At 49.1% G+C, this 68,715-nt stretch overlaps 17 protein-coding genes across 17 annotated transcripts; 8 read left to right on the plus strand and 9 right to left on the minus strand.

Annotated features, from left to right (window-relative positions):
- Window positions 1-1,031: 1,031 nt before the first annotated feature.
- FIESC28_09356 (uncharacterized protein) lies at window positions 1,032-3,516 on the plus strand (the record flags this gene model as incomplete). Its single annotated transcript, XM_031163493.1, has 6 exons — window positions 1,032-1,079; window positions 1,181-1,268; window positions 1,344-1,414; window positions 1,466-1,698; window positions 1,751-2,663; window positions 2,713-3,516. 6 exons carry the CDS (start codon window positions 1,032-1,034, stop codon window positions 3,514-3,516), a joined length of 2,157 nt encoding a protein of 718 aa, XP_031012415.1.
- A 160-nt stretch (window positions 3,517-3,676) lies between these two features.
- On the minus strand, window positions 3,677-4,450 carry FIESC28_09357 (uncharacterized protein; the record flags this gene model as incomplete). The annotated part of the gene is made up of 1 exon (XM_031163494.1): window positions 3,677-4,450. One exon carries the CDS (start codon window positions 4,448-4,450, stop codon window positions 3,677-3,679), a length of 774 nt encoding a protein of 257 aa, XP_031012416.1.
- A 381-nt stretch (window positions 4,451-4,831) lies between these two features.
- On the plus strand, window positions 4,832-5,966 carry FIESC28_09358 (uncharacterized protein; the record flags this gene model as incomplete). Its single annotated transcript, XM_031163495.1, has 2 exons — window positions 4,832-4,975; window positions 5,040-5,966. 2 exons carry the CDS (start codon window positions 4,832-4,834, stop codon window positions 5,964-5,966), a joined length of 1,071 nt encoding a protein of 356 aa, XP_031012417.1.
- A 455-nt stretch (window positions 5,967-6,421) lies between these two features.
- FIESC28_09359 (uncharacterized protein) lies at window positions 6,422-8,101 on the minus strand (the record flags this gene model as incomplete). The annotated part of the gene is made up of 6 exons (XM_031163496.1): window positions 6,422-6,871; window positions 6,936-7,585; window positions 7,672-7,722; window positions 7,842-7,851; window positions 7,927-7,929; window positions 7,991-8,101. 6 exons carry the CDS (start codon window positions 8,099-8,101, stop codon window positions 6,422-6,424), a joined length of 1,275 nt encoding a protein of 424 aa, XP_031012418.1.
- Window positions 8,102-10,007: 1,906 nt separating this feature from the next.
- On the minus strand, window positions 10,008-12,018 carry FIESC28_09360 (uncharacterized protein; the record flags this gene model as incomplete). Its single annotated transcript, XM_031163497.1, has 5 exons — window positions 10,008-10,232; window positions 10,293-10,383; window positions 10,471-11,507; window positions 11,562-11,653; window positions 11,748-12,018. 5 exons carry the CDS (start codon window positions 12,016-12,018, stop codon window positions 10,008-10,010), a joined length of 1,716 nt encoding a protein of 571 aa, XP_031012419.1.
- Window positions 12,019-13,616: 1,598 nt separating this feature from the next.
- On the minus strand, window positions 13,617-15,174 carry FIESC28_09361 (uncharacterized protein; the record flags this gene model as incomplete). Its single annotated transcript, XM_031163498.1, has 3 exons — window positions 13,617-13,715; window positions 13,769-14,471; window positions 14,528-15,174. 3 exons carry the CDS (start codon window positions 15,172-15,174, stop codon window positions 13,617-13,619), a joined length of 1,449 nt encoding a protein of 482 aa, XP_031012420.1.
- A 676-nt stretch (window positions 15,175-15,850) lies between these two features.
- FIESC28_09362 (uncharacterized protein) lies at window positions 15,851-17,353 on the plus strand (the record flags this gene model as incomplete). The annotated part of the gene is made up of 1 exon (XM_031163499.1): window positions 15,851-17,353. The coding sequence occupies one exon, from the start codon at window positions 15,851-15,853 to the stop codon at window positions 17,351-17,353; it is 1,503 nt and encodes a 500-aa protein (XP_031012421.1).
- A 440-nt stretch (window positions 17,354-17,793) lies between these two features.
- On the minus strand, window positions 17,794-21,378 carry FIESC28_09363 (uncharacterized protein; the record flags this gene model as incomplete). Its single annotated transcript, XM_031163500.1, has 1 exon — window positions 17,794-21,378. The coding sequence occupies one exon, from the start codon at window positions 21,376-21,378 to the stop codon at window positions 17,794-17,796; it is 3,585 nt and encodes a 1,194-aa protein (XP_031012422.1).
- A 3,376-nt stretch (window positions 21,379-24,754) lies between these two features.
- On the plus strand, window positions 24,755-26,377 carry FIESC28_09364 (uncharacterized protein; the record flags this gene model as incomplete). Its single annotated transcript, XM_031163501.1, has 2 exons — window positions 24,755-25,141; window positions 25,190-26,377. The coding sequence occupies 2 exons, from the start codon at window positions 24,755-24,757 to the stop codon at window positions 26,375-26,377; spliced, it is 1,575 nt and encodes a 524-aa protein (XP_031012423.1).
- A 1,235-nt stretch (window positions 26,378-27,612) lies between these two features.
- On the plus strand, window positions 27,613-28,974 carry FIESC28_09365 (uncharacterized protein; the record flags this gene model as incomplete). Its single annotated transcript, XM_031163502.1, has 3 exons — window positions 27,613-28,261; window positions 28,315-28,714; window positions 28,773-28,974. The coding sequence occupies 3 exons, from the start codon at window positions 27,613-27,615 to the stop codon at window positions 28,972-28,974; spliced, it is 1,251 nt and encodes a 416-aa protein (XP_031012424.1).
- Window positions 28,975-34,065: 5,091 nt separating this feature from the next.
- FIESC28_09366 (uncharacterized protein) lies at window positions 34,066-34,533 on the minus strand (the record flags this gene model as incomplete). The annotated part of the gene is made up of 2 exons (XM_031163503.1): window positions 34,066-34,382; window positions 34,443-34,533. The coding sequence occupies 2 exons, from the start codon at window positions 34,531-34,533 to the stop codon at window positions 34,066-34,068; spliced, it is 408 nt and encodes a 135-aa protein (XP_031012425.1).
- Window positions 34,534-38,194: 3,661 nt separating this feature from the next.
- FIESC28_09367 (uncharacterized protein) lies at window positions 38,195-40,767 on the minus strand (the record flags this gene model as incomplete). Its single annotated transcript, XM_031163504.1, has 4 exons — window positions 38,195-38,374; window positions 38,423-39,855; window positions 39,912-40,521; window positions 40,627-40,767. 4 exons carry the CDS (start codon window positions 40,765-40,767, stop codon window positions 38,195-38,197), a joined length of 2,364 nt encoding a protein of 787 aa, XP_031012426.1.
- A 910-nt stretch (window positions 40,768-41,677) lies between these two features.
- On the plus strand, window positions 41,678-44,071 carry FIESC28_09368 (uncharacterized protein; the record flags this gene model as incomplete). The annotated part of the gene is made up of 2 exons (XM_031163505.1): window positions 41,678-43,867; window positions 43,955-44,071. 2 exons carry the CDS (start codon window positions 41,678-41,680, stop codon window positions 44,069-44,071), a joined length of 2,307 nt encoding a protein of 768 aa, XP_031012427.1.
- Window positions 44,072-52,169: 8,098 nt separating this feature from the next.
- FIESC28_09369 (uncharacterized protein) lies at window positions 52,170-53,833 on the minus strand (the record flags this gene model as incomplete). Its single annotated transcript, XM_031163506.1, has 3 exons — window positions 52,170-53,105; window positions 53,171-53,444; window positions 53,502-53,833. 3 exons carry the CDS (start codon window positions 53,831-53,833, stop codon window positions 52,170-52,172), a joined length of 1,542 nt encoding a protein of 513 aa, XP_031012428.1.
- A 2,608-nt stretch (window positions 53,834-56,441) lies between these two features.
- FIESC28_09370 (uncharacterized protein) lies at window positions 56,442-59,210 on the plus strand (the record flags this gene model as incomplete). Its single annotated transcript, XM_031163507.1, has 2 exons — window positions 56,442-56,587; window positions 56,636-59,210. 2 exons carry the CDS (start codon window positions 56,442-56,444, stop codon window positions 59,208-59,210), a joined length of 2,721 nt encoding a protein of 906 aa, XP_031012429.1.
- Window positions 59,211-62,973: 3,763 nt separating this feature from the next.
- Window positions 62,974-64,023, plus strand: FIESC28_09371 (uncharacterized protein; the record flags this gene model as incomplete). Its single annotated transcript, XM_031163508.1, has 1 exon — window positions 62,974-64,023. One exon carries the CDS (start codon window positions 62,974-62,976, stop codon window positions 64,021-64,023), a length of 1,050 nt encoding a protein of 349 aa, XP_031012430.1.
- Window positions 64,024-64,689: 666 nt separating this feature from the next.
- FIESC28_09372 (uncharacterized protein) lies at window positions 64,690-66,772 on the minus strand (the record flags this gene model as incomplete). Its single annotated transcript, XM_031163509.1, has 3 exons — window positions 64,690-64,875; window positions 64,935-66,698; window positions 66,770-66,772. The coding sequence occupies 3 exons, from the start codon at window positions 66,770-66,772 to the stop codon at window positions 64,690-64,692; spliced, it is 1,953 nt and encodes a 650-aa protein (XP_031012431.1).
- Between the last annotated feature and the right edge of the window lie 1,943 nt (window positions 66,773-68,715).

The raw sequence follows: 68,715 nt of genomic DNA on the forward strand, positions 1-68,715 counted from the left end.
AAAAAAAAAAAAAAAAAAAAAAAAAAAAAAAAAAGAGTACCCAACTCAGACATGTTTTCTTCTACTTCTTATTTGATACCCCAAATGGGTGAGAAAATGGCCTAGTGGACGGTTGAATAATAGCTGGGTTTGTGGTTTGCACTGATTGTGGTCATGATGTTACACCAGATGTCCCTACCTAGGTAGATAGTACTAGATTGCAATATCACCTACGAATTGTTGCAGATGATGTCTCTTCTTGCACTGCGATTGTATGTATGCACATGTACGGTACACTATGCTATGATATGCTATACCATGCATCTATGCACTGGGCACCTCAGACCCTTCTAAGGATGATTGTTTATTCTCAGCGATGACTCGTGATGTGATTTAAATGTACGGATACTGCAAATGGATCCTTTGTTGTAAGCCGCATAACGTCGGAGTTGCTTTATTGTACAAAGAGATTTCCCAATGGGTCATCTCCACCTGCATGAGTAAAGCAACTGCTGATCTACGCTGACATTGGATATTGAAGTCATTTCGTCTCATTGCTCTGGGCTGCCAATTTTTCTGATACCCCGACGGTGAGGTGACACGGCCATGCAGTATACCCAGTATGGATCTTAATTAAGGTATTGTACAGTACCTTAGGTACCTTGCCTGTCTAGTGCTTAGATCTTGCATCAGCCGTTGATGACTGCCCGACTGCAAGTTCCTGAAATTGTAACAATGTCTAGTTGATTGATTGCCCGATTAGGCAAGTCCGGGGGTCGTTGTGGGCTACTATGATGCGAGCTGCAGCCTGCAGAGCGGAGTGTGGGCGCTACAGTACCTAGCGGAACCTGCAGCTGCGGGCGGACATGCATAAGCGGCACCTGCAGTCAATGGCAGGTGGCGGAATTCATTCTTCCGCGATCGGTGGCGGAAAATGCAGTCACCAACAACTTTGGCTTCAAAATCTTCTTAAAGACAACGGGTCCTCGCTCCGAAGACATCCCTCCTCTCCCATAATCCTTTTTGACACCAGAGACGAAAACATTTTCGCTATGGACGCTATTAAACAGACTTTTAAGCGCTGCAAGGAGCAGAATAGGGTCAGTAGTACATCATCCATCATGAGTGCCCCTCCGCGGGGTAAATCTTGTATAATCCCAAGGTCAAAGAAGCTGACAACGCATTCTTTCCCATTATCTAGTCTGCACTGGTAACATATGTCACCGCTGGTTACCCCAAGCCTGAAGATACTCCCAACATTCTCCTGGCTTTGGAGAAGGGCGGCGCTGGTTAGCTTCCTTCCCCTTCCCCTTCCTTTCGCAACTGCGTCTTGTGAGCTGCATTGACCAACATATTACCTTCAGATGTCATCGAAGTCGGCGCGCCTTTCACCGATCCAATTGCTGACGGCCCAACTATTCAGACTGCCAACACAGTACGCACATACACGGCTATTGATTTGTCGGATAGACACTGACTGCTTTAGATTGCTCTCGACAATGGCGTTACGATCGAATCCACCTTGGGCATGGTGAAGGAGGCACGATCTCGTGGTCTCAAGGCTCCTGTTATGCTTATGGGTTACTATAACCCCCTTCTCAGCTATGGCGAGGAACGACTGCTCCAGGATTGCCACACATCTGGTGTCAATGGCTTCATTGTTGTCGATCTACCCCCCGAGGAGGCCATCTCTTTCCGCAAGCTTTGTAACAAGGGACGGTGAGTCGATTGGAACGAGTCAAAATTAGACACAATCTGACTTTGAGTTTAGCCTTTCATACGTTCCTCTTATCGCCCCCGCTACCTCAGATACCCGAATGAAGATTCTTTGCCAGCTTGCCGACTCATTTATCTATGTCGTCTCTCGCATGGGCGTCACCGGCGCTACTGGTACTCTCAACGCAAACCTCCCCGACCTTTTGGAGCGTGTCAAGAAGTACAGCGGGAACAAGCCTGCTGCTGTCGGATTCGGTGTCAGCACCAGAGAACACTTCCTGAGCGTCGCTACCCTTTCTGATGGTGTCGTTGTCGGCAGCCAAATCATCACTACCATTAAGAACGCCGAGCCTGGCCAGGCCCTTTCTGATATCGAGAAGTACTGTGCTTACCTCTCCGGCCGCGACTCTGATGATTCAAACACTCGAGAGGTTGGTCTTGTCGAGGCTGTGGCTGGAGCCAAGGAGCCCAGCGGCGAGAACGTTACTGTCAGCGGTACTGTCACAGACGCGGATATTACTGCCGAGGAGGACACAGCTCTGGTGGCCCAGCTTGCTGCTCTTCATGGCAAGATCCCTGAGCGTTTTGGCGAGTTCGGCGGTCAGTACGTCCCTGAGAGTCTGATGGACTGTTTGTCACAACTAGAGGAGGGTTTCAACGCGATCAAGGATGACCCTACGTTTTGGGAGGAATACCGATCTTACTACGAGTACATGGGACGACCTGGCCACCTGCATCTAGCCGAGCGACTGACCGAGCACGCTGGCGGCGCTAATATCTGGCTGAAGCGTGAGGATCTGAATCACACTGGTAGCCATAAGATCAACAATGCCTTGGGACAACTCCTCCTTGCCCGAAGACTTGGAAAAAAGCGAATCATCGCCGAAACGGGTGCTGGGCAGCACGGTGTCGCTACTGCCACTGTCTGTGCCAAGTTCGGCATGGAGTGCACAGTATACATGGGAGCTGTAAGTTTGAACCAATGTTCCAAGGTACTATGACTGACACACCAAACAGGAGGATGTCCGACGACAGGCCCTTAACGTGTTCCGCATGCGATTGCTTGGTGCCAAGGTCGTTGCTGTCGAGGCTGGCAGCAAAACCCTCCGAGATGCTGTCAACGAGGCTCTCCGTGCCTGGGTCGTCGATCTTGATACCACTCACTACATCATTGGCTCTGCTATTGGACCGCATCCTTTCCCCACCATTGTCCGTACTTTCCAGTCCGTTATTGGCAGGGAGACGAAGGAACAAATGCTTGAGAAGAGAGGCAAGCTCCCTGACGCCGTTGTGGCTTGCGTCGGTGGTGGCAGTAACGCTGTCGGCATGTTCTACCCCTTTGAGAACGAGCCCAGCGTCAAGCTGCTCGGTGTCGAGGCCGGTGGTGACGGTGTAGATACCGCACGACACAGTGCTACCCTCACTGGTGGCTCCAAGGGTGTTCTCCATGGCGTAAGGACTTACGTTCTCCAGGATAAGCATGGCCAGATCACCGAAACTCACTCTGTTTCTGCCGGTCTAGATTATCCCGGTGTCGGACCCGAGTTGAGCTCCTGGAAAGACAATGAGCGAGCTAAGTTTGTTGCCGCCACTGACAGCGAGGCCTTCCTTGGTTTCAAGCTCATGAGTCAGCTTGAGGGTATTATTCCTGCCCTTGAGACTGCTCATGGTATCTACGGTGCCATTGAGCTTGCCAAGACAATGAAGAAGGACGAAGACATTGTCATCTGCGTGAGCGGCCGTGGCGATAAGGATGTGCAGAGCGTCGCCGATGAGCTACCTAAGCTCGGCCCGAAGATTGGATGGGATCTCCGTTTCTAGATTAAAAAAGCGATACCATAAAGTGGATTTAATAGCAACAGTTGGAATTATAGCATGAACAAAAAGTCTTATTTCTGCTCGAATCTGGCACGATGATGATAAAAAAGATTTAAAGGCATTTGAAATGGAGTCTTTTGGTACATATTATACATAAAACGTTTTACACTGATATCCTTTGCGTGTCCTTCGATGTCGTCTCGGAACCGGCCTCCGCGTTTTCCAACTCCTTGAGCAGCAATGCCTCATCTTCATCTGATAGTTCTTCAATGCCCTCCAAATCGGCCAGGTCCTCTTCGCCCAACACAAACTCCTGTGCCATAAGTTCGCCCCGGGTCGCCTGACTGCGTTTGCTCAAGGGACCGGGTGTGGCGACATCGAGCGCATATTGGATGATATCGTCTCTATCCTCGATTTCTTTGGGCTCCATGCCCAGTGCAACACGCTCGGCGTTGAATTTCTTCTGAATATCCTTGGATTGCATAAGAAGCCACCTCAAGTTCCAGCCACCGGGGCCGAGCTCCTTTATCCTGGCGGGCTTGCTTTTGAGTAGGTATTCCTGGAGGCCACCCTCGCGACGGATGGTTTTGAGAACGCGGAGTGTAAGACGGGTCTTGACGTTGGCATTGAGGGCGGGTAGCTTGAAAACCTTGACGTGGACGTTCGGGCGCCAGAAGCGGCGGGCCTTGTTGTTGTATTTCTCCGCAACAGTGTTACCGAATCGAATTCTTGCGGAGCCATAAAGACCCTTGTTGGATTGCTTATAGACTTGACGCTCGCCATAGGGATACGGAGGAATGAGACGGCCAGGTAGAAGGTGTGACTTGATCGTCTTGGTCTGCTGAGGGAGCGTTGTGCTGAAAGCCCGAGCGGGAGTTACTGGCGATGATGAAGCCAGGGCCCTCAAAGCCGGCCGCGCGGGGGCCCAGGATGTCATGATATCAGTCTCGGTCTCTCAGTGAGTATTCGATATGGACTTTTCCGGTTATAGATGAGACATTGGCCTCAATTGACGTCGGAGTAGGCGGGTATGACTGCCCCGTTCGAGATGGGCTGATCGTCGGCTGTACCTCTCTTACTCTATACTTACCTTAACTTTCTGGCGTTGAGAATTTTGGAGTATCCTCGTTCGGAGGCGGCTGATGTTCCGGCGCCGGGAACAGTGATCGATCATTGTCCAATCAAATGATTTGGTGCTGTTGTTCAACCTAGCTCCACTACATACAGCTTCACTAACACAACAAACCACCAAAGAGTACCTTAGTACCTATTCCAATACAAACCGAGCGGAAGCAGGCGAAGCTGATATGCAGTAACAATGTTTCCGCCTGTTGAGGAATCGGTTCTTCAAAACAATTCTGACTTCGCCAATTTATATAAGAAACTTACTAATGTGGTGCTCAACCCAGATGGGTCAACGCAGAATGACCCTCGAGCTAAAGAGCGGGCTTCTGTTAGAGAGGTAAGAGGTCTCATTCTTGATTCACAAATCAACGAGAGAAACAATTTCTCACATTTCAGGTCAGGAGCTTGAACGTCGGCGTCTGATCTCCGCGAAACAACATCTTCTTACTTGCGCTATCTCAACAGCAACTCCGTCAAGCACACCGCCTGCGACAAGAGCATCATCTCGTCTACGGGTCCCTCAAGGTCAACAAGCAGGAGACTCGAGGTCTCAACAGCAACAGCAACAGCAACAGCAGCCTTCACTTCCGGAACCACTCCTCGACCTCTTAATTGTTCTCCCTCCACTTCTCGACGCCAATAACCCGCCTCTTCCTCAAGATACCCTCCAGTTATTATTTGCCCACCCTCCCCTTTCAGAACTTGAGACGCTACTTCCCACGCTGGCGCCCATCATCGCTTCGAACCTACGTACATGGGCACTAGGCCTTGCCCGGATCGCGCATCCTTCTACAAACCCTTCCTTCCTACACCGTCATATATATACACTGCCGAGTACGTTATCCAGCTGGCGCTCTGACCTCGCCGCCGCCGAAACAGAACTCAGCTCTCATCGTTTACGCTCCCTTGCCGCCTTGGCAACCCTTCTTCAAACCGCTACGAATGCGTTGAGTCTTTTGGTGCGCGCTCTCGAGGTCAAGCACGGTGTCATAGCTCGTAGCCTAGAACTTCGTGCTGCAGAAGTCTCCCTCCATGCACGCCGACACGACGCCGATGCCGCTATCGCCGCTGCTTCTGTGCGTCGTGCGGTATATACCCCTGAAGCAATTACTGCTCTTAAGAACTATGGTGCTCATTTGCGCGATGCCAAAATGCGAGGTGAGGAGCGCGTTCGCGGTTTAACAGCTGAGCTTGGAGAGTATGGGGTTGGTGTTGATGGCGAAGAAGGTAAGGAAAAGAAGATGAAGGAGATGTCCAGAGTGTATCGGGAAATGACGAGGCAGATGGACGACGTAAAAAGAGATCTCGACCGACTTAATCAGGGATGAGTAGCGATGTTAATTCTTAGACTCAATAATAGTTAGACTAATCACACTTTACAAAAGAGCATGGCAGAAAATGCGAAAGACTTTGTACATGTATAGCCTTTATAGTCATCGGATAGCCTAAATGGCAGCGCATTTCACCTATCCATATCTGGTGTGAGGCGCTGATAGGGTAGTCAGGTCCAACACGTTGGGTTTCGTGTGTTATATTCAAGCTACTCGTACATGTGTTTTCAAGCTATCTTCGTCTCGTCATTAGTTTGCCACGCTGGACACACGATCTAGACTCAAGACTTGGGTATTTTCAGTCCATCCGTCTTGACAGCTTTCTAATCGTAGCTGTCATGTTGTATTCAAGACGTCGCCTGTTGGGAGCGACGCTGGCCTCATGAACACACATTCTCCTTTTTGCTTCAGCTGGTTCTTTTCTTCTTCTTCTTCTTCTTCTTTTTTTACATTTAACCCTTAACCTTGTAAATGGCCTCAGCGAGACGGCCAACATTCTCAGAAGTGATACCAGCAACGGAGATACGGCCGTCCTTGGTGGCATAGACAGAGAACTCCTCGGCAAGACGGGTCATCTCCTCAGCAGTCAGACCAGTGTATGCGAACATACCAATTTGACTGGTGATGTGGGACCAGTCGTGCTTAGAGCCAAGCTTCTCAAGGTTCTCCTTGAGGAGAGCACGCATGGTGATGATACGGTCAGCCATCTGCTTAACTTCGCCAAGCCACTGCTTGTAGAGGGTAGGGCTGTTGAGGATCTCGGAGGCGATGCGAGCACCGTGGATGGGAGGGTTGGAGTACAGAGGTCGGATGAGAATCTTGAGCTGGGAATCGACGCGCTTCTTCTCGTCGGCGTCGGCACAGACCATGGAGAAAGCACCAACACGCTCACCATAAAGACCCTTTTAAAAAGTTAGCGAGATGCTCATAGTTACTTAACCATATTGCAGTTTGTTCAAGACGTACCATGTTTTTGGCGAAAGATTGGCAAAGAGCAATGTTGTGGCCCTGCTCAACGAAATGGCGAACGGCGAAAGCGTCCTTGTCAGTGTCACCACTGGCAAATCCTTGGTAAGCCATGTCGAAAAAGGCAAAGTGACCCTTGTCCTTGACAACATCGGAGATCTGCTTCCACTGCTCCTGGCTGGGGTCAACACCAGTGGGGTTGTGAGCACATGCGTGGAAAAGGAAGACACTGCCGTTGGGAGCAGACTTGACGTCGGCGATCAGACCCTCGAAATCGAGTCCGATGGTCTTCTTGTCATAGTAGCGATACTGCTCAACCTCGAGGCCGGCGTGGTTGAAAACAGCCTTGTGATTAGCCCACGAAGGCTGAGGAATGTAGATCTTCTTCTCGCCAGGGAAGAACTTGGCAAGGAAGGCAGCGCCGACACGGAGGGCACCGGTGCCAGAGATGGTCTGAGTGATAGTGATGCGGTCCAAGGCGGGGTTGTTGGCACCATAGGCCAGCTTTGCGGCGGCAGGAGGGAACTCAGGAACACCAGTAATGCCGGCATACTCCTTGTTCAGCTTGGACTCGACGACCTTCTGCTCGGCCTCGCGAACGGAGGGGAGGACGTAGGGCTTGCCAGCGTCATCGCGGTAGGCACCAACACCTGTATAGGAACCGAGTCAGATCAATTCGAAAGATAGCGAGATACCTCCGCATTCGGGGTCAGGTGGGGATGACGTTGCGACATACCCAAGTTGATCTTCTTGTCGAACTTGTCGGCCTTGAAAGCTTCAGTAATACCTGAAATATGGAGTCAGTACAATTGTTGGGTTGCCAGAACGTGCTTGGACTCTGGCGCAACAGATTGCGTATCCTGAGTGACGAGGCGCATAACACTAAGTGGGAGTCATCGTACGTACCAAGAATAGCCTGTTGTAAGCAAGAAGAAGGAATTGATTAGCGACAAGACTCGCGCACAGCTTGTTGTACGAGAATTCCACTTACGTCCTGCAAAACGTTAGCATAAGATCACAGAGAAGATACGCGCCAGCAGTGAAGAAGCTCATACAGGAGGACCCTGAGGGACGTTGGCCCAATTGGAGGCAGCGCGAATGGCAGCCAGGTTGTACTGGGCGGGACGGGCAACCCGGCGACTGGCGACTCGGAGAGTGGACAGCATTGTGAAGGCGATGATGTGGTAGATTGGTGATGAAGGAGAGGTTGAGGAGAGTGGAAAGATTGGAAAGAAGATGAGGAGGAGGAGGAGAGGGGAGAAGGAGGATCACTTGAGGCGATTCTATGGCGGAGAGTGACTAGGCGGGCATGCCCAGCCCGGTGTCTATAGGTATTTTGTCGATCGGGCCTCTTCGGAGATAGTTTAGAGCAGCCATTATCCAATCATGTGCCAGTCTTTGCTTCTCGACCCTTAATATATGGGGGGCTCAAGGTAGCTCCCACATAATGAGCTCACTTGCAACAGGGCATTCTAGTGGGGCTACCCCGGACATCGGCGTGTCTGGAATCCATCCAGGCCACAACAATCGATTGATCCTTCCTTCCTGCGACGTACAGTAACTAATTACAATGTACAGTACCTAGGTACCTACCTACCTAGGTAGTGAGGGCTCAGGCTCCTGCGTCAACGTATGGACGTCTCTGAGTGGTGCGCCTGAGGCGGCTGATTTGGGTTAGATCCATACCTAGGTAGGTACGCTACCTAGCCAGCTCAGGCTGTTGATCCTTTTATCCAGCATATTCCATTTAGACTACCTAGGTACCTAACCTAACATAGTACCTACAAGCAACTCGCAAGTACGGATACAGATGCATATTGTTTCCATTTGCCGGGTAGCATGATCTGAGCTCCAGAAGCCCGGGATCTAGCCAACCTTGCATCTTGGCGGCTTGGTTCAGGGTCATTTGCACATGTCAGAGTCCTGGCTCCGGAATACCGATCACTATCGATACGCGCAGTCTTTTTTTCTCGCTGAAAGTACTAGTACATATTATCGATTCAATGAAGCGCCGCAGGCATCCATTTGTCAGGATGCTCTTCAATGTGTGAGGCCTTACCGAGAAGTATGTAGGCCTCGCCAACCGTCGGCAACTACACCCCGATCCTGACCTGATGGAGAAGGCAGTCAATTCTTCTTCCAGCCGCCCGGTCGACTCCGGCTTGTTTGCCGCGCATCCCTTTCTGGGTCTTCCGCTGAGCCTGGACATACAGTAGTTATGGATGTCAGTAGCAGCGGGTCCGCTGTTACAATAGTAAACCCCGACTATCACGCCAGAACATAAAGCTTGAGACAAAAGCTTATGGTGCAAAAAACAAATGGTCGACGAACCGGCATGTCCCACCACAAACTTGCCCAGCTATTCTTGCTCGTGTGCGGTCAAAGCCAAGTTTTCTGTTACCCCTAGCCTCGCAAATCATGTACAAGCATCGACATGAACTTTCCGCTTGTCCAGAGGCTACTGCCGCTGCTGCCCCTCCAACCGCCAGTTAGCTTGTGCCTTGCATCAAGCTCTGTCTTCCTACGGACTCTGTATTGTGCAACGGCTCCGTCCTCGTGACCGGCCCGGTCCCGTTTACTATACCAGTCACTGTTCAAACGTTTCTTCTCATGCGATATCGCTATCAAATATTATGAAACATTGCAACCCATCCTCGAGAGACGATTTGTTCAACGGAGGACCGGCTTTCTCAAACTACAATGACCAATATCATAGGTATCAAAGCGAACTAGAGCATAAACATTCAGAGAAAAGAAGAAGCTATCATTAATTCGATTATCATATACCTTCTACGGCATGTCGTTCCTTTTAGCTTTGTTATCCTGAATTCAAACTATATGGGTTTTACCCCGAACGCCAACGCCTCGATGATGCAAACGCCAATGCCGACCGAGATCCGAGATATCTCCTTAACCTAGATCTCTCTATATCGCATGCGGCACAGCTCAGATGGCCACGAAAACGCTTCAGGGGTAGATTCACCCGACCCTGAGGCATGGGGTCCCTTTCTCTGCGCACTGCCTGAGTCGAAGTTTCATGAAGTTGAACCGCTGCTTAGTCTTCAATATCGATTATGCTTTGTTGTGAACTTTCTCGGACGGTGCATCCCCGAGCTCCTCGTAACGGTTCATGACGTTCTCCTCGACTGTTTCATGGAATACATCCACTTCAGTCGAGGCAAACTTCCTTGCGCTGATGCCTCTCTCGAATAGAACATCAAGCTCTGCGAAGGTGCGACCGCTCGGTTCCGGCAGTCGAAAGAAGGTGTAGATGATGCAGAGGAAGCAAATCCCGCCCTAATCTAGCTGTTAGTAACATAGAATATTCATCTAGGGTTGCCATGACTGGCTACTCACCCAAAAGAATCCTGCATAATTTCCCCAGTCCCAAGCTGTAGGGTTAAGCATGTAGGGCGTCAAAACACTGTTGATGATTCCAACGACGTTGCTTCTCACACGTTAGCTACTTCGGCCAATGACTCGAACGTGTCACAGGATGACTGCAACTTCAGTCCTTGCGAATGGTTGTACTTACTATAGATTGCGGCCGAGCACAACCGTCTTGATTTGCAAGCGACGAGAAGACAATTCTCCGACCAGAGAATAACACACGGTGCCTATAGTCAATTGGTAAAAGAGTGCCCATATGATCATCATACAGCCTGTCGCCAACGAAGATTGACTCCGATGGGCCTCGGGTACTAAGCCAAGAAAACCCATGATGAGTAGCATCGAACAGAGGCCACAGAGGCCATAAAGTACCAACGACCTTCTACCGATTCCCAAGCTCATAAGCCCCCAAGCACCGAAGACACCTGCCATGTTGATACCATACTGGCCAAGGGCAAATGAATATGCCTTGTCAGCTGAGAGCCCAGCCTGTTCGAGGAAATAGGTGGAATAATTGGAGAAAGAATTGCCGCTCAAATTTTGGATGGCCCAGATCATGCATACGATCTCGGTGCGCCGAAGGTCGGTGCCCTTGAAACAGTCCCAGTAGGATGCCCCTGCTGTAATTTTCTCTTCCAGGGCAGTGGTGTGCACCATCATGGCGATGGTTTCGTCGGCATCGAAGTCAGTCTCACGGTCAAGACTGGTTAAGCGTAGCAGAGCTTCTTTGGCATCTTGGTTACGGCCTCTTCGGACTAGCCACCAAGGCGATTCGGGAGCAAAAAAGATGCCGATTAGGAGTGGCAGCGGCCACATCCACTGGAGAGCATATGGAATACGGTACGCCCACTCATCATCACGTTTCAGCATGGAATGAATGACCCCTATACCGATCTCCTGGCCCAGACCCCAGCAGAAATTGACGTATGTGGTCAGGTAGCCTCGCAGGGCAACAGGGCAGACCTCGGATGCATATGTGATGGTCAGGGTTTGGAAAATGCCCCAGGGGATACCGCAGAGAATCTCGGCCACGAGCAGAGTCTGAACATTCTGGGCAGTGAAGAAGATGGTCGTGAAGCCTGCCACACAGACAAGGCAGGCCATGACAGTGTAACGATAACCAAATCGTTCTGAAATCCAACCATTGATGAAAAGACCAATGATCTCACCGCAATGGGCTCCCTGTTTGCGTTGGTCGTGAGCGTATGAACTGGAACCTGCAGCAAAAAGACTTACATTACTCAGGCCAGCCTGCCATGGGGCTGGCACTTGGTACTCTCCATTGTCACCCATGACACCGTACTTTTTGTTGAACTGCGGGAATGCATCTAGACACAGGTGTCAGCAAGACATGCACACGAGTTCCAATACCAAATCAAGGAGATGGACATGGGATCGTCAAAGAAGAGTTTTGGGACATACAGAAGTTATTAACAAGGGAGATATCATATCCCTCCATTACAATACACGTCGAGATGAGGACACTCCAGAAGATAGCTTTGGGGTAGAGCTTGATGCCTTGGCGAAGGGTCATGTTGCGCTCCTTATGAGCTGCGGCGCGGGCGTGTTCGACGATGTTAACGTGCGTCTTGCTGGGGCCCTGGCTGTCCATGCCGCTCGGGACATCAGCGGTTATGTCTGATGGCGGGGCCGTAGCCGGGGCCGGCGACACCTTATCTTGAGTGTCGGCCATGGCTTGAGCTGTTTCAGTTCCAAGGTGCGGCACCCTGCCTATCAAGGCTGGAGAAGACAGCAATGATAGCAATAGCGATGGCACCTCAAGATACAGTAGCCGTAGCCGGAGCCGGTCCAAGTACTTTGCCTGAAACCAGATCCCAAATGTCTATAGGCGGTGTTGGACAGACTTGAAGTTGGACATGCGTAAGGGAAGTGTAACTTCAAACGGGTCAACCAAAAGACAAAGACAAAGACAAAGACAGAGGCAAATGCGATCGACAATGAGATCAACGAAAGACTCTTGACTGATATAGTACACCACCTGCACAACGAGTACGCAGCAGTGACAAATGTTGGGCAAAGCAGAGAGAGGACACAGAAGTGAGAAAGTCTGATCTGATGGGGTATGGGAGGGACCTTCCACTGGTAAAAATGGAGCCAGAGGTTGACGATTTTTATCCTAGGGGCGGATGGTCGGATCAAAGCGGGACGAGCCAGCCATGCCAGACCGAGTATGGCAGAATCATTAAACAATGGAGTACAAAGTCTGGAGCGGGCACGCAATTTCTCTCGGTGAAGAAACAAACAAACACGCAACCCCAATATCTCAGCTCAACTCAACTCAACCGAGTACCTCCTATGTGGGTCATGAAACTACCTAGAAACTCTCGAGAAACAACTTTGGGCATACAATAATGAATGCTTCTTAGTCAAGAGTTGTTAAAGTAGGTACGAACTACTGTAGGTAACCATGTTGATCAAAACAAAGGTCTGATAACTGATGGAACTTCACTGATTGCGGAGCCTCATCAACGCCCAGGAGCTAGAACAATTGGCGACCAGTTAGCGCCATCAAATCTTGCAGACCCCTGGAGCTAGCTAGGTACCTGGGTGTCTGAGTACTGGCATAATTGGAGAACTCTTTCCACGACCGTGGTGAGGCCGATAATTGCTCACCGACCATTTCATACTGTCTCTGAGGTTGGTGGCGAAAGATTACTATAACCTTGTCATAGTTGAGCTACATGGTAAGAACCTCTCGATCGTCTGGTCTGGAGTATATTCTATATTCTATGCTCTATCTATATGTCAATCACATTGTCAAGCGCTACTACAGCAGTCGGAGACGAGTTGGAGTCAACTTAGTCCAAACCCCCAAAGCCAAGACTCAGTCGACTCCACTCTTGACTACGAATCTACTAACTACAGTATCTATTATCCATACTACCTACTAAGGTAGTAAACACTTGAAGCGAGGATATCAGATCAATCTATTCGAACTTAGACTATTTCTTTCTACTGTCACGTAATTTCTGCGCCCAAATTCGAGATTCCAAACTTAGAAAGATATAAAGGCAATGGCAAGTAGTAGAGCGAACAATGAGCTCACACAATGTTTTGCCTGAGATGCAGTATCTTCCTCATCATCCGGTTTCTTTTTACTACCAGGGCGGCCGCTTGGCTCTTCGTCAAAAGGTTGTGGTTTCAATTTCCAAATGCTGCTGCTATTGCCGTTGAGTTTACCACTTGCAAGGTCGACGATGGCTGTCGAACCAAGAGTCTTGCCGCTTTTACTGACGGCAATTGCTCGGGCGGTCTTGGGAAGCGATAGTCCTAGCCCTTCCAGGCCGATTTCAGTTTCAAAGCCGACTCGAGATGAGTTCGAAGGAGTCTAGGAGAAGAAGTGACATTCTTCTCGTCTTCACCCGCATACTGTCATAGAGTCAGCTCTCTTTTGTCACACAGTTAGTTTCATGGTAACATACCACCTCCCAATGATGAACCTGGGTATCGCCATTCCAAGACACATAGATGCTAACATCTGAGCCATCGTCTCCCGGGGCCGACGAAGTGATAGAAGGGCCCCATGGAGGCCGGCCAACCCACTCCATCTTCCATGCTCGATAAACAGGCATGTCAGCACCTATGTCGCTTTCGGGGATGTACGGCACCGCTCCTCGTTGAATATCCATGACAATCGTACCGTCGGGCGCATACTCGGTAATCCCCGGATTAGCCCCCCAACCGACAAGGAAGTTTCCATTGTCTAAGCCCTGGACACTACCTCCCGAACCAGAGTATACTTTCTGGGGATGAAGAAACTCATGTAAGAGGTGGACTGTCATTTTATCGTAGTCGAGTTCCACAACAACGCCTCGAGAACAATTGTCCCCGTTACACAATCCCGTTTCAGTGCCCTGGTTGTCAAAGAAGCTAATCCGGCTCTCATTTCCTTGAACAAACTTTGCGTCATATTGGTTAGCGAAGTTGGTTGCGCTGCCACCACTGAGGTCTTTGAACTGGTTGTGCTTTCCTCCAAGAATCCATTGCGGATCAAGTGTATCAGCCTGCAGAAGAATTATTGCTGATAAACCCCTTGATGAGACGAGATAATGGTTCTCCGAGGTCTGGTTCCTGTGAGCACAAGATCTATGAGGATTGGAAAATGACTTGCCTTGGAAACACTGTCTATATGAAACCAGTCAAACCCATGGCTACTCATGAATGTCGTCTTTGGGTTGTACTTGACCATGGTATCAGTAAGATTGACATGGGTGAATGATCGCCAAACGCTGAAGACTCTGTCGGTCTCGAGGTCTACCTCTTGAAAAATAGAATCGCTCAGCCAGCCGTCCATCTCTCCGCCGAGAGCAGTCAAGTTGTACCTGATGTCCTGATACGCAGTTATAAGAGCATTTCCTTGAGTAGTGAACTCGCAGTCATGGATGTTGGCGTCGGTAGCTCCTAGACCGCGGATTGAAACTGTCCATCTCTTTTGGTAGTTGGCGTTGAAGGCGTGGCAGCGTCCACTCTCGATGAAGGTGAGGTACTTGCCCCCATTTCTCACCTGCGCACGGGCATCAAAGGTTGTATTATACCTGATATCGGCATACACGAGGCTCAGATCTTTGCTTGAGAAGATGGCAGGTCCTGACTTGTCGCCATGTTCTATAGTTAGGAAGAGAAATTCAGAAGCATCAACACGATTGGGCTCAAAAGTGTTAATTTGAAAGACGGGGGCAACAGCATCTGAAGACTTGAAGGTCTGAAAAGGAAATTGGCCAATGAAGCCATTGTTGTACGCCTCCAAGTCGCTGATCGGAGCCACGTCTGCAAAGGACAAAGCAGTCAGCAAAGCGATTACTATCGTTGACACCAAAAACGAGAGCATGTTAGGAGAAAAGGCTGAGTGTAGAGACGAGACATGAGAGACGAGAGGAGCACTATGAGACATAGCAGCCAGGAGAGAATAACAAAGGTCCAAGAAGACTCCAAAAGTGTCGATGCACAGAGGAGAATGTTCGATGTAGGACGAGAGTTTCAAACCCATTTCACAAAGGTTCAACAGCTAACATGAGACCCGTTGTCAAGATGCAGTCGCACCCGAATAGACCTCCCTCCTCTTCTTCTTGTACCTTCCCAATATCGGGGCGAGGAACTGCCATATTTAAGGCAGGAGCAACCCAAGACCTTCCATGATTCCCAGAAAGTGCAACATTGAAGCATCCAATGCCTTCCTACACGCCTGCTTATAAAATTTCTTTTACCAAGGTACCTTAGTAGGCAGGCAGGCCTATAATAGGTACTTACCTAACTACGTACCGCCTTATGTTAATCACAGTAACTTACTTAAAGTGGCGAGGTTGAATTCCGTGAAGCTAGACTATACTGTACTGTACTGTACTTTACCAGAAGGGTTACCAGATGACTAAGCTTAGCTCCATCAGTTTCATTACCGTCATTACAACTTCACTCAGTTTCCATTAATCTGTCAACCTACACTGCAACTTTTCTTTTCGTGCTTGATCGCTAGTTTTCGATTCAACTTAAACTTATGCAGCTGGAAGATGTCTCCACCATTCCGTCGTGCGCCTTTTGTCTGTCGTTGCTGCCTCCAAGCATCGCGCCGGTCTATGACATTGCCACCCATTCACTACTCAACGCAAGCTGGCGCATCTAAAACGAAGGATCAGCAGTTGGAAGACACGACTAAAGATGAGAAGCAAGAGGATGATATACCGGTGTCTGAGAAAGAACTAGGGCCGATGGCTCGGCGTCTAGAAGAAGCCACAGAGGAAGCTCTCTTCACAGGCGGAAGGGCTGGACGCCGAGCTGTAGAGGATGCAGGATTCTCAGATGAATTAAAGGAACGGCTTCTGAACAAGATTGCCGATGCGCAGTTCAAATCGGAAAACGCTAGTGCCTTTGCAGAAGCCGGTCTCTCATCATCTGTGGGTGGAGGCACGCGGCATATTGCCTCTGCGCAGGCGTGGGCAGGGGAGGAACATACGGCAGACACCGTACTCCGAATGTTGGACGATGCCAGAAAGCCTCTTGCTCCAGGTTTAAGGGGCAAATACCAGCCACCACCTGTGGATATGCGATTGCAGAAACAGCCGAGACGGTCCCCTGGAGAGAAGGTAGCCAAAGCTAGGGATAGGGTCAATACTTACGTAGGTATGGGGGTCCAAAAGCCAAATAACGGTATGAGCGAGGACGAAAAAGAAGCATGGCGAAAAGAACTGCAAGAACGCTTTGAGCCAGGGGCGAGAGCACTGCCAAACTCAATCACAGGTCTTGCCGCCCTGGCAAACGAACGTATCGAGAACGCCATTGCGAGAGGACAGTTCAAGAACATACCCCGAGGGAAGGATATCGAGCGTGACTCGCGTGCTGATAACCCCTTCATCGACACGACAGAATATATCATGAATAAGATGATTCAACGACAAGACATCGTCCCACCGTGGATAGAGAAGCAGCAGGAGCTTGCAAAAGAGTTGGGAACGTTCAGAGGCCGACTGCGCAATGATTGGCGGCGATTTGCGGCGAGAATGATTGCTTCCAGAGGAGGCTCGCTGCAGGATCAGGTGCGTAGGGCGGAAGAGTATGCAGCTGCGGAAGAAGTGCACAACCCAGTTTCACAGAAGAACGCCTTTGGGCAAGTACACGACATTAAGACTGCTTCACCCATGATTGGAACACCTTTCCGCGACTCGGCCTGGGAACAAGCTGAATTGAGTTATCACAAACTATCGATCGAGCGTCTTAACGCTCTGACGCGAAGTTACAACCTCATGGCGCCGGACTTGGCAAAGAAGCCGTATTTTTCCCTCGAGCGCGAACTTAAGGCATGTTTTGCTGAAGTTGCGCCCACGATCGCTCAGGAGATCCAGGATCGTGCGACCGGCGGAAAGGCGAGGAGCTTGGGTGGGGGAGGTCAAGCAGGTAGGCAAACTAGCTTATTGGAGACATTGGCTGGCGGAGATAACGTCAAGGTTCATGTCGAGGCTCAAGAGAAGGCATACGGACTAAAGGAATGGTGGAGAGACGTGTGGAAGAAGACCTAAGTTCACCCACTTCAATCTAAAGTGTACGACTGATACGTGTAGCATGGAAAGCTGAACTTGTAAGTCGTTCTGAAGTTGGGTTGGGAAATTCATGATGAGATATCAGTCTTTTGTGTACGCTCTGTCCTATCTCTGATGTTCGATCCACGGCGCTCGATATCGTTCAAAAGTATACATGAAGTTCGAAAAGAATATGAGTACTTAATCCCCGTAGACAATTCCGCCGGCATCATTAGTGCCTAGCTTTTTGTTTCGCCTCCTAACGCCCTTTGCACGACCTGGGCCCAAATCTTGGGGCCGACGGCTAACACATATTCTATAGAAATATATATATATCCTACCCTGACCCAAACTCCTCATTCCATTATGTGTTTGTGCAATCCTTTCTGTTTCGTTACGCTATGTATGTCAGAAGGAGCGCAAGAAACGGGTACTATCTCCTAAATTCGTCCTTCTTCAAGAACCTCTCGTTCTATTTCAACCTGTCCAGATTCCCCCGTGCGTCGTCGCTCCATGACCCAACGCGTTGCGCCACTATCCTCTTCTTTAGTGTAAGATATACTGTCGGCCGAGCCTCTGTGACGGTGTCCCATGCCGGGGCGCTTGGGAGCCCCGCTGGATTCAGCCATACTGACCCTGTTGGACGCTTCCAAGGGACTCACTAAAGCTGATGCCGGCATACTCTCATCTGGATCCGATACTGGTGAAATCGGGTTGTCATAAGAATTCGAGGCGGGCCTGCTGACGTTGAGAGGGGGTATCTGAGCATCCTCTTTGACACCGGTTTCGAGTTTAGTTAGCGTCGGAACAGGAGGGGGGGACAGCGTAAAGCCAGGAATGCCACCTGTCAATGTCGGGCTTCCTGATGCGCTCACGCTGTCCGAGTCGTGGCTGATAGTAGACAAAATCGAGTTTTTTCGAGTGTGGAAAGTGGTTGGGCTCATGAAGCTTTGGCCCCAGGGGGAGGTGGACAGATCACCTCTCTCTGATCGAGGGGATCCGTTTTGGCTGGACACAAGACTAGCTTGAGAACCACCCCATGCCCTGGACCTAAGGCGCAGTAGGGCAGATAAAGTCATCTCGTCGCCGCGATCACCGAGGAGAGCAAGTTGAGCCAGGCCAGGACTTTGAAGGGGTGTCGTTCCTCCAAAGCCAGGCATGCCAAGGCTCATGAAAGAGTTTCTGTTTGAGTACTCGGATCGCTCCGTGATAGGCGTCAGGTTCGGCTCCCTCGATATCATGCGTCCACTGGTGCTGCGATCCAGTCCGCCCTTAGGACCGAAGAACCCACCATTGGCATACTCGAACTCCGGTCCTTGTTGCTGGCCAGCTAGGGCTGAGTAGAAGCCAAATTCCTGGCCATACCAACCATCGCAGTCATTAGCCAAAGCGCTTGCATTGGCCTCAGCGATGATAGCATCATCGTCAAGTTCCAGATCGGCCATGTTCTCGTAGGAATCATTGTAATCATCATAACTTTCATAGTCGTCCTGTCTAAAAGAGCCGTCGTGACCTGGTGTGCCTGGGGAATGATCTGGCTCGGGTAGATTGATGTCTACGGGCGGAGGAGATGAGCCCCGTTGAAACTTTCCTGATGCTGCCGCCTTGTATGTTGCGGCAGCAAGGGCGGCCTGGTAGGCCGCAAAAGAGTCACCGGCTGGGGACGATGACAATGGGACTACGGCTGTGGGAGCAGGGGACGATCGAAGGCCAGGGCTGTCTCGAGTAACTTCAGGCTGAACTTCTTCTTTATCATCGGCATTCAGCGATGTATGAGCCGTTGTCTTGGATGCCTCTGAGTCCGGAGAGAATGGTGCTGTCGTGTCAGACGTCCGGTTCGGTTCATCTCGGTTCTCTGATCGCTTCAGCGATTGTGCATGTGCAAAGGCACCCGCTATCGGTCGACCAAACTGATCGGTATCATTATTGTCAAAAATCGACTCGTCAAAGGGGGTATCGTCCCATTCTGGAGGGGCAGCGAGATCCTCGGCGAATTCGTTCCTCTCGAATTCCAACATCCCATCGTCGTAATAGAGCTCGTCATCGTTGAGTGAGCGCCCCGTGCTTAAAGGGGGCAGGTCCTGGTTTTTCTGGAATGCAGCTTCATTCTCTAAGCTGGGCACCCTTGGAACATCTAGTCCTTGAATCCCTAGCCCACCTGCCTGCATCTCTTGGTTAATGCGCTGGTCATGGGGGTGCCTTGGAGACAAAGGAGATAGCTCTCCGAGCATCTCAGGCGTGTACTGGCTCATGGCAAATCCAATACGATTACCTTCGGCATCCCTTGGGGTTGGCAAAAAGCCAGCACTGCGAGGACTGGCTATCGACGATGTAGGGCCTGATCGTTGGAACACAAAGCCCGAAAAGTTTTCCTGGTCGTTATCTGGATCAAGCTCTTCGTCCAGATCTTCATCCAAGTCTCCGCTAAGTGTGTTGTTCAGATTGTTGTCAAAGGTACTCAGTGTCCTATTCAAAGTGCTGTTCATATGACCGCCCATGTGGTCATCCATGCGGTCATCCAACCCATTGCTGAAACCTTCATCCATATCGTCAAAGCCGTCGCCAACCATGGGTATATCCTCTTCCAAACCATCATCCTCCATCATCGCATCGTAATCAAAACCATCGTCGTCAAAATCGTCAAAGCGTGAGTCTCTAGGAACAGGCACGTCTGTAGTCTTCTTCTCGAGCTCTCGTTGACGGTGCCTGTCTTCAAGAAGTTTCTCCTGCTTCGCAGCACCAATCATATCAAAACTGAACCTTGAAGATGTACTCTTCATGTGTCGAGGTACAGCAGATGGTATGTCCTTACCAGACAGTCCGGACAGTGATGGGCCCCGGGATCTGCCAGCCTGATGAGAAATTGAGGGTCCGTCATGAATGTAAGCTTCCTCGTCAATCAAACGCGACGCGCGCGGCGATTTTGGTTGAACAGAGATTGGTGCGCCCTCCTTGGGAGGGACTGGGGGAGCATCTGATAATGTAAGGGTGTCTAGGTCAGACACTGGAGCCTGGGGTGCTGTAGATGCTGTACTTGGTGTCATTTTAAGGGCTCTCGAGTCCTGTGAGTAGATGGACTCGGAAGCATTGCTAGGCTCACGGGTTGTCAGGTTCGAGGCTGACAGTGGAGTTTCTTGAGTTGGAATGGCCGATGGGCTTTGGAACCTGTCTTGCGCAGGGAGAGGAGCAGACATGGGGAAAGGCGAAGTCAGGGACGGTTGCGCAGTGTCCCTGTTTGGTGTGTTCTTCTTTGGCCGTGGCGCACTGAAATCATGGACCCGAGTTCCCATGATACGAGGATCATACACCGGATCCTCGCGGCGTTTGGCCAAGGGTAATGGGCGCAGGTCAGGGGCATGCTGACTGTTTTTGCGCCTCATTAATAGTGTCGACATTGGTTTCTTGAGAAAGGGTAGCCCTTTCTTGGGCTTGGGATTTTCGGTGTTGCTTGTCGTCTGTGTAAGAGAGGGCAGCTCTGTTACCAGGCGGGTACCTGCAGGACGGCGACCGGTAGGCTGCTGGAGATCTGTGGGTGTGCTGAACGAGGATGTAGCTTTCGTATTCTTTATGACTTGTGGCGACGGCCGCAAGGCTGGATTGTTTGATGTTAATGTTGGCTGGGAGGCCGAATGTTGACCGAGAATACCAATCCCTCTTTTGCTGTCGATAGCCTCGGTGGCTTGTGCTTCCATATCACGCTGGTACTTTCTAAGAGCAACACCCCCAATGAAGGACGAAGTTTTCGAAGCTGGCTGTGGTCGGGGATCTAGTGGGCTTGTCGCCGCAGCATCTTGACGACTATCCCGCGATTTTCCAAAATCCTCTGTAGTGACACGGGATATGGGCGGTAGAGCAGGAGGTAGGGTGGAGGGATTCGAAGACGTCGGTCGTAATTCCGGAGACAGAGCATCGGGAGAGAAGGGCGTAGGGTGACCAACAGTGGGTGAAGTAGGATGTTGATCAGGGGAGGGCGAGGTAGGATTCGATGACGGCCCTCGCCTGTGGAACCGCAGATGGGACAGCATACCGAACAACCGGACTCTGTCCGTACGTCGAGGGGAAGTGAATCAAAATGTCGACGGCGGCTGGGTGGGGGGAGCGCGGAAGCGCTCAAGCTTGCGTAAGGTGACGGACCGATGCGGTACGTCGTTAGTTAGTGAGAGAAGGGCAGCGCATCCGTGGGTCAGCATCCGATGGTGTACGGTAAGGAGGGCGAGGCAAGCAATCGACACGCGCTCATAGCATGACTCAAGGGGTCGCAGTCGCAAGAGACAAGACAAACATGGTGTTCGATTTGTTCGGGCTGGGCGGAGCCGGATATCGATAGTGTGCCGCAAGGGAGCGCAGATGGATGTAACGATGACCGAAGTACAGTACTGTGCTGGGCTACCGCTGTGCTGGCTGCGGGGGAGTGAAGACGAAACGAGACCAGACGAGACCAGACGAGACCAGACGAGGCGAGATATGATGGGATGGGATGGGATGGGATCGATGGGATGGGATGGGTGTTGTTGTTGTTGTTAGTAGGAGGAGGCTGAGGCAGTCCCGGTACCAAGTGATAACCTAATCGACCCAACCTATAACATCCAATAATTAGTAGGGACGTGGTTGGTGACGGATTTACGGTTTCAAGCCATCCGATCCAAGAAGCAAGTCAAGGATAAGTTGCACGTGCATGAGTCACCTAATACAACTCTGACACACTTACAGACTGAGCGTTCTCTTGATAATACGATCATCCGTACAAGGGAGAAAATAGCAACATTATAAGACTCTCAATCCAAGGAAGAAAAATCATTGAATTGTTTGCCATTAGGTACCTACGAATCCATACTACTACCAGACCCTAGTAGTGTAGTACCCTGTATTTCTTTAGTGGACTTGTCGTCCTTGGTGGGGCCGTTATGTCGCAACATGAAAGTTATGGAACTAAGCCAGGCTTTGCGCCAGCTTTTGCGCCAGCTTTTGCGCCAGCTTTTGCGCCAGCTCTATAAAAAGAAACCCTATCCCTAGGTTCCAATTAATAGTACATACGTATCAATAATAATACAGAACAGAATCGTCCTTGTCTCTGAGTGGGTTTTCCTCAACACAAACGTCAAACAGGAATCCATACCCCTTGCTTTGCACACAAAGCAGCTTTACAAGCAGTTACCTCCACTTCCATCCATAGGTACGAAGCTTCCATTATTCTCCCTTGAGACGATAGCCAGGCTGCTGTACCTCCATATGTACGTTACTTGGGGCCTGGTCGCCATTGTTTCCCTTGTTATTATTACCTTAGGAGTTAGTACCTACCTACCAACAGAAGGAGGTAAAATCGTAGACATGGATCCAATGGCATTGCTATAAGGCACAGTTATACCAGTATTCGCTTAACTAACTAACTACTGGGTACTAAACTACTGACCTAACTTACCTACCTTTCTTCGCTTTACCAATTCTGTATAGGTAGGTAATTTCCGCGCATGATGAACAGCATTTATTATCATTAATAACTTGGAACTTATCTTAGTGGTTAATATCTATAGTAGAGTCTAAACTCTGAGATTTCTATTATCTTTCATAAAGGGAGTTTCTGTCATCATGTGCAAGTGATGATACCAGCCATTTGACAATAATTAGACTTCAGTATAGTACCTAGGTACCTACCTACATGGGCATAGATGTCAATGGTCAGCCCTCCCGCATTCCATCTTATACCATACCTTAGCATGGCTGTCAGCAATCAAAGGCTTCAGCCATTTCAAGTTAACTTGGGTACTTTGGCTTTATTATTAGAGTAAAGAAGATATCCTCAAAAATACAACTAACACTTTGAGGCGGTATAGCCAATGTCAACGATCTCTAACCAAAACAAATATTATACATACAATCAGACTGTTATATCCATGTTACAATAATTACCTGCCAGGGCAATTCGAGCTGGATACAATGAGGCACTGTAGGTTAGCAGACGGTCACTGCTCCATTTCTGACCTAATCAACTAGTTGGTATGATAAGAATAAGAATTGACAACACAGGTATCCGTATCTGCATTTCAGTTCATAATCAACATCGTTTATATTGTGTATGCAAGTCTTAATTACGGACCTAGATAGCTCATTGTCTATTACCCCGTTATTCAGTTGAGGTTACCTCTAGGTAGCCGAGCACTCCGAACGTGGGGAAGCGAAAAATGACGTATTCGCTATTGGATTTGTACCTCCACGGGCTGCAATTCAGTGTGGTGTACTCTGTAAGTATGTACCTACCTACTGTAACGAACCGTCTACCTTAGTAAGTAGGTACCTACCTATAGGCAGGTAACCAATCGGTCGGGTGCATCGTTACAATTTATTCTAGCCGTCTCCTCGTGGTTTATTGCCGTTTACGGTGGGCAAACACCCTCTCTCTCTCCCCACACGAGGCGACACCGGATATCTCTGACGGCTGTCAGACTGTCAGTCAAATCAATCTAGACTACGGATACGGATACCTAGAGTTGATGACCCAGGGGTTGGCCGCTTGGCATATGCCCGTGTTGTGCTCTCTCGTGGCTGTGGCTGTGGCCGACTCCACAGCTGACGACGCATTTCTTGGGTGCAATTTACTAGAGCGAAGTCGCGAATTGAATTGCAAACAAAGTTATCCATTCTCTTGTGAAGAGAAGAGGAGAGGAGAAGAGAGGAAAGTGGTCTGCCACGGATGACGAGGCCGGAAGACGGCATCGGGATGTGGGTACAACTAACGACCTCGATGCAAACTCCAAAGCCAGTGGAACAGCCAGCAGACGAGATTCACCAGATTACTCTACTGATACTGTACTCTACTCTACTGTAACCAAGGACTTGGCCACGTTGAATTCCACAATAAAGCAAGGATTCTCTGATCCTCTTCCTTGTCTGCCCACGTTCCGTGATACCGAGTTCACCTCTTGGCTGAGCAACTGATGACTCTTGGCGGCCACCGTTGGGTTTGGGTTCGTTCGGAGCTTTGTTTATTAACTGTTTAGGCGATCAGACTAAAGATAAGTCGCTTACCCCCCGCTGAATACTTACCTACACCTGCTAACCTACATCACTGCCTACCTATCTACCAGTCGCTCATGTCCGTTACTGTCAGTCGTCTTCTAGTCCAGCCTGTTCATCCAAACGCCTCGCTCAAACTTAATCACAGGGCTCTCTTTCCAACGCCTGCACTTAATCATTTGTTAGGAATAGTGCTCTGTACCTATTTACGAATTTGTTGCCTCATCACCGGATCATCGGCAAGAGATTCGATTCGCGTTCTCGCCCTTCCTTTTCCCTTTTACTCTTGCCTTAATTTCCAAACCACATCAACAACATATCTACCTATATATAGGCACTTTCTACCATCAAGTCTCAATCTCACCGCCACCTCTACAGCTCTTATACATTATGATAAACACATTATGGAAATCGCCTGCCGAGCTCGACCATCAACTTCCTGGTCGTCGTGAGAGCCAGGATTCTGTCATGAGCAGACTTGGTGGCAAGAATGTCTTTGTCTTCTGCTCCTCTCGCATATGGCGTGGAGCACCCAAGCTCTTATTCCTGATTGGTGTCATCTTTTTCACCAGTTTCCTTATTCTTGGTATTCTTCCTGATAGGCTATCTGGAGGACGACTTGGAAGTGGCTACCGTGGGATATTTCCATGGGGGAAGTATGAGCCACAGCCTGACCGAAACATGAGGATTGTTGTGTTCGGCTCGCCTGATGTTGTGGGCAACGTGAATGGTTCCCCCTCAGGGCGCAAAGCGTGGACAGAAGAGTTATGTGATGAGGTGAGAACAAAAGACCGAGACGGTCTACATTTTGCTAACCCACGATAGCTCGAATGCACTTTTTATCTATCATTCGTACCGGAGACTCAGCTAAATAGGGGTCTCATCAGCAACCGTCTCTACGACGAAACAGTCCGGGATCTCCTCAACACCACAAAATTCACAAACGTCAAGGAAAAGCCAGCGTTTGACTTCAACTATATCGACTCCCAGTATCCAACCCCCTCCGAGGTTCCCGACCTTGCTACTCAAGTAAAGAGCTTCCTCGAAATGCCGCCGCCCGAGAAGACGCCACGCGAAACCCTCTGGGTCTTCAGTTTTGGAACCTGGGAAGTCTGGAATATGGCGGCAATGCCGAGAAAAGAATCCGAAGATGCCATTACGACCATGGTCAGGCAAATTCTTGACCAGGCCGAAGTCCTCTATGAGAGATCACTCGATCCCACTTCTATCGCTTATTCTGACTTTTGGACAAACGCAACCGAGGCTCAGATTAGTGAACTGACAGCACCCGGCGCCTTGGACAAAGTCGATAGACGAAGATTCGAGAGCTTCCGCATTCTAGTGCCTATGATATTTGATCTTTCTCTCACACCCGGATGGCAAGGCCGACAGAAGCCACCGGCGCCTAACACTGTGGTGGAGCAGACTCGCAACGCAGCAGAACTTACCAAGTATTGGAACCAAGAGGTGGACTTTGCACTTGCCGAGTGGAAAGAAAGGACAACAAAGAAGCCCAAAAGGCCTACAACAGATGCTGAGGCATCGGAGATGAACAAGAGAACTGAGAGCGTCGAGTCTACTAAACATGGTGAGGATGCGAAAGAGCCAGCGAAAATGACATCCGAAAACGAACGGGTTATCCAGGCCCCATATCCTATGCGTAACGGTTTGATGGTAGATGTCGGACAGGCAGTTCTTGATGCCATGACCGAGGGCGAAATGGAGCGCGCGGCAGTTGTGGACTTGAGGGGACGGGGAACATTATCTGGCAACGACTCGATGCGGTTCTCTGATGTTTGGACACCGTGTGTCAGAGGTGACATGACAGATCTCACCATCGATGAGAAACAGATCACGCCAGAATGCGAGATAGAACATGATCATCTGTTCTATGATTCTTTTACGATCAGCGAGAGGGCCATGAAGGGCGTGATCAAGGCCATTCTGGAGGATGTCAAGGAAGAGCTTTTTAAACCAGAAGAAAAGCGAGGGTGGCTGTACGGAAGTTGGTAGTTTGGCAAGATGCCCGCGGTGGCGCATGGATTTTACTCGTCAGTTTACGTTATTGGTTGATACCCAAGATACCAGAAGGAATGGATAAGGTACTATATGATTAAGGATGGATGAGCGGTTGGCGTTTTAGGAGTAGATAACACTTTAGTCAGACCCCTGCACTCGAATGGATGTTTGTGTTTAACCTCCCGTCCGTAGTCCGAGATCCCCAGTTCCAATCTACCTACCTAATGATCTACCCGGGAAGCGGGACGCTACTTCCAGGTTGCCTAAGTACCTACCTAGGTAGTAGCCCGTAGTTTCCGGTTTGATGGCGATGCTTAAAGTACGGGTCCTAGTAAAGGCTGTACCTAGATACAGTTCAGGTCCATCCATGGTAGCAAAGGAAATAAACTTAAGTCAAGTACATCCATACTAACCCACTAAGGTAGTCCACACTGCTCCCGTCGTCTTAGGGCCTGTACATGCAGTATAAGAACATGACGTAATACGGTAATTGGATACCTATAATCCCTGTAGGTACCTTAGTACCTACAGTCGATCTATCATCGTCAGTCCTGCAAGAACTTGTTCGCCTGCGAAAAGATATGTCTGAGAGGTGGACGGACCATGATGCCAACATGAGAACATGCAGACCAGTCACATCCATAGGTAATACAGTAAAGTATTTCCCTTCAACCATCCAATCTTGGTCATTCAAGGGTACTGTACATAGCGCCCACGCGGGTACTGATCCACCCCCACAAGCCACAAGCCACAAGGCTTACTGTACTGTAGTCCGTACCTAGGAGATCGGCGGGCATGGACCTCATCCCATCCATCCACCATCACGCAGCGACGTCACAAGGGGAATTATTTAGAAACAAACAATGTTGCAGCCTTCCCTGCCAATCCAGTCCATGCATGAGGTCACGGACGCTAGGCAGTCAGTCCAGCAGCTTTCGGCAATGAAGGTCTTAATGTGCACCCCAAGCCTCCTTCTACTTCCTGTGACTGAGACCTTGGCTCTTCTGTCTCAACCATCAAGACCCTGCCTTGTGAATAAACATAAGACATTTAACGTCCCTTACAACCTGACCTGGACAACCACGCGACCTCACGGCTTCTGATACAGCCTCACTCACTGTTCCTAGGACTCACACTGAGCACGGGACCTTCTTCGCCGCCTCGAGGCAGCTTCTAAACCAAAGTTCCATACAATATATATATACTCGATTCCGCTACCTTGATTAAAAATGGATGATAAACTAGATTTCGATCCGCGCGCATTCGCAGCAGACATGCAACTGCGTACTCGAAAAGCCCGCAACTTCGACAAGGTCGAGCATGACCTGCCTGACCCCAAGTCCGCTGCCTTTCAGAAGGCGCAATCTGCAGCTCTTTCAGGACCCATAAACGTCTCAGGATGGCTTTCTCGTGTCGCAGGATGGAATCCTTTCGGCAAGGCTGTCGACGCTGGCGATATCTTGTGGCTGATGGACAACACCGCCTATCGCAACCCAAAGACTGATCAGTGGGAGGCCGAGTTCGTGGCTGCCGTCTTCGAGAACGAGCCCAAGTGTCGGGTTGCAGACATAGTGTCTGGTATCGCTTCGTCCTTGGGTTTGGCTGATGATGCTGCTGAGCGTGATATCATTGAGGAGAGAATCATTCCTTTCTTATGGGATATCCAGGCCGCGAGAGTGTTTTGGATTCAGCACAAGAAGAAGGAGATTAAGTTGGGCCCTACCAGTATCAATGGTATTACAACGAGTGTCGAGCCTGTGGATCGGAACCATAAGGGGTCGACTATCGAGGCGACAGCTCTGGTGCCACATGGAACAAATGGCATCCACGACATGCAGACATACTATGCCGGACCGGAGGGCTGGGCTGTGATATCAGGTTTGTGGTCACGACACACGCCTACCAGATATATGTGACTAACGAAAACTTAGATGTCGATGACACTATCAAAGTCACCTTGACTAGCGATCCCCTCGGCATCCTCAAGTCTACTTTTGTCGATGAGCCGACTCCGGTTCCTGGAATGCCCGAACTTCTTTCAGATCTGCAAACTCTACTACCTCGTGACACCCCATGGTTCTATCTATCAGCGTCACCATACAACCTGTACCCTCTGTTGCGTGAGTTTCGCGACCGCTATTACCCACAAGGCCAACTTATCTTGCGCGACTCGAGCTGGCGCACAGTGGCAGGTTTGCTTTCAGCCCTCACAATGGGAACTGAAGAGTACAAGGCCGATCGTATGAAGAAGATCCAATCTTGGTTACCTAAGAGAAAGCTTATTCTCATTGGCGACTCTACACAGTCCGACCCTGAGGCTTACGGTGAAATGTAAGTCATTGCTTGACTCAAGACTTTACTTGGTAATTAATTGACTGACTTTTCCTAGTTACCGTACATTCCCAGGCTGGGTCAAAATGATCCTCATCCGCAAGGCTACTGATGTTGCTGCTTTTGGAATTGATGAGAAGAACCAGCTTGAGCGATTCGAAAAGGCATTCAAGCACGTACCAGTCGAAGCCTGGCACGTCTTTGAGGATCCAAGCGAGTGCCGAAATATTGTGCGGGATGTCATTCGCAAGAGGAGTTAAACAACTTCTATTTCTATTGGTTTTGATCGGCCTTGGTTTCATGATAGACGGTGTAAGTTGGTTTACTGTATATGTATTGCTATGGTAAAGATTGATGAAGCGGCTTCAATTTTGAAGAACGGCTTGTACCTTAATTTGGAAGATTGGTCTTGTTTCAATCGGTCTCATTTCTCGTGTATCCCTTTGCTTGATCATGATACCTCTACTGTTGATCCGTTAATCATACCCATTGAGATGAACCGTCCAGTCCAGAGATTTAAATCTTATCTCGCACTTCTCTTCGTAGCGTGCCAAGTGACTGATCAAACAAAGTTGGCATGTTATGGCCCAGCATCCCTGACTGTAAAATCGCTGAGACCTGTTACGCAATTCCTTCCCTAATTGAGTCGTTGTTCTCGGGACTTGAATTCGCCATGCTTTGGACGTTGTCAGTGGGGGTTTCGTCAGTCATCCTGTTAGACTGTTCGCCATAACAGTTGGAGAGAAGCTCATTTGCATGAGTGATAACCTTGATACGACCACGCTTGCAGGGTGTTGCCTCCACCTTGATTGCTTTATCTGACCTCTCGTCCAAGTCTCCATGGACAAAAATCTGTATCTGAGCGACAGGGAGAGTCTGTGATGAGAGCAAGTTCCTTATCAGAGAACCGAACATTATGCTCTGATGATCTTCGAAATAGATTCTCATATTACTCACGTTATCAACGGTACTCGTTGGACCAAAGAGCAAACGATAGTACTCAGACTGACATAGCATATCCATTCTCCAAGGGCGATCATTCAGCTCATGGCCACGGCAAGCTGTAAGACAGCCGCACTCGGCACAATAAAGATCCATGGACTGAATCAACGATGAGAAGTGCACAAAAAGGGTTTCGAAGAACAGCACATCTTTAGGGCTGCGAAAGGATAGTATGTTAGTCTGATACAGAATTGGAAGACCCTGGAGGTACCTGGACCGTCGTTAGATAGCCACACAGACGAAGGAGAGAACATGGCAACTTACGCAGACTGACAGGCCCTGAGTATGTTCGTAGAAAGGAAAGACCACACATGACTCTCTTCTTGGTGATAATGAGGAACTGAATCACGCTTATGATGGCAGACGCAATGAACCCAGCCAGGGACTTTAGTAGGAGCTCCTTCTCGCTCATACTTTTCGTTGCTGCGACGAAGGTGAATGTGTACGAGTTTGTCCCCAAATAGTTCAGTAAAGATCATACGTTGGATCTCTATAGGCAGATTGAATAAGGAAGACTGGCCTTGAGGGGCAGTTGGGAGAGTGAATCTGGAATCGTTCCTGAACTGCTCCGCAGGCGTCAGTGGAGGAGTGTCACTTCTTCTTCTCTGGCGGAACATGAGGGATGAAAGAAATCAATCGGAAGCTGGAGGTGGGATAAGAGAGAGTTTGAAGATTGTGTCGATGGTGAGAAGAAGAATAAAAGGGATGGATATGAAGATGACAGTGGGGGGAGGTCAGATACAGATACCAGGGTAGGCAGGCATGGCAGGTAGCACAAACACCAAAAAGCAAACATGGGCATGGAAGTCGGTGCCCAATAGCACCTGCCCAGATAATGTATTCTAGGTACATGCTATTGCACTACCTTACCTTCCAATTGTACTAAGTTACTACTGCCTACTAGGTAAAGGAGAAAAGGGAAATAGAAAGTACTATTTAACGTTAATTAATTTTAACAAAAAAAGAAAGAAAACGCAGGGTATAATTAATGCGAGGCGAAATGATAGTCTTCCACCTAGTCAGCAATTCACTTGCGCAATCAATGTTTTCTCAAATATAATGGACACCCAGGTAATTAATTAGTAATGTTCAAATAGTAAGTACCTGTGGGTATATCTACGATGAAATGAGAGTCACCTGCCTATGGACTGTATACAAAGGATCCATGCAGTTACATTCGTTCAGTATATCCGCAACACAGCCGAGGAGATAAAAGGTAGACTACAGTATGGTTACAATATCATAGTTGGTCGCAGGGTGTCAGAAGAATTTGAGCATTATAAGCATAAGTGATAAAATAGTTTAGTTGTTAAATAACAGTTTAGATAAACACTCAGGTTACTTTATTTTGATAGCCTTAGCCTTGGAGGATAGTTCTTGCGTTACCAACCTGGTTGGTTTCTCGAAGTACCTAGGTAAATTTCCTCACTTTGGCAACGTCCAAGTAAGTAACCTTGGGGTTTAGTATAAAGTACATTCAGGACAGCCCGGTAGTCAACAACGATAAGAAAAAACACTATTAGGAATTTCTTTATTGTAGCCATCACCACGAACAAAGTAACATATCAACCTAGTCTGTCTCTATGTCACCATCGTCCTCCTCGTCGCTTTCGGACAGATCTTGTATACATGCGATGGTGATGTTGTTGTAAAACTCCCGTTCCAACCGCACTTCAACGGCCTCAATGATTGTCTCCCTTATTTCCAGACATGCATGAACTCTCTCGTGCCCTGCAAAGTGACTGATGAGATGATCGAGCAATCCAAGAACGCGAGATTTGCGCCTGCTTGATGTCTTGACACTGAGCTGTATTCGGTTCAAGCCAGCAGTGTTAACCCCTCGAAATGCTTCATATAGAAGATGCCGTCGAGTATAGCTCAAGTCAATATCTAGACATGAAGTTATTGTTGGGATCCCTTTCGTATAAACAAACTGGCGATGGAACAAGTCGAAGTCAATGGCTCCTCTGCATAGGAATGTATTCGTGAGATAGAGCTCTCTGTTATCCGTATCATATCTTTGAAGTGGTTAGCTCAGGCCTTCAAGTATTAGGAATGAGAAAGTGAACTTACGCCCGATGGCAACTTCTGAGAAAGTCGATGTATATACGGTCCTCGTCAGCTCTACATGCTCTGTCTAAGAGCCGGTATGCCCAACGAGGGGACTTGCTATACCTGCTCCACACTTCAATGATATGACCTCCAAAGAGAAACCTGTATATATGTCGTAATATCTCGAGTGGCAAGTCGAGGAGGTGCATGTTTTCCCGGATGCTCCTGCACGGTACACACAATCTAAGATGATCTCGTGAGGGTGCCCTGGAGATCATGTATTAGTAAATAGTGGAAGACTCCTTCTCATTTCTGTCTTAGATGTCTATGCAGTCAAAGAAATCAGAGAATGGTTGCGAATAAAGACGAGATGAAGGAAACAAAGGAAGGAGTATTCAATATAATATCAATAGACAAATTTCTGATCGGTGATGAGTGCAGCACCAAACATAAAGTATAACATGCTGCAAAAATGGAATTGTTCGATACTTTGTCCAACTAGAAGTCATACCCATATGCACTCGTCTAAACTCTGAATGGAGGTTTGGATAAAAGAAGTTCAGGACTGGCTCGTCACCAAGACAGTTTCGTTGATGCTAACATCACCAAAAGCTTCGGCAATATTGAATCCCAAGTATCCATGTTATAATCATAATAACTTGGAGAAACAGAGCTCTGTCGGCTGCATGATGAGATGGAGGTTGGGTCGAGTGCAATACCCAACCAAGTACATACGCTCGCATCCAAATCTGTGACGCCTAATTTACAGACAACCCTTGCAATGCTATATCTACTGTAACTCCATCCTCATATGTGCTCAGATATTCTGGATATGGCGGGATTCTTCCTCACCACATCTCTTCTCTAATCACCGAGGCATCCCTTGTTGCTCTACCTGCCATGATACCATGATGGGACGTCGTTACTCCTGTTGTCCGAAGGTTCCCTTTCTCCGATGGTCGAGAGCCATAGAGTTGAACATGGATGATGCTCCTACTCGTCGACTAAAAAGCGAAACCACATGGTAATCATGAAGAATCCCAGAGTAGGCACAACTAACCATCAATTCTTTACTATTACCCTTACAAGTGTCATCAGTCCAAGTCATCTATTTACCTATATTCCGTCCTCGGAAAACTCCGGCAAGCCATGCACGTACCCTTCGGCAAGACTCGGCCAAACCTTCCATTGTAATCAGCACTGGCAAGGCCGTCATTCTCTTCTTGAAATACCTGTTATGTAATCTTGTATTTTAGTGGAGTTCTTTGGTCTTCCGGCCACCGGAGCCGGAACCGGGACAATACAGTGGGAGCAACCTATCTACCTAGGTAGGTAGGTAGGTACTCGGTACGTAAATATGAGTCTGGATCTTTAACGTGCATGTATTTCCCCAGAAAGAGAAGGAAAAAGGATCCTCTTTGCTAAGATTGGCAACTATTCTAGCTAAAGTATAATCTTTACGTCGCATACAAGGGCGGCAGAACCCGGACCGGGTATATGTTAGACTGACGATAGTACCAAGATGTCCTTGGTACTATATGAAATCTTGGAAATCCATTTATGTGAAGACGTGTTCATATGAATTGAGTGTCAACTACTCAGGTACCTAGATAGGTTACAATAACGCCTTTTTGGCAAAATTCAGAGTCGTGCTAAAGCCTGTCCACCTGTCACGATAGTAAATCACACCACAGTTTGGGCAATTCTAGTAATAGTGTATAAACTTTTTTTTTTTCCTGGTATCGATATTTCTACCAAAAAGCAACTCCATTGTCAACGCCTTGGTGCTCCTTGCTCGCTGTTAAAGCTTCGCATGTAGATATTCAACTACTCTGAAAGAAATGGCACTTGACGCCAATAGAAAAGCACGGAGGTCGCAACGTTCTCCGCAGCCGGGGGGTATTCTCTGTAAACCCGACTTATTCGCTTTTTCCTGTTCTTTCTTCTTGGTGCTTAGACCAACCCCTCTGTTTGTATGACGTCCCTGGTGACTTGGTATCGTAGTGCCCTAAGTGGCTTCTCAGACAAGATACAATTGTAGCTGGAGACTGTGCCCTAGTCTGCATTGTATGTCGACGAGATTGGGTTGCGTACCCATCCCGAAGTGCACCGTGATTAGTTTGTCACTTGTGCATAGCCGCTCGGCGTCCTCGTATACCAAGTCATGCAGGTTATGCGCCAGGTGGTACTGTCCTAGCTGTTATCATGGCCTGCATGCCATTGTAGTTATTCGTTCATCTCATCCGTTTCATCCCACCGCTCCACCTATGACTCCTCGCCTGTGGCGGGAGACACATTTAACCGAAGAGAGCAGCGCCGCCAGACTCGACAGCCTCGATCTCAGCAGCATTGAGGGGAGCACGGTGGAAGCGAGCAGGGAGCTCGGAAACGTCGAAGGCAACACCCCGAGGTGCGTTGACAGAGCCCAGAGAGGCTGCGCTGCTGCCACCAAAGCCAGACTTCTGAAGAGGACCGTGCTGCTGAACGTGGTCGCGGTAGGAGCTGAAGTTCTTGTGGGACGCAGCTGCATCGCCGTTTCCGTAGCCGGACCAAGACTCGGGGAGCTTCTCGACTCCAGAGGCGGGGTGGGGCCTGGGGGTGTGGTCGACGTTGGCTAGAAAAGACAGCGTTAGCTAGAGTTGACAAGAAGACTCCCTCTCTGGACAGAACATACAAGGAATGGTTCGAGGACCGAGGAACTTGATGAGGGGAGTTCGCTCGGCGTGGATAGCGGCCTGCCGGAGGGCACGAGTGGCAGAGAACATGATGATAGCTGTGGGTAGGTTGGTGGTTGATCGGGTTATTCGGGAGATGAAGTTGTCGGGGGAATCGAGTTTGCTTGCTAAGACGAATGATTCCGGTATGGATGTAGAAGAGCAATTGGGTTTGTTAAGAAGAAGGGCCAGAGTAGAAGACGGGTGTGGGAGAGGGCGAGATTATGTATTTGAGGAATTTTTGTAGTGGTAGCCCAGCCCAGCTCGGGCAGACCAACGTTCCATGGATCAATTTGTACCGCGCCGAAGCGCAAGCGCACCTCACTCAACCCAAGCACCCTGGCACCCAACCTCAGCACACTTGCAGGGAAGGTCCCTAGCTCCGTCCCGCTCGGATGGTGCGAACTGGCCTGGGCACAAGCCAAAAAGTTGGAATCCACCGACCTACGTGAAAAAAAAAACCTCGACATGACAAAACAGGCCACAACTGGCAACCGAAGTCCACTGCACAGCGCTACAACACGTTACCCACCCTGCAGCCTTGAAATGGGGAAAAGTCAATGCCCAAACCAAAAGCAAGAGTGGGATGAGTGTATGCGGCACAGCACCAGACTAGATTACAGCCTACATACAATACCTACTGTACCTATAGTGGGTGCTACCAGTAGTACTTACAGTACGGATATATCTACGCAAATTCCGTCGACGTGGGATGTATCCCAGCTGCAGGTAGGCCGACGTCTGGTCTGAACACGGCATCCAATGGCACGGCATGGCTGCAGCCTCCAGGTCCAGGGCCATAAACTCCGCTCTCTCGCATTCAAGATGAGATTTACTTGTGACAGGAAAGCCAAGGTTGCACTCTCATTTTGCAACTCCCGAATACCGGATGGGCGCTTGAGTAAGACCTTCCACATTTGCAGAGGAGACTTAGGTTGGTCGGGATCATCCACCCTCCTTTACACTACAAACAAACCATCTTGCATGAGTCGAGTCGGCCTTTCATGCCGTCGGCGAAAATACCGTCCTTTAAACTGCACAGCACTTGGATACAGTACCTAGGTGCGCTACAACATTATGGAGTTAAAGTCCGGGGTTGGGCGAAATGGCGTGGTTCCTGATCTTGAACAACGGGGTTAAGCAACGGTCCTCCAAGGCTACAGCTTACTCTACTCACCTCGAAGGTGAAGAAAAGACCGAGCCGATTCCTGTCACTCCAGCGTACCGAACCGAGAGTTGGGGTAGCTGTCTGGAAATCTGATGTTATTTGTCCTCCTGCTACATACGGTACCCCAAAACTCCCCGTCGATGACCACCCTCTTCAGCATAGCCTGCGTCCGACACACGCACATTGATCGTCGACCATTTGCCGGCTCGACTCTTACAGTATGTATGGTACACTAGTCTACTTGGTTGGAGTAGCCTTTCGCTTCTTGCTTATAGTATCAAGTCACCCCTCCTCGCCGTTCCTCCAGGATTGACATGGAGAGACAACATGAGGCGAGCCTCGTTTAACGCGCGGGGGCAGATACATATTTCCCTTTTGGGTGAGTACATTTGTCCGGGGGCCGGCGTCCGGGGGAGACTTGAGGTTATCTGGTTGGTGGAGGATGTGGGTAGACAGGTAGGTATATAGTACGTACCTAGGTCAGTATCCAATGTGAGATACATTAGTACTACCTACTTATCCAGTAGGTACTGTAGGTGAAGCCTCGAACCACGGACAGATGGGCATTTTTACAATTGATGACGGTATGCCCTATGATACGATACATAAGTAGGTACAGATAGTGATGATGGATATCCATCCGTATATCCATAGCAGTCTTGATGAGCATGGTGGTCCTTGTCATATCCGTGCCATCCAAGCCTGGTCGTTGACGCGATCTCACCAGAGAACAAAGGCCTCAAAAACACCAAAGCAGTGACCATGTCAATGTCATTGCTGGACCCTACCTACGTAATTGAAGCGAGGCCCCTGTCGGAAAACAACGTTGTTGTGCGTCTGGTTTGCTTTAGCTGCCGCTGTATGCGGAGCGGAGAGGAGAGGAGAGGAGCGGACCTACCTAGGCTAGGTAAAGCGTAGAGAGACAGGCACATGGTCGAAACAGTAGCCTAAAGACGCCGACAGTTGAGTTTCCAGGTAACCCGAGAAGAGTCCTGATGGAATGCCGAATAGCGAATGCCAGAGATTCAATTGATTGGCGATCAACCTTCGTTTTAGTCGATCAGGGCGATATGTAGACTAATCATCGACTGATGGTTTTATTAAATTGATACACAAATCGTTCGACATGGCATTAGTCCCGTCCATTCTTTACGAACCAGAAATGTATTACTGTACAGTAAAGTAGTTCTTATTATTCCTGCTGTTGAAAATCAAAAGTTGATATCTCTGAATCAGGTTGCTGATTGACCAATCCCATGTCGAGAATCGGCTACTTGATACCTATGACAGATTGAGATTACACTTGGTTTATGGGCTGAGATACGTACCGGATCCACAGCACATGTATGCAATGGATCTCATCCCGCTTCTGTACACTTTTAGTCTATCTGGGGAGTGAAATTGGTAGGAGAATCCGACGGAGGAGGTACAGTAATTAATATCTGTTTCCTTTTGAGTCTTGAGACTTGTGAGATTGGATGTCCAGATTAATTGTAGGTGTGTATGTCAACGCGCGGCTTAGATAGGTACCTCTACAACGTAGAAGTCTGGCTCCAGATCGTTGGAACCTTCTTTCTGTCTTCCTCCGAGAGCCGGCACCAATACATTCCTAGGTACCTAGTATACCTAAGGTGCTGTCTAGAAATCCTCTAGTTTACTCGCTTGTATCATCGTGTTACTCTATGAGTCGTGATTGGCCTTAACAAATTAGCTTATTTGGCACCTCACATCACTACCCGCTCTGTGCAATCCCTTGTCCTCTTGGGGTAATCCCGCTTTCACGTGAAAGCTGAGCGAGGAGCTTCTCCGCTATTTTGTAAAAGTTGAGGTCGAATCTCTACTTTTCATCTTTTGGCTTTGTATGTGGGATGCTGTCGGGCCGTCTCTGTCTGTTTGTCTGTCTGTCTGTTCGATACTTATTGCTTTGCAGCCATGACGATTGTAGAAACGAGACCCAAGTTTACATCGATACTGCCTTATGATGCTGAACGTATCCTGAGCATCAGGGAGTTATTTACCTGCCTTTCAAACTTCATCTTCAAAATACTGCAAGGCATGGAAATTCGCAGAATTATCTGTGTGCTGTGCTTTACTGTCCCGCTCCCCTCCAAGCAGATAAGATAACTGCTCTCAGCCAATGGAAGCCCTTCAATATCTACGAGCAGGGGCCAATTCCCTGTAAGCCTCTGTATTGGAATTTTATGTTCTACTGCAGAAACTGCATCCCATTAAAGGTCCGAGATCACCATGCTCCAGGGTAGACTGACTTGCGTCTCTTCACCTAGTCACAACACTGCAACCCAATACATTGTTTTTTCGATATATGATCTCGCATCTCATATATCACTAGACAGACACGAGTGAGATCAGTAGTGTGTACTTCGCATATTGCCGAAGCATGAACGAGCCGTGCCTTTCTCAACCCCTAAACTAACATCACTTCGAAGAACCTATGAGTGTCTTGACTCATTTATTTTAATTCTCTAAACAAACTTTTTGCCCCTCGTCACGTCTTTTACCCAGTCCCAGCTTCTGATCCAACATTTACATCAAACAAGCGACCTGGCGGCTGCTGCACAGGTCTGATGAGGCGACCTTAACGCGCGTAGACGGCCCAACCCATGTATAAGCCTCGACCAGCCACTCATACCACACCTTCGAATCGTCGGTCTGGCGCCACATACTAACCTCGAGCTCAGTATCGGCTGGGAAATAGAGAGGTTTCTATGGATCCGTTAGTGCATGCTACATCTGTTAACACGAATAACTTACCTTGAGAGGAAAGAAGATCGGGAACCACGAGATCATGTCCTTGCTCTTGTCATCAATATGTTCGGGGTGTGTGCTAATCTCAATCTTCGCGCCCTTGTTCTCGGGAATTTGAGACTCATACAGTGTTGACTCAAAGTATCCGGCCAGACCGTGCGTAACGCCCCTAGTTCGGCAGACGAATGTGAGATGGCAGTACCGCGAGTTATGATCGTTGGCACCTGCAGCACCTGCCATGCTGCCACCGCCACCGCCAACAACACCGCCAGATCGCTTGGCCTCGAGAGCAGCAAGAGACGACTCAGGAATGGGGTGCGAGAACTCCCAAGCCTCTTGGAATCGTGGCTTGTTAGGCACTCGTTCAGCAACAAAATCAAGAGCGAAAAGACGGACGACCCAAGGGGTCTCAAAGGCATTAGGGTCCCCAGGTACCCGAGAGAGAATATCGGCGTGGATTTTCGGTGTAGAGATCGGGCTCATGTGAGCTGTGTAACTGCTTGGAATCGAGATGCCATGAGGGGTAGAAATGACATGCTGGATACCATCGAGGCACTCAGGCGACAGCTCATTATCACCAAAAGATCCAAGGAGTTCGGAGATGAGGATATCAACTTTGCCATAAACAGGTCCATTCTCATCCTCAGAAACCAGAGGACCCTTCCAAGCACGCATGTCAGTCTTGACAACCTTGACCTTGCCACCCCATACAAGCTCATTTTGGCGCAAAAGATAGACATAGGCATTGGGGTTCTTCTCAACAGCCCACATATCAATGGGCACTCCCGCATCTTCAGATGCCTTGAGCGCTCGAGTAACAAGGGGACCACGGCCAGAGCCTGCAACAGCAACAACAACCTTGCCCTCCTTAGAAAGAGGCTTCTTGAGTTCCTTCCACTCGGTGAGAGCTTCAAAAACCGCAATCTCGTACTGGCTATACTTGACCGGGTCTCCCTCGAAAACCTCGTACGTGGCTGACTCGAGGTTGTCCGACAGGGGCTGAAGAGGTGACTGGAGCCAATCCTGGAAACTGGTCAGGGTTGGGCTCTCGAGGTATGTGAATGGGGGCTGCTGGTCCTCGAGCCATCGAAGGTACGAGATGTAGTCGTTGGACTTGATTTGGGAAGCTTGACCCTTGGAGGACTGGCTCTGCGCCTCTGCTTCGGGGAGACTGGGAAACTCGTTCTGGGAACGAGGCGGAGGCTGGGGACTATCCTTGAGGTGAGAAACATCAGGCCCAGCATCGCAAAGAAGGATCCATGGAACGTTCTTCAATCTCATGTATGAGAAGATGAGGTTCTGGTGGTGTTTGGATAACGAAGGGAAACCGGCTTTGTTAGTCTGGAAGGTTGATGGGCTGAGTGTTAGGTAATGCAAAGGTTCAGCGAACCAACGATCTTGGAGATCCTTCTCGGGCATCACGCGAGGGATTTCCAAAGCTGTTGAGAAGGTCAGTACTCATCAATGAATCTTGATCAGATGGGATCCAACCTACAGACGAAAAGCCTCGTGTTGTAATTGCAAACACTACGGATATGATGCCATGAATCCCAGGAAGCCAGGAGGTCGATTTCCTTTCCTTCAGCCTTGTCAGGGGTCTTCGTATCAAGCGAAGAGATGCTGATTTCCTCTGACTCTTGAACAGGCTCACGGTACATAGGCATGTGAATTAAGAACGTGAGTCGGTTACCAATGGTAAGAGCCTCTTCGACGGCACGAGAGTATTGGGCAAGACTTTGATTTCCGCCGTCGCTGGAAGCATCCTGTCGAGGTCCAGGGATAACAATGCTGCGAACACCACAGAAGTTGGCATAGTTAATCTCTACGTTCAGCACCTGGCGAGAGATACTGGAGATGATGGGGTTTGAAGAACCGAGGTCGATCCAAGGGCTGATGACTGCCGTGTAAGTGTTGACAGCAGCGCAAGGAAACAGGCCTGTATCCTTGGGGGTCAAGGGAGGCAGAATAGGCTCTGCCCGTGAGCCAGTCATTGTAGTGCTAGGCTTCTCACCATTGTTGGAGAGGGTAGAGAGATGCTCAGACACCAGGGCAAAGACACGATCTCGAAAGTGAGTGTTGGTGATGGGAGTCGTCGCAAAGGCCAACTATCCATTGAGTCAATTGGGGGGCCCAGAAGGCCTCAGATCTCGAGAAACAGAGCGCTTCCATCGGGGATCAGAGGCCATTGACATGGCTAAAATGCGACTTACACCATGGTTGAGCAGATGCCCATACTGTAAATCGGTGAGGGGCTCATCACTGTTCGAGTTGTGGTATCCAATATGGAAGCTAGGGCGCTGAAGGCCGAAGCCATCGGATATATCGAAGCCTGTGTCTTCAGAAGCCATCATCTCATACGGAGTGTCCGAGAATGGTGGATGTAGTTTTTGCAGCTACCTTGGCTGAAGGTGAGTGAAAGTTGAGATTTCTGGTGGTGGAGTAAATTCACCCCGCCAAACTTGTGCGGAGTGGGATGGTCGAGTTTCGAAAGCTGCTAGGAAGAGAAAGTTGTATCCGGAGCCAATGAATGAGTAGATTATATAAAGGAGGAGATTTCCGGCAAAGATAAAAGCAGAATTGTTTATCTCGCTAGATTTAGATAGAATGTTGGTGAGAGGAAGAGTTGATGATTTTCGCGACCAAGGACCCTGAAAGTGGGCACAGTGCACGCTATAGTATTTGCTTCCATAAGGTAGGTACCTAGGTATCAAGATGCCGGGTAGTCTAGGTGTCAGAAGAATTGTCCTCTAAGGCTTAGGGTACAGAAATAAAGTAGACTAAACACTAGCCTAAAGCGGCATACGATGACCAAAACATTTCGTCTCTTATGCTCTCGGCGGCTTTTCTTTCTGACGGATGCCTACCTGTTAGTATCCATATACATCCTGATCCATGCTGTAGGATGGTCATTGACAAATCACTGGCATGAAGGAATCATACTATAAATTAGACTATGGACAATATCAAGAGACGAGGTTCCCATGGGAGGGAGTCGTTGTATTGTAAATACAGGCAGATTCGCATATAAAATGCAGCTTTAGGTAAGCTTCAACCAGTACAGCGTTCAAGTCCTGTACACTGTATGACAAGAGATCCTTATCGATAAGCATCAGCCTCCCAGTCCCGCCAAAATTTTCTAGCAGAAAACAAACCGACAAAAACACCACCGCCTAGTCTATCCTCTTCAGCCTCGCCACTGTTTTTCTCTCTTTTTCTTCTTTCTTTTCTCCTCTCTCTTCTCGCTTTGTCATCAGCGAAACAATGTCTGACGCTATGGGAGGAAAGCGATCAAGCGCCGACGCCGACGAGTCAATCCGAAAGAAGGCAAAGAAACAAGGCGGCGACGACGAAAAGTACAACCCTTACCTTGCTCACATGTATGACAACGGTGATAGCAATGGCCATGGAGAGGAGCCTTCTCCCGATTCGCCTCTGGCCGGTATGAAGCGACAGCAAACCACCGCTAAACAGGCCGCCAAGGCTGAGGATTCCGAGTCGAACCCTTTTACCGGCCGAACGCATTCGCAGAAGTACTTCCAGATTCTTCAGGGTCGTCGCGATCTGCCTGTGCACAAGCAACGGCAGGAGTTTCTCGACAAGTACCACTCGACACAGATCCTCGTCTTTGTCGGTGAGACAGGATCCGGAAAGACTACTCAGATCCCTCAATATGTCGTCTACGACGAGTTACCTCATCTCACCGGCAAGCTCATCGCCTGTACTCAGCCCCGTCGAGTCGCCGCTATGTCGGTTGCGCAGCGTGTCGCTGACGAGATGGATGTCACTCTGGGCGAGGAAGTTGGTTACAGCATTCGTTTCGAGGATATGACGGGCCCTAAGACCATGCTCAAGTACATGACCGATGGTATGCTTCTGCGCGAGGCTATGCACGACCACGAGATGTCTCGCTACAGCTGTATTATTCTTGACGAGGCTCACGAACGTACCCTCGCAACCGATATCCTCATGGCTCTTCTCAAGCAGATTTCCATGCGCCGACCCGATCTCAAGATCATCATCATGTCTGCTACGCTTGACGCCCAAAAGTTCCAAAAGTACTTTAACGATGCGCCTCTGCTTGCCGTTCCAGGGCGAACACACCCCGTTGAGATTTTCTACACCCCCGAACCTGAGCGCGATTACGTCGAGGCCGCCATAAGAACTGTCCTTCAGATCCACGCTTCAGAGCCTGAGGGTGATGTTCTGCTCTTCTTAACGGGTGAAGACGAGATTGAAGATGCTTGTCGCAAGATCAGCCTCGAGGCCGATGAGCTGATGCGAGAGGTTGATGCTGGCCCTCTGGCCGTTTACCCTCTTTATGGTACTCTACCTCCCCATCAACAGCAGCGGATTTTCGATAAGGCTCCTGCGCCCATTCGCAAAGGAGGTCGCCCTGGCCGCAAGGTCATCGTTTCCACCAACATCGCCGAGACCAGTTTGACCATTGACGGTATTGTGTACGTCGTGGATCCTGGTTTCAGTAAGCAGAAGATTTACAACCCTCGTATCCGTGTCGAGTCTCTTTTGGTTTCGCCCATCTCCAAGGCCTCTGCCCAGCAACGTGCTGGTCGTGCTGGTCGTACAAAGCCCGGAAAGTGTTTCCGCCTGTATACTGAGAAGGCCTTTAAAAAGGAGCTTATTGAGCAAACTTATCCTGAGATCTTGCGTTCCAACCTTGCCAACACTGTCCTGGAGCTCAAGAAGCTCGGTGTTGAGGATCTTGTCCATTTCGATCTTATGGACCCTCCTGCCCCTGAGACCATGATGAGAGCTCTTGAGGAGCTCAACTATCTCGCCTGTCTCGATGACGATGGTGAGCTGACTACTCTCGGCAGCATGGCATCAGCTTTCCCTCTGGATCCCGCTCTGGCTGTCATGCTTATATCCTCTCCTGAGTTTTATTGCTCCAACGAAATTCTATCCATCACTTCTCTGCTCTCAGTACCCCAGATCTTCACCCGACCTGCCAACAACCGCAAGCGTGCAGACGAGATGAAGGCGCAGTTCGCTCATCCTGACGGAGATCACCTTACCCTCCTCAACGCTTACCACGCCTTCAAGGGCCAGGCTACATCAGACCCTAATAGCGCCAAGCAGTGGTGTCACGAGCACTTCCTCTCATTCCGACATCTCTCTAGTGCTGACAACGTCCGGGCACAGCTCAAGCGCATCATGGAAACGCACGGTCTTGAGCTTGTTTCGACGCCTTTCGAGGACAAGAACTACTATACCAACATTCGACGCGCTTTGCTTGCCGGTTTCTTCATGCAGGTCGCCATGAAGGAGAGCTCAGGCAAACTCTATCGCACTGTTAAGGATGATCAGGCTGTTCTGATCCACCCTTCCACCGTTCTTCGTACCGAGTTTGACTGGGTTCTCTACAACGAGTTTGTTCTGACATCGAAGCAATACATCCGCACATGTACAGGTATCCGGCCTGAGTGGCTACTGGTAAGTCTTGTCCCCTGAAAGACGATTCTTCTCCGACAATGAGAATCGTGCATCTTTACCTTCATTCGGCCACTAACAGCTGTGTAGGAGATTGCACCCACATACTACGATATCGATAGTTTTGAGCAGGGCGATGTCAAGCGGTCTCTTGCACGCGCCGCAGAGAAGAAGCGCCGCAAGGAGGCCATGAAGTCTGGTAGATGAAGCATTCTCTGCAGGAACCCATGAGTAATCCAACCCCCGAGCGTCCCCCATAATCTACAATGGATGGGTACCAGCGAGGATTCGAAAGGCAAAGGATCTATCTTGATTGCTTATTCAATGGTTAACCCTCCCATATACGCGCGGGAGGCGACCGGCGACCCTCTGTTCCACCTGCTCGGTCTTGCATGGGAGGGAGGGATTCTTGGGTCAGACAAACATCATTTCTTAAGAGTGGAGGACGAGAGGGTTGTGGATCAACTCGACAAGTCTTCCCCTCCCTTGTTGATCCCAGTCCAGATCCCTACAATCTGGTACATTTACTGGTCGACCACGGCGTTTTTGTGCATCGGCCACTTGTTCAATAGTTGGCTGGGCGAATGGTTTGTTCTCTGCTTCAATTTCTCATTGTACCCCTCCTTGTCTGGTCTTATGTTTTCTCTACTTTGCCTATTCGGTATTAGAGTCCTGCAGCACCGTTAGATTGCCAAGAGAGGGTGTGAGCAATTGTGATGCAGAGTGTGGGCGTTTTGGAATGTTTTACTCGTGCGCATTTTGCTTGGTGGTACGTACTGTAGAGGGAGAAAAGAGACGACAGAGATAACCCTGGAGCATAGTTAAACTGGTGGTCGATAGAGATCTAATGTTAACACACTAGCTGGCACTATGTCAAAGAGAGTTGAATAATTGAGACATTGTCACTAAAGTTCAGGTACTGGCTCTTATGCTTATCTAGTACCATGCAAGATGCCGGTTATGGCTCGCTAAACTACTGGTTTTGTTGCCTCTTTTCCCAGGCTCAACATGGTTAGACAGTTGTCCAAGTTACTTGAGCTGTCAGCATAGCTTGGTCCACGATAATACGTACGTCAAGATGAATGAATGCTCAACGACGCCATGCGATGCAAACATAAACAGCCTGGCTGACGAGAATAGTCTAGTAAGCAAGGCATCCTAACTTCACTTTACTGTTAACTAGGGGAGTGCGGGCTGCAGATCCGTCTCGTCTCATCACAACCTTGATTCAAATGTTTAGGTCCATTTTTTTCTTTTCTTATCATCTTTCCTCTGTCTCTCTTTAGCTATCAGAGTTCTCTCACGTATTTTACTTCCCTCCTCTAGAACAAGAGTGGTGTACATGTGCGTGTGCGTGTGCGTGTGCGTGTGCGTGTGTGTTAGGTACTTGATCCTGGATCAGGGTGACCAGGGGTTATCAATGCAAGAGCGTTGCGTTAGCAGGCCCCCCTCGTGCCAATCGGTTTGTGTGGAGGCGGGAGATCGAAGAAAAAAGCAAAAAGAAGAGGAAAGAAAAGAAACGAATTGCACACATGGGAACACTCCCGGCAATCGGATACACACCTGGGTGAACTTAGTGGAAAACAGCAACACAAACAGTATCCTGAATTTTATGTCATAGAATTTCATCAACAGCAAGGCAAGCACAAGCACAAACAGTAGACAGCCAAGGGTCTGCGACGCCTGAAGCGTTTCCCCATTAAACCCATCTCGATCATTAACCAGCACGAGTCAGGGCGAAACAGGATGATGAAAAGAGAATGAATCAATAAATAAGGAGCCTGTTTCACATATCAACAACAAATACAGATACAAATACAAATAGCGTTCCTGTCTCTCAGTGAAAGCAATGTGATAGCAATTAGTTCAGAAAGAACTACTATCATATACCAACTTAGGTTATGCCCTCTCTGTCAAGACTCCGGCTTCTAACTGCCGACGAGACCCAGGCCTTCAGTGACTAAACATAAACCCCAAGTCAACGACAAACAGCAATGGAAGGCAAGATAGGCGCGGTCTTGTCCTGTAGAAATGATCGGGTCATTGTACGGGTGGATACTTTATTGGTATGAAACATAAAGGAAACCGGTCTAGAACACCAAGTAGGTACATCCATCAAGGTATACGGTGGTAGGCACCGCAAAGGTTCCGGATAACTTATTAGTGCCTACTTCTGTAACCAAACATCATCGTGATTCATATGGACGACCCTGTAAAGTTTCTGGGGGTGCGGGAAGAGGCAAGATCGCGCACGTATTATGTACTGTACTGTACTGTACGCTGACTGGGGGGTACATTCTCTGCTGCTCGAACAGTCAGACAGAAGCTGTGTTCAGGCCAAAAGTCTGCGAATAGAGGCGCTCGAGGACATTGGTGATGTTACACTGGAGAATACAAAAGCACGAGGCGATCCGAGACGTCCGACTAGGGTGGTAATTGGTAATCTGTTGAGAGTACGGATAGCCTGATATACAGTAGTTGCCTTTCTATTGTCTCTGTCTCATGATAGATGAACGAATAGCCAACCAAGTTCGGTCTAATAACCGTGGTCTTTTTACTAAAAAGTCTAGACGACCATAGATGAAAGAGTGAAAAGGGAATGAATTACCGTCGCAACATAAGTAGATACTGTAGACTATAGACTACTAACGTCAGGATCAATGATCCATATAAGCGAATGCGGCGCCACATGCTTGTGGATCCTTCCTGTCTCTTCAGCAGAATGATTTTCTCTCTTTCTTTTTTTGGTTTTGCTTTTTTCTTTGCTTTTTCCCGCCCTTCCATTTCCAAAACTAGATCCAGATCCAGATCAAGATACTACTATACTAGGCTGAGCCGCATTGGCATCGACCCCAAGATGTTCTAAGAAGGGTTCTTTTTTTTCAGCCTCAAACATCTCCTCCCCACAGAGTCTAACTTGGAGTCCCTCCCTGTTGAACTATACAACATTGGATGTGAATGTGAGGCCAATGCATTCTGCAATATGACTGACCTGACCTGCTTGTGAATCCACCATGCCATCCTGCGTCCGATGCTCGGCTCCTTGCCTGTGCTTTACCTACTACCTATGGCACGATACATGGTGACATCCAATGGAAAAGTAAAAATAACAGCAGACTGGGCCTCGCATCTAGGTGGCTTCGGGTCGTGGCGTCAACTGGCCCGAGAATATTGCTGTACAGTACCCGTACAGCACGCCCCTTCTCCAACTTGCAAAAGGCTTCTTGCCCTGCCTGCCTGGTAGTCTATGCAGTGTCAGAAGAGTTGTGATTGCCGTGGATCTAGGGGCTTTCTTGGACATGGACATGGACCATGAACGGGGCAATCATCGTGCATCGTCTCAGACAAGGTCAACTCCGAGAGGGATGGGCAAAGGCTCCGTGTCATTGGATATCGTCACAACAAGCGGTACGTCTTTTCCCCCAGACAAGACCAGACACGCCCTTGTCAAGTCTAAGCTCACGCCATATCCGCCGGGCGCTACTCCCATTAGAGCTCTAATCCCATGGCCCCACGTCTCGACGAACTTCGCGACGACCCATCCTATTGCTTCGCTTCTCAGGACGGGCGGATGCTTTGCTGGAGCAGCAGATCCAGACAGAACCACAGCATTTGGAATCCGCCCATGTTGAATGTAAGAAAACGTCGGTTTTTGGCAGTGCCTCTGTTCTCTTCAGTCTTATCAATCGCACTGTGACAGTTATGTCGACAGAATGCCACAGAGGTTGATATATCCCAGAGAAGTGTCAAGATCGTGACTCTGCCATGTTTTGCTGTTAGTTGATTGCTCGTAGTCGTTGGTTTCCAACAGCATGCACAACTTCTTGCCTACCTATGCAGAGTCCTACATAATAGTTAGTACAATACATGCATGTCTTCTCTAAAAGGTGTCTGCAGCCAGTCTCGTCTTGCGGAGTTCACAGGGGCCTCCCTGTCTGTCATCACTACTGGTGTGGTCCCCACTGCATCGCATCGCTATGGCTATGGCTATGGCTATGTACTGTATCCGTATGTCCAGCGGGGACCATCAGTCAATGCCATTTTGCATGGCATTGCGACGCCAGCGGCCATTCGCCATAGATCTGACTTGTCCCCAAAACGTCAGTGTCATCGAGCAGTACAGAGTACGAAGCTGATCATGCCAGTCCATTCCCACATGAAGCTCCGCTATGCCCTAGGGATAGGGACTCTTTGTTGGTCTTCCGCACTTCAGCGTAGTAGTACGGGCACATCGTTCGACCCTTTCCCCGGTCTAGTCCACTCCCCGTGCTAATAATCGCATTCACATCACTTCCTTTCAAGGCATGGCAAGGCAGCTCATATAAGAAGCTCTGCCTCTGCCTCTGTCTCGCATTCCTTATTCCCTCTGCTCTTTGATTCACATCCTGCCTTCCCGACTATCTCTGCGCCATCCAACTTCTCTCCTGTCTTCATTATCAAGTACACGATGAGTGGAGCCGGAGGTTTTTATAAGTACAGATGCAAGTACTTCTACACACATAACTGCCCCAACTGGGTTTGGGTGAATAATGCGCCTTGCGCATCGTGTCTTGTGAGTTGAGCTGTTGCGGTTAGGTATAGAAACGAGGTTTGCTAACATCCAGCGCAGGCTGATGGACGTGACAGCGAAGAACCTGCCCTACCAACACGAGGGCGGCCACGAGACATTGTTGTACCGCAAGTTCTTGATGGAATTCTCCAATATACTCTAATGGAGCTTGTAGCCCCTTCAGAACCTGGCGACGACTGGACACTGAGGGATAAGGCCAACCGACCTCCACCATCAATTCCGGTAACAAGCGCGATGACGGGCATAGCGGGGATTTTGTCACAACATCGATTTTGAGAGGCGGACCAAGACGATTCATCAGGTATACGTATGAGCGTTGGCCCTGGGGTTCTCCTCGATTACAATTGGGCGACAGCAGGCGGAAAATAATTATCGACGAAAAAATACTGGACTGAACTGGACATATGAGTGCGGCAACATGGAGACAGGTCGACATACCTCTCTTGACCGCCGACTATATTGCAACGAGCCATTGGGCGTATGCAGTGTACGATTTCTGATTTGACTGCGGCGCTCGGCATTGGATGGAGCGGGAGATTGGTGGCTGGAGCAAGACCGCGAGCAAACAAACCCCCGCGAGATACCCATGTGCTGCGTTGAATATTTCTGGAGACGGGGGACTCCATTCTCAACTTGTCACTTTTTTTTTTCTTTCTTTTCCTTCTTCTTTTTTTTTGGGCGGCTCCTTCTTTTGTGTTTCTTGTTTTTCTTTTTCTTTGCTGGGGTAGCATAAAGGCGTGAGATGGTCGAGGGTTTACCTGCTGGGTAAGGGAACAATTGTCATCTTTTTTGCTGTCTCGAAGCCGAGAAATTAAATTGCTGACCTCTTCTTACGTGAAGAAGAAGAGGTAGTACTTGGTTCAAATCCAATTGGACTGATCGTATCCGTCATATGATGCGAAGCTCAAACCTCGGGTCGAGGATGTGTTCTAGGTACATGAAATTCATGTAAAGACATCGATTCGAGAAGTTTTTGTGGCCAGGCAGGACATGAGATGTGACGTGCCGCGGAAGAGCTCGTCTGATGATCCTTGTCCATCTGCAGTACTTATCAACCGTTGTTTGTTTCTGGATGAAGTGCCCCACTGATAGGGATCTACCTACATACAGTCTGAGCTCTGAGTTCTGCCATGGCACACCAACATGAGAACGGGGGTACACGATACCTACCCAACATCAGCATCAGCATCAGCATATGTGCCGCTGTTACAATCAGCACGTCGAAAAGGGTCAATGAAAGCGTCGTGCGTCTGGGGGGAGGCCAGGCACCGCACCTAGCTGAACCAGTCTTTTTCTCTCAGCTGTTAGCTCTGTGATAAGTGATGTCGTAAAAAGCCATGATGCCTGCTGGTCAAACGGTAGACTTTGCTTAAAAAGGACTAAGCGTGACGGTTTCCACCATGCTCCACGTGCCTGCATCTCGTGAGGGTGGTGCCAATGAATTGTTGAGAATCCGGCAGTAGTTACTTACTACGGAAACGAGCCACTGCCGTTGGAAAGAGTTTGGGTCTGAAATTGGCCTTGCTGTAACCATCGCGTGGGTATCCGTATATTCCTGCGGACTAGACGGGCCGTCTTGACATGATGAAACGGATGAGGGTATTCCTATGGATGGATGACAATGACGAAGCCGCCTAGGTACAGACGAGGGAGGGGAAGAGGGAGAGAGCACGGACGGCAGACTATAGATCGGATATGCTGTGCAACCATGCGGCTTGTTTGGACATGACTGCGGACGAATGTAGAGTATGTGTACCTGCTTCAGTGGAGAAAGCTGAGTGAGATTGAAGAGATTTAAAGTATTGGATGTGGTGATATAAATGCACACTACCTAGGTAGGTAGGTAGTCATTAAGGCAATGCATTATGCTATGCTATGCTATGCTATGCAATGCAGTGAAAGTCCGGTGAAGAGTCGCTTCAAGGGCTCTCTTTCCTCTTCCAACCAATCCATTAATATTTACCTACATTACAAGCAAGGCAGGTAACCTTAGTTGTTTCAATCAAGAAAGCGCTTAGGGAGCTCGTGTGGGGTCTACATACAGTGCTCTTTGTCCCCGTTCTTGCCGGATAGGATGAGCTGTCTTAATCCAGGAACATCCATGATGATTAATTAGCAGGAGGCAAGTACCTACCTACCTCTTACCTACCTAGGTACCTACACACGTATAATACCTTCCCGGGGAGGTAGGATCACACGGCAGCTAGCTACGCTAGCTCTATCCTTTACTTAGTGCTTCCCTCACCACCCACAAGTTGTCAAATAGGATATCAACCGCTGTCAACTACAGTTTACATGTACCTGATCAGGGGTAGGGTGTCCACTAGCGCCCGTCAAAGTTCGCCAATTCCTAGGGCCTCGCTAGGTATCCATCCATGGAAGGCCGGTACCTTAGTAGGTACCTACGTCTAGACTGGTATCTACTTATCTCACTCAGTCTGACCTGACCTAACATTGAAGAATCCATGCTTCCTGTCCATGTGAGTCCAGCTTCCAGTATGTACATAGACCCGACTCCCGTCGCTTCTAGAAATAGCCCACTGTTTATCTCACGCCTCGCTAAGATTAACGATTAAGCAGCCTCAATGTCTCAGCTGTGCGTATAAGTTGACTTCTGACGATAGCTCCAGACGTCAAAGATCTGTTTTGTCTTGGATAGCTTACCCAGCTATATTTCAGTTCTTGAAGATCCGAGTTGTTCCGGTACTGATGGCATACTTAGAAAAGAGAGAAAGAAACCAAGCAACAAACCTTCTTGCCTGGGGCCCGTGTACTTTGCATAACTGAGAGCTGTCAGATCTTGCGAGAGTTGACTTTGCATCAGCCCATTTTCAATACCTAGCTTGGCTTGTGTACTAACACTGTACTTTGGCATGGAAGACCCTTTGGGCCAGTCGTGATCCATGATTGAGGGCTTGGAAAGCTCAGCTGCTCTGAAAGCGGACCAACAAACAAGCCACTTGATGGATTACTCCAGCGGCTAGTGGAATATCCTTTGTACGATAGCATACGCCATCTGGCCATAACGTCTTCTCGGTGTCGGAAATCGCCGCCCGGTATAGGAATTGATTATAAACTATCGCAGTCGTGATACCCTTCAAGTTGGAAGCCACGAGCTAAAATAATGAGGTTGTTTTTGCTGTATTATAAAATTTGAGGTGTTGACAAGATTGGCTCAATACTTTCTTGGCTCACACTGCCAGAAGCGAATCAGTTTAGTCCAGGGTTAGCTATCGAGACATGCGAGTATCATACGATGTCTTGATGTCCCGAGATGGACAATGATCTCATTACCGACTGACGTGCTTTATCATATGGGTCTCATACTATGTAAGACCACAGACAGTCGGAAATTGTTGCGATTAAATGAAACGCTCGTTTAAAAACCTTCTCAAAAACCCTTGAGACATGTTCGCGTGGTTGTCAAGTCGTTTTGGTCTTTCTACCTTAGTACCTAGATAGTATAGGGTACATTGGATCGCGCAGCTTATGGAATAGATGGATGCAGACATGTAGGGAACCGTATTAAGGCATTTGTTGAAATAAACATTGTGATGAATTATCAGCCTTCGGCATCTCAAAAGTTCCTTTGGAAGATATGCCACAGCTTGTGCCACAGCATTATATACAAGAGACAGTCATTGTTATGCTTCGTCATTAATTAATTTGTCATCATTATTAGCTTCACTACAGGCTGAGAGCCCTACAGTCCAGAGGAGAGCCGTTCCATCCCAATCAGAGCATTATAGCCAAGCCAGCAGCCACCAGTCCCGCAACTACCATCCCCAACCGGGGATTGGTATTGGCAGAAGCAGCGTTATCATCATCACTCAAACCAAATGGCAGCCCTTGATAGTCAAAAGTAACATTCTGTTTGATTGAACTGTTGTAGCATCCTCCATTGGCAATGTCCAAGTTGGTAAGGTCATCGGGAACGTTGAAAAACATGTAGTTCTTCTGTGGAATGTCTTTGAACCCTTTGGTGTTGTAGGGGAACTTGTCTCCGCTGTCCGTGGAGCTTGTGTTGCGCAGGAGAATGCATTGTACTCGACCCGGGTAGTCTTTATATAACGCTGGGTATGCCTTCATAACATCAGAATTGGTTGTGTCGGCAACAAGTATAAACTTCCGATCTGGGAATGTCTGGAAGATCTTGTCAAGCAGAAAGCGACGGATGGATAGTGTCGCCGATACGTCTGAGAAGTTGAGAGGACGGGTATCGAACGAGCCAAGAGGGTATGTTTTGTAAATGAAGCTCATATAGTTTCGTGTGACCTGCTCAGGCGTAGTGGTGAGATAATGGAAGTGTAAGTCATCCACAGATGACGACCAGTTGGCATAGATCTTGGGCATGTTCATCCACGGCGTGAAGGGTCGAGCAAAGGTGTTGAGAAGACCCTCCTTCGGTTCATAGATCTTTGTTACTCGCAAGATATCGTCGACATCCGACACAATGGTGATACCTTTGGGAGGGACAAGATAAGCGGTTGCGTTTCCGCTGTTGTTCTTGCCCTCAGCATAGAGGTTGAGAGTTTGAATCTTTGAAGTTTCGTTACCAGGGATCAAGTAGCCATTGTCTGGACCGGAAGTGTTCTTGAGTGTGACGAAGGCGTCAAAATCACCTTCCAGTGTAGTGTTGTACGGCATGGTAATGTTTTGTGTGCCTCCTTTCTGTACATACTGTCAGTAACTCGGTACTAATATTACGTACGGAATCCTTGTACTGGAGCACTCACTGCATCAATAGCGCCGCCACTCTCGTCCGGAGATACATCGACGTTGTTCACAAAGTTCATTTTAACCTGCACGTCGTTCTGCTGCACGACAAAGATAGACTTTGTAACATTTCGAGCCTGAGCTTGCTGTGACTTGGAAAGGTCCTCAACATCCGTGTCGACGAGGAAAACATTGGCAAGGTCGTCCACTTTGTCTTGGTCCAGATCCGGGATCTTGTAGACATTGCCGTGCACTCGAACGTTCCATCCCTTGTCGGTCCAATTGCCATAAGGACTATCGTGTGATTAGCCACTACGCCTGGATTGGCTAGGTATTCTTTCAGGTACTCACGGGATGTTCAGCACCTGGGTTGGCTGCGCTTCCAAATCATCGTCGTCGATGCCCGCCGACTTCTTAACCTCGTTGCCGGTAGGGAAACCAGTTGGAAAGTCGAGGATGCCAGAATTTACCCACCCTTTGATCTTGGTCTCGACACCGCTGACAAGACCCCCGACATAAGTCTCTACGTCGTCAATAATGTCGCGCCTTTGGATATCCGCAATTTCGGTAGGTTGAGCAACTGGAGCGGCAACTCTACGGTAGACCGTGGGCGCAGCACCAGGAGCGGCGGCAGGGATGGCCATAACGGCGGGCACCAAGGCCAAGAGTGCTGCTTTGCGCATGGTGATCTTGGCTTTGATCGACTAGGGCAGCGTAAAGTTGAAGAGGACCCAGGCAAGAGAGCGCGACCAAGAGCAATAATGTATGAAGGATAACCAAGCTGAACAATCTTGTTTTGTTTAGAATTCACCTAGTAGTAGGTACTAAGGTAGGTAGGTAACTTAAGAAATCCGAGAATGAAGGAAGGTTCCTGCATTATGTGACATCACCAGCAACCGAGAGCTACAGCCAAAGTAGGTCCCATTGGCCCAAGCAACACAGCCGGGATGGAAGCAAGCTTTAGTGACAACACATACATTCAGCCTCAATCGCAGATCGTTCGTTAAGTTACAGTACAGTACAGTATGTTGAGTTTAGACGGTGAAACGCAGACGTTGGAAATCTTGGCAGTCATGACATCACTACAATCAATTCTCCGATCTGTCGGATCCGACCACCCAATCTAGACGCCGCCATCATTTACAGTAGGTACAGTACAATACCTACAGTACATCACTTCCTGGCCCCACAGGGGCCGTTATCCTTTTGGGGCATGGTTGAATCGTGGATCTTCACATTAGATCTGGCTTTACTGTACCTTGGCGATTCTTGTATCGGTTGGCTCAACAGCAGTCTGGATTCTCTTTGCCTGTTTGATTGTTAGCACACGTTCCACAAGACGAAGGAATTGGGTAGACTTATCCCCTCACTGCGGGGGGCTGACCTCCACACCATTTTCAGGAGAGAGGACAGCCAGGACTACCTCGCCAACTAAGCCTGTCCTAGATCCAATCCTACAACCCAGCCTCACCAGTGCGACCTAGAAGCACGATCCTCAACTCGATGGAAGGGCCGTCCACAGTATCAGACAAGCACAAAGCTTTGACTCCAACTCGAGATGGGTCCCAATACTGCTTCCAACGTCGACCAGAAGCATCGGTGCGCCACGGTGGCCATTTGCAAAGGCGAAGACTGTCTCGTGAGCTAGCAATCCCATACTGATCTGATACCTTCGCCAACACGATTTCTCCGGAAGGCCGTCATGACAGAACGCAGTCTAAAACACACCGACACTGCCAAGAGAACTCCTTCTTTGTGAGTCACGCTGCCAACTTGGACAAGTTTTTGATTCCTCTCCAAAATTCTCGCCAGCAAGAGGCATGGAGGGCATTAACGGGTGGACAAAATACATCCATAAAAACCACCCTTTCGTCTCAAGCTCAACCTTGCGGCTGATATGAGGGACCTGTTGGGACCAATCGATCCTCGCAGGCGTGCTGGCGCCCATCATGACCAAGAGATTGCGACCCTTGGCTAGAGGTTAATGCGCTTGGTCAGACCAGACGCGAGGCGTCACACACCGGGAGCAAATGCTGTGGTGTGGTCCAGTGAGCGAGGAGGACCAAGGGACTGGGTGGATGAGAAGTGGTGCGGCAATGCACGATGGTATTAACAGCTTCGGAGGGCCGGGGACTACCAGACTGCCGAGGTGTATCGGTCAAAGAATTTCTGTATGTTTCCACGGATTGTCCGCTGCACCAGTTGGAATTACCCTAGCTGAAGGTTCCGACAGACGCGAACTCGGGACTCGTATGAAATTCTGAGACTGATTGTTTGTGGCCCATCTGAAGCTCCACTCCTCAGCTGCGCGCACCGAGTGAGCCAGCAATGTGACCAAGCGATCAGGCCAATCTCATCTCCAAGAACCCGAGGCTGGCCGCATTGTCTGGACGGTCTACTATTGACCGATGTGCTGGTTCCAGTGGAAAGGGCTGACGAGCGTCCTCGGACCAGAGGCTCTTACCAAACGACTCATGGCACCAGTCCTCTCGCGCACCAGTAGGTGACTGGACTGTCCTCATCGCCTGTCCGTCGACACCAGCACCTTCAGTTGATCGTCCAACTTTTCAGCGGGCATGTCACAACTGTCAGCGCTTAGCCGGCATAAAAGACGACTTGGACGACAAGAGCGCAAGACTTGATGACCAGATATCTTCTTAGGGTTAAGTTCCGAGCCTCGTTTACCTGTCCGCCTGGTACGTCCTATACAGAACGCGTTACCCACCATGATCCAGCTGCGGCAATCACGAGGTCCTGTTGCAGGCTCGAGAGCGACATATGGGAGGGTAACCAAAAAAGACAAGCAGCCTGCAATAGACATCTCTTGCGAGAAACGAGGGCCGGAGAACTGTGGGGAAGGCGTCGCGTGTGTTGGTGTATTTGCTAAACGCAGTGAAGGAGTTCGTCTTGACCGCGGCCAGGGTTTGCAACAAGCTGATCCATCTAACATTAACACCTTCTGACGTAGTCGCATCTCCAGTATTGATCCTAGAAACTGATCAGTAACACGAAATGGTTGTTGACTGAAGAAAGCTCCAGGGCAGAAGAGGGACGCGATGAGATACCATCAAGTGGAGCCTCGACGCGCGTGCACGTGATTCGCCCAACCACCTACCTACCTACTGTACCTGTGCCGTGCGTGCCCGCCTGTACCTAGCACTAGGTACCCAATATCTAGTGCTGGGATAGTGGGGACAGTGAGCACCAGTGGTCAACACCCACCCATAGGTATGATGACAAACACCCATCCGACCCTATACCGAGTTTGATCCTCTCAAGAAACCATGCATTATGGCGAGCTCATCGTCGTCAACTCCTCCGTCGGGCGCACAACCCAAAATCATAGAAGAAATAGTCGAGGCTGGTAAAAAAGCCTTTGATCCAGCTCTTAATGAACAAGAACGCGACATCGAAAAATATGAGAAACTCATTCAAAGGTACACAGTCAAATCTCTAGGTTTTGCAACAACACTGACAACATGAAGTACACCGGTTTGGAAGCTTTTACCTGCTCTCAATGCACTCATAAAACCGTCTATTCTTCCACCATGGCTGCGAGACCCAGTGCTTCAAACACTTACCCTACTTCCCTTGCGTCCAACTGGGGTACGAGGAACCATGGAGTTCGTCTTCTCAGTCCATCCTAGCAATATAGGTAGGACTCCAGATGCCGGCTCTGGTCCTCAGAAGCAAGGAGCCAGTATCACTCATGAGGGCATTGCCGTTGCAACAAAACTCCTCTCTTCGGTCCCTGCTAGCATGACACCACAGGCGTGGTTCGACGGCATCTCGGAACAACTGTTCGAGCTAATTGATGGGACTGCTGGTCCCGAACTGGCCAAAACTGCATCGCAGGTTGTTGGCTTCGGCGTCCTTGGGAGCAAGCAGTACGGCGCTCCTGGATCACCCGGTTGGAATGCCTTTGTTCAACCGCTAGTGCAAGACTTGAACCCATCTTTGCGGCACATGTCAAACTCCAAGCCTGCAGCCACAAAGCAAGAGGACGAAGAAATCGTTGATCTCAGCCGAGATCGCGTTATAGTCGTCCCATACTCACTCAAAACCTCGTTACAGCGCCTCAAAACTCTGGTGATATCGAACTCTTCACCTGGCTTGTGCAGACGCCTCCTTAGACTTGTGTTGGTTCAAGTCTGGGTACTTGCCTCATGGTCGAACCCACTGCCAAATACCGAAGAGGAATTTGTACAACCTGCCCGTACTCTACTGCAAGCCTACCTAAGACTTTTTGGAAACGCTGAAAGCGTTCGGCCTTTTGTACGGAACCTTCTTTGCAAGGGTGCCGTAGACGGGACAGAAAAGCCTTGGGAGTATCGACTTAAGGGTAAAGGAGAAATCGAAATAATAGAACCTCGTGGATTTGGGCCCAAAATAGGCATTGAGCTAAATTGGAACGAACTTGAGGATAAGGCAGCCAAGCTGGTTGAATGCATGACGACAGCTTGTTCTGTCACCGAAGTGTCTTCCATCTTCCTGGACTTACTCAAGCGTTGGATTGAATCATCAGACAAAGAGACTGAAGATGTGAAGATCGATGTCCGCCCTAATACGGGGAAATCGGACTCACCTCTTCAAAGCCTCTTGGAAGTTACTGTACTGCAAAAACTTATGGACAAGGCACCCGAGAAGCTCGTGAACCAGTTCGACCAGTTACTGGAACTCGTCTGTCAGGTTCTCACAGCAGATACCCAGTCAAGATTGGCAGATGATCTGCTTGCAGTGGTGCTGAGTTTGCTCAATCTCGTCATTACAGCACCTACATTCCAGAAGTCACACATCAAACCAGAGGAGCTCAAGGTTGTTGAATGTGCCCTGGAAAGACTGAGTAACGAAGACAGACCCCAAGTAACACCCACAGCAAGAAATTTAGCTCTACTTCTAAAATATCGGGACGAAATGGAACAAGACGACGAACCGGCTTCGGCTCCCAGTGCTAGACAGATTGAGGATCAAAGAACATACAAACTGGCGATGGAGTATGTTACCGGTGGCGATGACAACCCAGCCCCTATCGTGACGGAAGGTCTGAATCTACTCTCTGGCCTCATACTGAGAGACAGTCCAATATTGGACATCCCCGCTGTTGCTGTTCTACTGTCCACTCTCCTTGAAAATAACGACGATTACATTAATCTACGAGTCGTCAAAGTGTACACACAGCTGGCAAACAAACACCCTAAGTCGGCCGTGCAGGAGCTTCTGGATCACTACCTGGATGCACAAGAAAAATCTACGACGGATGTGCGACTGCGCTTTGGAGAGGCCTTGTTGCAAGTGATCCAAAGACTAGGGGAGACTTTTGCTGGTGACGTTGCGCAGCAGGTCAGTGAGACCTTGCTATCAATTGCTGGACGGCGTGGATACCGACCCAAGACTATGGCGAAACAGGCTCGTGATGAAAAACGGCAGAAGATGAAAAAGAAAAAGGAGGAGGAGGAAGAAGTCGATGGTATGAGCATGGACGACGAGGAGGTAACAGAAGAAGAAAAGGCTAGGAATGACATCTTGGCCCAAATCCTTCAGGGATGGGAGAGTAAGCGCGGTGCAGAAGATGTCCGAGTTCGTACTTCTGCGCTATCAATCTTCGGCGCCGCGCTCGAAACCAATATTGGTGGTATTGGTCCAACACTTGTGTCCGGAAGTGTTGATCTTTGTATCAACATCCTAGCCATGGAACGAGAGATGGAGACGGCGATTCTACGAAGAGCTGCTATCTTAAACGTGCTGAGTTTTGTAAGGGCACTTGACGCAGCCAAGGAGTCTGGTCGCAAACTCGGCTTTGGTCTTACCGACGATAGTCGAGAGGATATCGTCAGGACACTGCGGTATGTGGCTCAGGCGGATAACGATGGATTAGTGCAACAACACGCGAATGATGTGATTGAGAGCCTTGAGAACTGGCAGATGGCAAGCATGTTGCCTGCGCAAGACCAGACGAACCCACCAGGTCTCACAAAGCTTGCGGGCCTCCACGTAAATCCAAGCGGAACTCTGGTCGATGAGTCTGGCAGGTCTCGGCCAAGGATCGAAGAAGTGGAATAAGAGAGGGGATGCGGATGCCCACGCTACCCGAGTACGGCAAATGATTGGCAATCTCGGTGCCTGCCTGATGAGAAGTCACTACAAGGCGCAGCATCTGCATATGGGATTTTGAGCCTTCCAGGATGTATGCCATGGGTATGATGAGAAACTACCTATAGCTGTTGAACGAATGATGAGTGCTCAGGTACTGAGGTTGGATTTTGAATAACTCGAGAGCCTCCAAGCATTAATGTAACAGTGTTAACGAGATGAGGTGAGATTTGCAGAACAAACCTGACCATGCATGCATGATTGATACATAATTATCGGGAACTCTCAGCCTCTGGTTGGCAGCGCATCCGCCAAGGTCAAATCTACCTAGAGCGATTGATTACCGAGATGAGATAATTAATTACAACAATCGATTAAGCAAAGCCATCAAAGGATTTCGTAGAGACAGAAGCAAGCATGTCATCTCATATAAAAGAACTTTAAACCCTTGTTTGGTGCGTTTTTGATAGACTATTTTAGAATGAGAGAACAATACGGATACCAATCATAATTAAAAGCTCGGGGAAGAATTAATAACCTTGATGTGCCGTAGATTGGGGTTGTTGAGTGGTGGAGTCGAGAAGTAACAGAAATTTACTGTACCTCCGTACGAGGGGGGGAATATTAAGAGTTGGAACTTGTTATTCTGCGACATGGAAGACGGGACAGCACAGGACAGGATAAGACTAAGACAAGGGAGCATGGTGTTTTGCTGAAACGGCACGACAGGGTGACTGACATGGATGTACGAACTTTGTATTGCTCGGTAATGTATCCGTACAACACGGATAACTTGGTATTGTAGTCTAGGTCCGTAGTCTAACGGACTGACCGCGAGCGGCTGAGAGATGAAACACGAGGTAGTATTGTCAGAGAACTGACCACGGCTCGTAGAATATTCCATATTCTATATGTACATTACCGTCAACAGAAGTGATTGAATGCTTGATATTGTTGATAAGAGGGACACATACTTACTGTACAATGGGATGAATGTCAGTTATGGATCTAACAAGGCAATGGGAATGAAATTGTGTACTGTACGGATGTGTATTGTATCAACTGTCAGAGTTTGTTTACTGTACATAATCATCCCGGTTTCTTCTATCCAGTTACCTAGTTGGGAATGGGAAACCAACGGTTTTCGGTGATTAATCTGGGTGGTCCATTCTCGACCTTGTTCCTGACGATCAACTATGATCCACCATGCATCATATCCCGTCTTTTACGACTTGACCAATACTGTACTGTATGTACCTACCTACCTATGTACTGCCTCTGGTGGATGCTCTAGCGTACCTATGTATCTAGTCTACTGTACTCACTTCTGCCAAGGAGGCTGAGCAAAAAGTCTCAGATGACATCCATCCATCTTGGCTCATGTACTGTATCCGTATGTACACAGCGAGCAATGACTGGATCAGTGGAGAGGGGGATGATCTGAGTCATTCTAGATCCGAGAAACGACTTGGCAGGGAAGAAAAGATGGCACGATGCATAAGTGGATGGCTCTCATGGTCTGTCAAATCGCGGTCAAGCATGCAAGGGAATGGATTTTGTTTTTTCTTTCTTGTTTCTTTCCTGTAGGGCAATGGATGTTTTTATGGAACCTAAGGTCACCGCAGGGAGCCTGTCATTGGCACTTAATTATTGTTTGATGTAAGAGAATGTCTGACTTGAGCGATTTCCAAGTTCTTCTCAATCTCTGCAGAGTCTGGCCTGGGTAGAGACAGATAGGTAGCCTAGGTATGTTTAGACGCCGCCTTGATTAGCACACTGTATTACAAAGTGATGAATGATAACACAAGATTCGGGAATCTCTACTATCTTGTTATAGGCCGAGTCTGAGTTGCACTAACATGCTGTACGAAGTTATGAACCACAAAGCCTGTCGATCCCATCGGAGATTTCGAGTTTAGAGTGACGGACTTGGAATCAACACAGTATGTACAGTGCAGTAGTATCAAGTACCCTAGGTGCACGACATACAAGGCTGAAATTACCTCGTTGACCTGACTAGCCTAGCACGACAGGAGCTGGAGGATGCTCACCGCATACGATAGGGGTAAATGTGCACTGCACCTCAAGATGAGTGCAGAATAGGAGCAGTAAGTAAGCAGCCTCACCGGACCCAAGCGCTAGGACTGTCTCTATGAGTGGTAGAGTGATACAAGCAGCGAAGCATTGCGACAGAACAAATGAACAAACAAACACGGCAGGCGCTCATTAAAACATTTCATCACACAGACTTGAGGTTGTAGTCATTTTATTCGCAGCAGTAAGTTCAGGTGGCGGGCGCCAGAAACCAAAAGTCTCGGGAGAGTTGAGGGCTGAGTGCCACATTTTGATTGGCCCGTGTGGCGTCTCAGGTTCGGCACGGTACCTGCATAGAAAAGTGACGTGGTGGGCGCTACGTACCTACAGTACCAAGGTGCTAATTGAGACTAAAGTACTAGGCACCTACCTACTTAGGTATTAAGGTAGATGGCACCTCGGCTTTTTGATTGAAACATAACTTTTATGTTTACGTATCATGTAGGTAGTGATTACTTAGTAGGTACTACGATGTATCAATTTATCTTTTCTTGGTGGAACTTCTCAATACCAGAGAAAATCCATGTTGCTTTTCCGATAGCATGAACAATCATCAAAAGGCAATCATTGCCCTGCCCTGCCTCGGCCTGAGTTGCAATGGTATCGCTAAATTGCAGGGTGCTCGCTCACCAAAAATGAGCTTGTCTAGCCCGGAACCCCTGGTGAAGAAGCCTACCGCGCCCCTGAACCATGCCATTTGAGGTAAGCGCCACGACGCCCCACCGACTTCTGAACCTCGTTCTTCTCCAACGGTTGGTCTTTCGCATCTCCAATCAAATTACATCCATGTTCATCTCGACAACATCAACGCCGCAGCAACCGACGAGGCCGCCCAAGCAAGATTGAGGGATGAGATCGTCTTCTCGCTAACATGTCTAGGCTCACACTCTAGTCTACAGTACCTTGCTGCTTCAGTTGCATCGCATCGTCTTTGCACAGACACTGGCCCATCGTTCTACCTACCTAGTCAGTTGTCGTGCAAAACGGTGCTTCAGCTAATACATGTAGCACACGCGCTCAGTGGCCGCTCAAGCCGCTTCTCATACCACATCTCCTCCATCTGCGGATATGGATGTCCCGAGCATGGTTCACGAGCGTGCTCAGCGGATACCGCCCTCTTTCAACTGAGCAAGGACCAAGCTCTAGATGCCAGATCCTGGCCAGTCCCCAATATCCAAGGGGCTCCCCAGTGGACCACAACATCACCCATGCTCGACGCATCTTGGCAGTCCGTCGTTTTGTGGTTGCATTCGCTTCCCCTGCAAAGAGGCAAAGAGCTAAAAAGAGGCGCCGCCAGCCCAATTCGTGGCACCCCCGACTCCAGATTTTCTTAATATCTACCGCATCCTTCCTCGACTTTGGATTTGCCTCTCAGTCTTGTCTGTATCAACTACACACTCGTTCAGTCTCTATTGTGACTATTACATTCATTTTCGGCTCTGCCATTACGATCATTCCAGCTCTACAGCAACTTGCGTTTTCTCACGTTCCAACTTTTATACTTTCTTTTAGTGATGCAAAACTGTGTCTTGCTCGCTGCCTGACTGTGGAATCGATTTCTGCAGCCATTACATCGTATTTACGTTGTCATAGACAAAACTGAAGCTACCACAAAACCCTACATAACCAAACCTTCAAAATGAAGTCCGTCGTCGCCAGCATCGGCATGCTCGCCGCCGTGGCCAACGCCTACCAGTTCCCCCAGCACGCCCACTACCGCCGAGACTACAACGGAACCGACTCTCAGACCACTCTGACCGTCAAGACCACCGTCGTCGAGACTATCACTAGCTGTGCTCCCACCGTCACCAACTGCCCTGCTCGTGACCAGACTGCTATTGCTCAGCTCCCCGAGTCCGACAAGACCACCCTCACTGCCACTCACACCGTCATCCTCACTGAGGTTGTCTGCCCTGTTGCCGAGGCCAGCTCCATCTACACCTCAGTTCTCCACGATGCGGAGACTGGTGGCGTTACTGGCAAGACCATCACTGCTGATGTCCCCATGAACACCGGCGGTGCCTACCCTCCCCCCACCGAGGGTGAGAAGACCGTTGTCTCTGACTACACCACCGATCAGGTTGTTACCCTTACCCAGGGCGAAGAGACCATCACCACCACTATTCACAAGACCATCCAGAAGACCCTGACTGTCCCTGCTGGTCCCGAGGTCACCAACGATGGTTCTAAGGGCAATGGCACCCCTGAGGAGGACACCACCACCACCACCACTAAGACCACCACTGGCACTATCACCAAGACCATCCAGCGTGTTGGTGAGACCGGCCCCGCCACCGGCGGCGACAACGGCTACAGCACTGGCAAGGGTGAGGGCGAGGACGATGGCTCCAAGGGTACCGGCAACGGCCCCAACAAGGGCGGCAACGGCGACAACGGCGAGTGTGTCCCCGAGACCGTCACCGTCACCGCTCCCGCCTCCACCGTCTACGTTACTGTTGTCCCCGAGGCTGCCAAGACCAACGGTGCTGATGATGCCACTGTCACTGGCAAGACCGTCAAGGGCGACGACTCTGAGGAGGATGATGAGGAGGATGACGACTCCGAGGAGGAGATCTGCGACACCACCACCACCATGGAGGCTACCGTCACTGTTGTCCCTTACCCCGTCAACAACACTGCTACCGGTGGCTACGCTAAGCCCACTGGCTTCTCCCGCCGTCTCCGATAAATGTCCAGAGACAACTCCCATGTATATGAAGTCTAGTCTGTACATTAATCACCACTTGGTTACTTCTTGGTTAGGCATCTAGTGGAGGAAGAACGCCTTGGATAGGCTTACACTACTCTGGATGTATGACAATTTATTTTTTGGCTTGCTTTCCGTTTTCAAAACCACTCAATGAGAATCATGATCTTTGTCTTATCTTGCACTTTAATTCAGCAGTCTCTTGCGCGGCATAGTCTTTCTTGGCTCATGACCTGAATAGAGCCGCGCGTTACTTTGCACGAAGCCTTTTTTGTAGATAGATAGACTTCGCTTGTGTTATGTGCAGTCATGTTTCTGTAGATCGCACTGTCTCTTTGAGTTGATCGTTGACATAAATCTTTCTTTCACTGTAGATATTTTGAAATAGGAGATGTGTTTGATGTACACAGTGAGGGCTTACATATCATCGTGACACTGACAAATGAATATGTTTTGTCTGAGGAGAATTGAAATGGGGCCCTGTTGAAATCCTCTCCTAATGTTTCCAATATTCGCATCTATAATATTCGGCGAAACCATGCTCTCCATAATGGAGAGCTATCTAAGCCAGTGTCCCTCAACGCCTTGCTAGTCATTGCAATGCTGATATCCTATTTCATTATATCATATCATACACAGGCCGCTTATTCATCCAAGCAGGACGTGCTCATAAGCATCGGCATCCAGATACCGCTGCAGCACGTCTTGTAACGCTGCCTTTGTACGGTCAAGTTGTGGCGTCACACCCTCGGCCTGCTGAAGGTTTCCACGGATGCTGTCAACGTGGCCAGCAAGTTGGAGGGCTACAGATTCGAGAGGCGTATCCACGAGGTCCTATTGAGTGTTAGTCCTCGGTTCCAGGCCCAAGATATATAGGTAATAGACGTTATTACCTTGAGGCTTCCCTCGTCTTTGTCTGTCACAAACTCTGTATCCTGGTGTTTGATCGTAGCCCATGATGTCCGCGCCAGGATATGTGCTTTTCGAAATAGGTCCTTGCGCTCTCTTGTCTGCGCCCTTGCATTCGCCTCCAACCGCCTCAGTTCCTCGTAGTCTTTCTCAAGCTCTTTCTCAATCCTATCCTTTTCAGCCTTTAATAGTCCCACAGCATGCTTCGCTGGTTGCAACTGTCTGTCCAATGTCTGTTTCCCATCTAGCACGGCTTCAAAATCGAGTTCCATCGCGCGACCTCCGTCTGCGTCTGCGCGGCGCCTCGTACTTGTTGTAGAGGATGCAGGGGGAAAGGGTAGGCCACGGGCAAGCTTGCGCTCTATACGTCGCGAGACGAGGTTCAATGCTGCGGTTGCGTGGGTGCGTCGGTTACGGGTCGTGGCTGTCCGTTGAAGAATGGGTCTTTGGGCGAGTGTAAGGATCGATGTTGCAGTGGGGAGGGACAAACCGGATAGGGGAGACCATTTTGCAGCAATATGAGAGGAGCGGATGGTGCGTTTGAAAGGGGCAATATGAAGATATGGCTTCTGAGGAGAGGGAAGGGATTCATCTGAATCGGTTTGTGCGTTGTCTTTGCTGCCGCGCCTTTTCTTGTTGGTACCTTGCTGCTGTTGTTGTCCAAGATCATTCGTACTCTCAGCGGATGACTTGCCGCCCTTTCGTCGCCCAACCTTCTTGGTATCTTTGCCAGGTTGTTGTTGCTCTGCATCTTCCTGCGATGCGCCAACGTTGGGATTTTGCACCCGGCGAGTGTTTCCATGGGCATTCCTCTCTACATTCCCATAAGAGTTTCGCGGGCTTCGTCTGTTCTCGTGTTCCTCCCCAGTCTCTTGTTCCTCCGGTTCGGGTTCCAGCACTTTACGTTGACGTTTCTTTCGAGGGGGTGGTTCTGCGTCTTCTGGCTCTACATAAGGTCTTTCGGGATGCTGAGTCGCTTTGCGACCCCTTTTGCGTGGTTGAGACTCCTCGTCTTGTTCATCTGGCTGCTCTGCTTGCTTTTCATTCGTCTTTCTCTTCCGTTGTGGTTTCGCGGGATCATCTACTGCTTCATTCTGGTCTTTTTCGAGAGGACGACCTCGTCTCTTCCTTGCTTGCGCTGCCGATTTGGCCATTTCTTCTTCGGTTTGCCTCTCGTTCTCATCATTTCCAAGAGAAGGGCGACCCCGTTTTCTCCTAGGCTGTACCTCGTTCTCTGCCACCTGGCGCTCAGGTTCTTGGCCGTCCGGGTAGTTTTTTGCATGGCCGCGCTTTCTCTTCGGTTGCGCCTCTTTATCTACAGCCTCCTGCTCAGGCTCATTGTCGTCTTTATTTTTCTCGAGCGATGGGCGGCCGCGCTTTCGCTTCCCTTGTACCGAATTCTCTGTTGCTTCCTGCTCTATTTCCTGCTCATCTTGATTTTTCTCAAGCGAGGGTCGACCGCGTCCTTTTTTGGGCTGTGCTGCATCTTGTGCTGTCTTTTCCGCATTCTTATCTTCAGTTGTTGGCCGACCGCGCTTCTTTCGAGGTTTGTCTTCGTGGGCTACTGTTTCTTCTGTCGCATCTTGTTGTATTTGTTTCTTGGGGCGCCCTCTCTGTTTCGAAGGTGCAGACTCTTCGTTATCGGCTTCGTGCTCATCTGGACGATCTTGCGACGCGCTGGCGTCAGCAGATTTGGACGCGTTTGCGGGACGACCACGCTTCCGTGTTTGCGGTTTTGGATCTGGAGACTAGACGGAGGATTATTGTTAATAATGGCGGCTATGGATTTAAGTATACAGGCAATGTTGTCGTTACTGACCATTGTGGACTGTAGATGAATAAGAAGATTGTTTGTTTTGTTGATTTAATCGCCCACCAATTGATTTGAGTTTCAGCGGCTCGGGGCGCTGGGATGGGGAAGCGGGGCAGTCGGGTCCCGTCCGTCTTTGGCTCCGCTCAAGCGCCGGGAAACGGTTTCTCATGGACTGGACTACCTAGGTAGGCTGAGATGTCATTCTACGCCTCATTCATCATACTCCAAATTTATCAGTCTAACATTTAGTTTAATTATAGCAGTTTACTCAATGTTTAAAATAACTACTCATATTGCGGATGACGTAGAAATGCCTTTGACTTGTTCTTCATTTGGGCCTGGAGAGCACATTAGTCTGGATAGCTGGAGATTAATCTATTCCAATACCTAGGTAGGTAGGTAGGTAGCAGGTGGGTCGAAGAAAAGCGAGACTTAGCTAAGGGTATCATAAAAGCTACCTAGAATAAGCAAGTCTAAGTTATTTTGTCAATAGACTTCTGTGTCCTGGTTATTTTTCGGACCGCCTGGGTAGGTAGGTTTCCATCCATGACCAGATGAATAACCTAGCAACGTTGAACCCTCGGGTTGACTTCCTGATTCATCTGTCTCAGCTACAAAAAGTCAACACGATAAGCGAAGGTTTAGCTTTCCTGTACGATGGGCATCCAATATCAATGCTACATACCTACACACACTTCAAGACTCCCTCACTACCTTAGTACCTACCATTGTATCGCCAATGCTACATGATGATGCCATCAGACGTGTGCTCTACCTCAGGCACCTCTGACCAGACTCTCAGGACTCGGAGGATCCAATTCCTCGCGCAGACAGGATTCGCGAATGCGTGATGACGATGACACACCTTTGAGCAGCGTCTCGGTACCGAACAATGGATACTGGTGTTGGCCGTTGTCTTAGTATTACATGTATCGGTACCCTCAGGATCCTGGAAGTACTGCCCGCACCGCATGTGAGAAATACCTAGGTACGTATCGTATCGTATGTTTTGTTATCCTTTGATTTGCACTCTGCTTTTCAGCATTCGCGTGAATGCAAGTTGGACGCATGGCTGAGCATCTTCTCTTATTCGCGGTTTGTTTTTGCCAGCTCATCATGGTTTACATCCTGAGGCCAGACGAATAGAGCCTGATACCAGATCAATTGACCCGACTCTCGCCGTCTTTGTCATCCATGACGTTCTGTTAAGATTGTCATATTACAGTATCCGTATCTGCATCTTTTGCAGCCAACCTGGACATGGATGGATGCTGAGAGAATTAAAGCTAAGAGTCATACTAACGTGTCAAAAGCCTCAATGCAATCAATGACAGTGGTTCCTATCAACTAACATAAACGGTCAGTCCCCTGTCAGAATTTTCTTTACCTTGACCAGAGTTGGTTCGTGGTGGATTGGACCCGAGAGACCCTAACTTGGACCTCTCGAGCATTGCTGCCCAAGTCAAGTCATGTCATGTCATGTCGGTGATGCCCCCTTGTCATGTTGGTCCACGGCGGCGCTTAGAAGTACTGTAGTGGTTTTCTCTTTGTTCAGGCTCCGTCTCGTTTCGAATTGAGTCCTTTTTGCTCAATGTTTCTGGGTTCCAATTCTTGTGCTTACGCAAGGATTCAAACAAATCTGTTTCCACTCAGTCATGACTCTTCTTGTGTATTGTTTATCCAGCTTCCATTTCAAGGTTGTTCTGAGTTGGCAGAGACCCGACGCTAGTACAGATAGATATTGGGCTGGATTAGACTCGAATCGAATCTACTCGACTCGTTCTCTCTCTACTAACCTTTCACGGGCATGAATCTTCAATACAATGGATGGAAATGGGCAGAGCGGGCCGTTCCTTGTGTCTGGGCTTTTGCACCATACTAAGGTACTATACCTGCCATGCATCAGGTGTGACAGTTCTGGTGTATCAACCACCTTAGTACTAAGGCAGGAA

Source organism: Fusarium coffeatum (genome assembly GCF_003316985.1).
Source record: "Fusarium coffeatum strain FIESC_28 chromosome Unknown BRIP53273_contig_239, whole genome shotgun sequence".
Classification (NCBI taxonomy): Eukaryota; Fungi; Ascomycota; class Sordariomycetes; order Hypocreales; family Nectriaceae; genus Fusarium; species Fusarium coffeatum.